Source organism: Uloborus diversus, chromosome 7 (assembly GCF_026930045.1).
Source record: "Uloborus diversus isolate 005 chromosome 7, Udiv.v.3.1, whole genome shotgun sequence".
Lineage (NCBI taxonomy): Eukaryota > Metazoa > Arthropoda > Arachnida > Araneae > Uloboridae > Uloborus > Uloborus diversus.
In genome coordinates this window covers 99,568,987-99,641,075 of record NC_072737.1, presented here as the reverse complement: position 1 = coordinate 99,641,075, position 72,089 = coordinate 99,568,987, and the positions used below count along the sequence as shown (strand labels likewise).

The following is a 72,089-nucleotide window of genomic DNA, read 5'->3' as shown; positions in this document are numbered from 1 at the left end:
ATAAACACAGAAGACAACTTGCATTCGATGACCGCTCACTCAAAAAAGTGTGCAGAAACGAATTGCGCAACAGAACTTTAGTCGAACAATGCTCTATGGCCAGAAACACGATAGGAAACATAATGGTGTTTAGACGAGACTTGCGGAAAACGCGACTGACGGTTGAAGGGGGATTGAAAGACAGGTTCTGCTCATAGGGTGCAATTGCAAGCGATAAAAAAAAATTCCCCGATTTCCCGGTAGCATAGCTATTTTTCTTAAACAACAACAAGGTGGGGGGGGGCATATTTAATGCTACTTTTTAAACTAATTTCCCTGTTACAGCTATCATTCAGATATTTTTCAAGGATTTAATTGTTTTAAAAAAATCCTAAGACATATTTGAAGAAGAAAGGTGAGAAAGGTGACAAAAGTTGCAAAAGGTGACTAAAAGTAACCAAATTTTCAAAAGGTGACTAAAGGTGAGAAAGGTGACCGACTCCTCGGCCTGATATGTATGTATCCGATATTTTTGACCCATGAAAGTTAGGATAGTTTGTAAAAAATTTATTGTGGGGGCTCCTTTGTTGTGGAGCCCCCCCCCCCCTCCCGGGGCAGTAGCTCCGCCTGCCCTCCCCTAAATCCGGTTCTGGCTATACATATTAAGATCTTTAATTCTGGTAGGATAATTTAAATCTAAAAGTCAATATCCCTTCACCCCTCACTATAATCATAGTGACAAGTCATTAAATTATGTACAACTAGCAAAAATACCCGGCGCTGCCAGGGTCAGTAATAATTGTGAGAAACAATCTCTACTTTCTTTCATTTTCTGTTTTAACTGAAAGAACTTAAAACATACCGCTTTGACGTGATTAAAAATCAAGCTTCTTCCTTACCCATATAAGTAAAATAGCAATAAGTATAAAGAACGAACGAGTATTCATTTAGAAACGAAAGCAGGAATTAAAGCATATAAAAATTTGAAAAAATTCCTAAATATGAACTAACAAAAACAAAGATCACTAAAAAAACTGTGTGCTTTTTTTGAATAAATAGTAAACACACAAAGAAAAAAAAAACTCTCTACTATGTTTAACTAAGTGTCTAAAAAGTAGAGTTTCCAAATATTTACATACAAATACAAAAGTGACGACCAGCAACAGGCTCTGGGCCCAGCTAGACTGGTCCTAGTCAATTTGCAATCCCCAGTGAAGATCAATGGCTCTCTTAAAACTATCTACTACTCCCTTGCTCATTACCACCTCTTCCAGTAAGCTGTTCCAAGGTTCCACTACCCTGCTAAAATAATAATTTTTCCTAATATCCAAATTAATAGCTTATTTAAATAGCTTAAAACAATGACCCCTTGTTATGTTTTCAGTGCTAAACTTCAGCCGCGTAACATCTTTCATTTTAATAAATTTAAACAACTGAATCATGTCCCCTCGGTCTCTTCTTTGCTCAAGACTGTACATTTTTAGCCTTCTAAGCCTGGAATCATAGTCTAAATGAGAAAGTCCATTTATTAGCCTTGTAGTCTAGCCTTTGAACCCTTTCCAATACATTAATATCTTTCTTAAGATAAGGAGACCAAAACTCAGAATAGCGTACTCCAAATGAGGTCTTACCAAACTTCTATATAAGGGCAGAAGAACTTCTTTAAATTTGTTTGACATAGATCTATTGATAAACCCAGGCATCTTATTGGCTTTGTTACTAGCTATGCTGCACTGCTGGCTAAACTTTAAATCCTAACTTAGTAATTCGCCCAGATCAGTAACTTTTTCTGCCTGACTAATGACTGAACCTTGCAAATAATAACTTGTACACTTACTGTACTTTCCATGCCCTAAATGTAGCACGACATTTCACAACATTAACAGCCATACCCCATTTATCAGCCCACTCTGTAATATGATCTAGATCCTCTTGCAGCTGATTTGCTTGTTCTTCATTTTCTACACTCCCCATAATTTTGACATCATCAGCAAAACAATTCATGTTCCCAGAAATATTTTTATAAATATCGTTCATAAAAACAATAAGCAAAACAGGCCCTAACACTGATCCTTGAGGAACCCCACTTAAAACCTCACTCCAATTAGAATAATTTCCCCTTACAACTACCTTTTGTTTCCTTCCGGTCAGCCAGTTTTTTACTCAAATGAAAGTTTTCCCTCCTATCCCTATATCAGCTAATTTGCTAAGTAGAGCAACATGCGGTACCTTATCCAAAGCTTTTTGAAAATCAATGTAAACAACATCTACAGGCTTCTTATTGTCCAAAGCCATGGTAACTTTGTCGTAGAAATGTAATAAATTAGTTGCACAAGATTTTTACCTTTCCTGAAACCGTACTGAAAACTAGTCAATAGATTATTAATCTCTAAAAAATTTACTATCTTAATTTTTATCAATGTTTCAAAAATTTTGCAAGCCACTGAAGTTGAAGTATGAAGTGAAAATGCTTGAAACTAGTGCGAGCACTGAGAACTCAGGTCTATTGTACTATCCCCGCTTAGACTACTAAAGGAGCCTAGTAACAGAAATAAATTTCAGCAGTTGCCAAACCGAAATTCTAGGCAGTTCCCAGGGATTTACATAGTGGTATCCCAAGTACTCAAATCTTTGCGCAGAGTAGAAGTCACATTCACACAGTGGCGGATACAAGGGGGGTCATGGGGGTCATAACCCCCCCCCCTAAACCCGCGACAATATATGAATGCTTGCTTGAAAAAAAATTTTGAATTAAATTTTTGGGGCATTGTATGAATGGGTGGATACAAGAAAGGGGAAGGGGGGGTTCATGGGGTTGTGACGTCCCCTCCCAATCTGCGACATTGCTTTGCAATATGTTGTAAGGTTTATTGAATTTGAGTTGGTAAAATGACCGCTTGAAAAAAAAGGAAAGAAAACCTGACCGAGACAAATACCGAGTAAATAAATTTTGAATTCCTTTTTTTTGGGGGGTATTATATGTCACTTTTCTATTTACATATATGTACATAATTATAAAAGGTGTTGACAGTAAAACAGTATATATGCTTGAGTCTTGCTTTGCTTTGAGCCATCCAAAGGCGCCAGTCATATGAAAAAAAATAGCAAAGAAGTGTCTGGCGCCCACCTATTGCTTTTTATACAACAAATTTAACCGACGACCGCTATTGTAAAACTATTTCCTGTGCTGTAGGCATCGATTCAATTGATAAATATTTGAAGGTGTAAATATTTTATGTAAAGTCTATGTAGATAACTACTCCCTTCTTTTGAGACTGATTTTTAGGTGTATCGTTTTTGTTCATGCTGATTTTATTTTTTTAATGTCTTGTAAATAGTTATTTAGTTTTAATCAGTGTTTTGGAATCAGTGTCGTGCAAGGAATGTAAAATTTTAGTTTCGTGTTGTGAAACCTCGTTATACGAGAGTTCTCGTAAATTCAGACAGAAACTGCTGAAGAAAGCTGCGTTTGTCAAGAAAGGACCACCCAAAAAGCAATGAAATGTTCGGGTGACAAAACTTTGCTGTCTTTTTTTGAAAAGTTACAAAAAACAGATAAACACGAAACCGATGGATCCGGAGTTCTTGCATCAGACTCGGGGGCTGCGACGTCTTCGTCCACCTCCGATTTTCTGCTATTGAAAAGAATCGGTCGGTGAGCATTTGTCAATGTCCGAATTATATTCATAAGATATTTAATTTTTAGTTTGATTTTCACCGCATTTTGTGTTATTTTGTATTTTTCTGCATACAAAACGGATGTGTCGATTATCTGCAAATTTAAAATCTAATATGGATGTGTGTCGAGTATTACGCAAATATTTAATCCATTTATCATGTTCATAAAACATTTAACTTTATTAGATTTTCGCTGTGTTTATTTATTGTGTTGGTTGATGGTGCAAATACTGCTGCAATATGATATTTAAGTAAATAGAACGTATGTTTAATATTACCTTCTTGACCTGCGTTTTAATGAAATGTGTCTTCCCTGGGTTTTTTGAAACCTTGAACTTTTTTACTGAAGTAAATTACATGTTTATTGTTATAATCAGATATATGAATGAAATGAACCTTTTTGACGGATCAGTACATGAAATATTAAAAAGAGCTGTGACCAGACCGTCGTAAGAAGATATTATCTTGGTTTTATTTATTATAACTAATATGCTTACCAGAAAGTCAAAAAACTAACCGTTTTTGATTAGTGTTTTATCAACTCGTATCCGAGATGCCCATCATATTCAAAGTCGCTATGTAAATTTAAACAGGATTAGAACTTCGTTTCAGTAAAAGTTTTAAGTTCTCCGTCAGATCAGGAAATTTCAATTACTTTTCCTTCGCTGCTTTTCAAAGATGAATCCCAGAGGTCAAACCAAGTGATTTATTTCGACTATTTTTCTTGTTATTATTTATATTTTTGGAGATATTAAGTCTATTTGTCTATTTCTTGCAGACGATTAACGATACGACAATGTGAAAAAAAAAATCTGTGCAGCTCAAAACAGTGCTTGATTTTTTTTTTATATCTCTCTCTGTTAAGATTGCTAATATAACATGTTTACATATTTAATTTTAAAAAATGGATATGGTTTCTGTTATTTCTTAGATTCTATTGTAATTCAATTTAACTAGCAATTTGAAATCACACTTCTTAATTATTTTCCTGCGAAATTAAGTTGTCATCCAGCTAATGGCTCATTTAGTGCTTTTTGTTGACACCTAAAGAAAAAACCTAAGTTCTAGAAAATTATTGTACGAACATTCCCTTGAGCATGACACCCCCCCCCAAAAAAAAATGAAATCCTGTATCTGCCCTTGCATTCACATAGCACATGAATTGAGCTTTCATCAGCCATATGTCATCCTCTACACGAAGGATTATCGGTAACACCCATCAGATTAAGATGCCTATTAAGAGAGCAGTGTCCAGTTAGTAAACCAACAGACTTCTTGATCTCATTCCTACTCAAATTAAGCAATTCCTTGGATCTAAGCCAGGGAGGCTGCTGGTTCAGAGTCTTGGCCTGTCTTTGAGAGTCGGACTGAAGCCACAAGCCATATGATTCATCCATAAGAAGGTTCTTTACAGTAATCCTTACTGCATTGTAGGGCAGGCAGAGGACAGGCTCGGGTCCCATAAATGGTGCATTGGAGCCCTGCTTAGCTAACTGATCTGCCAATTCGTTACCCACAATGTCACGGTGACCAGGAACCCAGTAAAGGGAAACCCTATTACTTCCAGCTAGTCTTACCAGTGCATTATGGCACTCCCAAACAGTTTTGATAGAGAAGCAGTCTCAATTGAGAGCTTTCAACACAACTTGGCAATCAGAATTTACTATCTTAATTTTTATCAATGTTTAACAAATTTTGCAAACCACCGAAGTTAGACTCACAGGTCTATAATTTCCCACACTCCCTTTAGACTCTTTCTTGAAGAGCGGTATAATGTTAGCCAGCTTCCAATCCTCTGGCACTGTCCATGAGTTAAAAGAAGAATTGAAAATATTTACAATTACATCTGCTAAGTCCTCTGCACATTCAACTAAAATGTTTGGATAAATATTATCTGATCCCTGAGCCTTAGTCTCTTTATTTTTTTTCAAATGAAGTAAAACATCATCCTTGGAAAATACAAAGTCCTCAAGCTGTACTATGGCTAGTGTCTTGCTGGTGTCAACTGTTGGTTATATTTTATACACAAAAACACACAGACACATTACACATATATTAGTGAAGTATGAAAGAAGATAAATAAGAATTTTAAAAAAAAATATTTCATCTGAACCAAAGTTAATTTGAAAGAATGTTTTTTGAATGACTGAAACTTTAAAAAAAAAGCTACTATTTGTTTAGACTTGTTTTGGTCTGAATTTGAATAAGAGAGGCACAATCTAGATGAAATTTGAAACCGATCGGAATGAATGTACAATTAGATGAAAGAAAAAATGTCTCAGACGTAAACAAAGTAATGCCTAGTGTTTAATACATATTATGCAAAAAAAAAAAAATAAGACAACTTACCCTGAGAGAGTACTTCTAACATCAAACACTAAGAACATGTCCATTATTAAAAGAAGCAAAGTTGTTTAGAATTATGTATAAATTTCAGGAGAAAAGTTACAACTCAGTAAACTCGGAAAAGTTTAAATCAATTTTGTACAACAGCAGACTAAAGATTAGCAAGGCAGAACTGTGACCTACAAGAAATTGTGTCACGGTCTAGAGCCAGTGAAAGGAAAGACTTAAGTGGATGCACTGCACCAAGAAATAATTCATCCAGGCTCAGTAACATGCAACAACAGCTGATCAATGGTTGACCGAACACAGAACTTGTTCCGGGCCACCCCTCCATGATGCAACTGAGGCTTGCACAGAAGGGAAAAAGCAAAACACTGACACACACTCACCACATGTACAGTAAGGTATGCAAGCAAAATGTGAGGAGATAAAAGAAGTAAACAAAGAATTTACTTCTTATTAAAGCTTCTTACCATTATTCTTAAATTATATTATAAAAAATTTACACTTACCTAAGAATTTTTAAAATTTTCTATACTGCAGAAATTTTAAGCATTACAGAAGAATACCAAGGAGAAAAAGAAAAAATCCTAGAAACAGACAAAATCAGATAGTTTACCTCACTTACTTAAAAAATAAATAAACATTTTTTAAACAGATCATTTATAAAAAAAATTCAACCAACTGTCAATATAACATTTTGATCAATCGCTGGATATTTAAGGAAAAAATATTTGTCATCTATTTCAAGAAATAATTATTGCATAGTTTTGATACTTTAAACTTTACAACACATGCTCTCAACAAGCAAAAACACAATTCATTCTAATTCCTATTGCTTTTTTTTTTCTTGTCTTTTTTGCCTCTGGAATATTTAAAAACATATTTACAATTCAGTTGTCTTATAAAATATGGTTTTAAAAGTTGTACTTCTCAGCGGTGCAGCCAGAAAGATGCCACCAGGAGAGGAGTGCAATTTATAGCAATTTTTACATTGACAGAAGATAAAACTGGCACTGCACACTGGAATTGGTAATATGGCTTAAAACCAAGGTTTCTTAGTAACAGTGGGTTTTTAGGGGGAGAGGGGGGGGGGGGTTCAAAGAGATAAATTAATTATTTTATTTTATATTCTTTAATTGATTTCTCTATAACATAAAGAAATTTTTCTTATATAATTAAAAAGAATGCAAAACACACGTAGCATATTTGAATAAAAGCCTTTTTGTCTGCAAAAGAATTAATACTGGAGTCGGAGGCCAGAAAAGTAGAATAGGTATACATTTAACTCACCAGTTTCGTATTTTGAATTCCTATTCATGAAAACTTAATTTATTCTTTCAATACATTTTTTTCCTGTTCTCAATTAAAGTATTTCATGCACAATTGTATATATGCACTAATGTATCTGTGCCATTTAGATTTTTAACGTGTTCTTAAAATGAAAAGACTCAACATAGTTATTTATTACTATTAAGTTCAGCTTTTTGAATTTAGAAATTTTAATGTACTGAAAAAAAGGGGACAACATGGGCAAAATTATATTTTGTCTTTTTTTCCCCAGGATGGACAAAACCGGACAACCTTGCCCGCAACGTGAGATTTTTGGGTAACCTAAATACAGTGAAACCTGTAAAGTTGACCACCTTTGTAAGTTGATTACCTGTCTATCTTGAACACCAGTATTCTCCAAATTTGGCTGAGAATCATATAACAAACATTTTGTAAGTTAACCAACTGTCTAAATTGGCCACTAAAGTACTGCACTGTAATTGGTCAACAAACACAGGTTTAACTGCAGGGTTCGCTGATATGTATTGATCAATATATATTATGATATACATCACAATACATATCCAATATTTATTTTGAAAATATGATGATATTTTTTTATCCAACCACGGTATTTTCAATACAAATAGTATATTAATCATAGTAATATTGTTAATTTATTATTAAAACTAGCCGCCTGCGGCGACCAGCTGGTCCGCCTTTTTGCGCCAGGGTTGCCGCCGTCGGCGGCTGCTTAGACAATTTAGCGACGGTATTAATCAACGTTTTTCTCTATATATCAATATTATCATTCGCCTTTTTACGCCAATGTTGACTTCTTCGGCGGCTGCTTAAAAAAATTGTCGATGGTATTAATCTTTTTCTCTATACATCAATATTACCATTCGCCTTTTTACGCCAAGGTTGCCGCCATCGGCGGCTGCTTAAATAAATTTTGTGTTGAATAAAGTATTTTCTAGATCTATCTCCCGTTATGTCCTTTGGAATATTTTTGAGGGGGGGGAGGGGAGGCACAAAGGGCATACTCTTCATGCAAATTTTGTCGGAAAATAACAGAAAGCACTTCCACTTTTATGTGAAAGCATTGTTTTTTCAAAGTCATGTTTTGTGTGTGTGGGGGGGAAGCTATTGATTCCGCGTTAAAGTTTCTCTATTTCTTACTGTCCATCTGCTGTATCCACCTCTACATTTGTCCACCTTTCTTTCTTTCAATCTATCTATACGATCCATGTATATCTACCTCTGATAGTAATTAACAATCCTTTTCTATGTAAAAAAAACATTTTTTGCCCACTTAATATCATCTCTCTATCTACCAAACCTAACCACCAATCTCTTCAAAAATCATGCAAAAAACTGCGGGCTTTATTTACTTTCTTCAAATTGCACTCAAAAAAAAAAAAAAAAAAGGCTCTATGTTCCCCGTAGTGTGCAAAAAGCAGTGCTTGCAAAAGATTAAAAAATCACCGCTTTTATTGAATTAAAATGCGCACAAATATTTCAGCAAAAATACAAAACGTCCAGAAAAAAAAGAAAAAAAGTTGGAAAATAAAGATATGAAATCTCTGAACGTTAAAAAAAAAAAGTGAAGGGAAAGTAAACGATTTCAGTTAGGTCACGTGATGAGGAAGTGCGGAACTCAGCCGGCAATGCTTACAGGTCGCGTCGTGTTCTGCATTTAAAAAATTGTAAAAAAAAAAACTTTTGCGTGTTTTTAAAAACTTTTTTCTTCTGAAGGGGGTGGAATGTTTTTACTATTACCAACTAAAATTTTGGAATTGAGGGCTCAATACTTTTTGCAGGATGGATTTCGAAAAAAACTAAACCCAGAAAAATTGCAAATAATAAATTTATGAAAAATACAAAAATTGCTCTATTTTTAAAAAATTTTTCATTCATCATATTTAAAATTAAATTTCCTACACTATAGTACAAAAAATATATGTGTGGTGTGATTGGTTCGGGGTCTGTGAGGCAAAAAGTACTAAAAAGTGCAAAAAAAACGCATAAAACATTAAATAACTTTTTTCTAATAAAAATATCGAAAATCGAAGCCCGAGGTGCACATCTTCAGCAAAAACTGCACCAGTATACCAAATTTCATCTTTCTAGGCCTTACCGTTTTCCCGGGAAGCGCGCCACACACACACACACAAACATCTTATTTTATTATATGTATAGATTAACTAAAAAGTTATGTACCATGTTTCTATGATGTATTAATACAGCATTAATGTAACGGAGTAATGTAATATTTCTTTTTTACTTGCATTTTATGTTCATAAAATTAAAAGTAATAGTATAACAATTTTAATTCATGGGCAGTTATCAAAAGATGGGAGCAAACACAGACCTCAACTTTGAAGCTTTAACACCAAATAATTTTTAATTAACTCAAAAATTTTTGAGTTAAATTATAATACATTATAGAGACAAGAATTGACATAAATTATGGAAAAAATGCTCTTCAAATACCCTTAAAAAATATTTTCTCTACTAAAAGCACATTTTTGGACATTCAAAATGTTAACTGAGCAAATGAACCACCAAAAAAAAAAAAATTTTTTTTTTAAATTATTTCCATAGTTTCAAAAAAATAAAGAGTATAAATGTCAAACTGAATAATTTTTTTATAATATTTTACACAAATTACAAAAGTAAAGATATATTATTTATTTTGTAAACGATTGTACAAAAAAAGGAAGTTGGAAGTTTGATGTATGTCCAAAAGTTATAATCTGAACAATGCTATTATTTAAGAACTAAATGAATAATTTATATATTTTAAAGGTATTTTTCGATCCTCAAAATCAATTTTTAATTATTTTAAAGTGTTTTCATATGTTTGTATGCAGTATCTTTAAAGCAAAATCATTTTTCTTAAACATACAGAGGCTACCAAAAGTGTTTGTACAATTTGAAATTTTTTAGAAAAACTAAAATAATGCGAAACTGAATACGAATATGAAGTATAATTACTTTCATACCATTCCTATATCATTCTTAATACAATCCAAACCTTTTTTTAGAATATTGACCGATCTTTTTGAAATGGGTAAAAAAACGAAGAGACAGAGAAATAACATGCCACAAAAGTCATCATACACTCAAATATTTTCGAATAAATTCATGATTACAAATACAAATGTGACGACCAGCAACAGGCTCTGGGCCCAGCTAGGCTGGTCCTAGTCAATTAATTAGTCCCCAATGAAGATCAATGGCCCTCTTAAAGCTATCCACTCCCTTGCTCATTACCGCCTCTTCCGGTAAGCTATTCCAAGTGCCCACGACCCTGCTAAAGTAGTAGTTTTTCCTGATTTCCACAACTATCATATGTCAATTTTTTTAATTATTTTTACAATCTGTTGACCCTTAAAAGTCATTTGGCTTTAGTTTTTTGTTTATTTATTCCTTAATATTGTGCTTATTACTTTAAAATGGATGGTATTTGTAAAAAACAACAGAAACCATTCGAAATTTGAATTTTTTCCTCACAGTGGTAGATTTGTTTGAAACGTCTCTAAATTACTTAATTTAAATTCAATTCTATAGTAAAGTGCTTGATAAAATGCTTTAAAGAAAAGAATCGGACCGAAAACAAGGTAAGAAAAGGTCAACTGGCAAAGTTGACAAAGTGTGATCGGAGATTAAAGTTAAAAAAATTATGAACAATACACATTTGAGTGCTGTAAGAGTTTCTGCACAGTTAAATGAAGAATTGTACATTTAATTTTCACCTAAAATTGTTCGCCAAGTTCTCTGATTAGCTGGATTAAATGGGATTTCTTCCTGCAGAAATTTTCTTGGTCGTGCGAAAAACAGAAAGTTTACACTTTTTGTAGCAAAATCAATGATTAATAAGCTCAAAACATTTTGGAATTACATCTTGAAAATATGAATTCAACATTTTTGGATAAATTTTTGTAAAACCGTAAATTAAAGAAAAAATTAGGAACTTAATCTTAAGAACTAAGTTGGATCAGTTAATCAGGACGGTGAAGGTGTTCTTGTGTGGGGGTGCATATCAGCATCAGGACTTAGTAGTTTAGAATCTTTTGATGAAATAAGGAATCATGCTGTTCATTTAAATATTTCAACTCTTAGCCAAAAATTTGGTTATCGGAAATAACTTTGTTTTTTTATCAAGATAACGATAAGAAGCACATGGTTTTCCACACTTGCGTCTAGTGTCTCGAAAATTGTTCTAAAGTTTAGAAAATGCCCCCTCAATCTCCCAGATTTGCTCTTAATGTAACATATTTAGAGATTTTTTTAGGCTAGATTATCTAATACGGATTATCTAATACGGGTTTTAAATGAAAAGAGAGCTAGAAACAGTAAGACTCGAAGTGTGGTTGAACACTTACTCAGAAATTATGCAAAAAAAGAAAGAAAAAAGAATGAAATCTATTTCCAGACGTTTAAAAAATGTTTTTTTTTTTTTTTTTTTAAGTGTACAAAGCCTTGCCAGATAAAAGTTCCGCCAATTTTTGGTTTTTGAAAAAATAAGTTTTAATATTTCTTAAAAACATTTTAATACAAATACAAAAGTGACGACCAGCAATAGGCTCTGGGCCCAGTTAGACTGGTCCTAGTCAATTTACAATCCCCAAAGAAGATCAATGGCCCTCTTAAAACTGTCGACTCCCTTACTCATTACCACCTCTTCCGGTAAGCTGTTCCAAGGTTCCACTACCCTGCTAAAATAATAATTTTTCCTAATATCCATGTTAGCCTGAGATTTAAATAGCTTAAAACAATGACACCCTTGTCCTGTTTTCAGTGCTAAACTTCAGCCCCGTAACATCTTTCGTTTTAATAAATTTAAACAGCTAAATCATGTCCCCTCGGTCTCTTCTTTGCTCAAGACTGTGCATTTTAAGCCTTCTGAGCCTGGAATCATAATCTAAGTGGGAAAGTCCACTTATTAGCCTTGTAGCCTGCCTTTGAACCCTTTCCAATACATTAATATCTTTCTTAAGATAAGGAGACCAAAACTGGACAGCATACTCCAAATGGGGTCTTACCAAACTTTTATATAAGGGCAGAAGAACTTCTTTAGATTTGTGTGAAATAGATTTATTGATAAACCCAAGCATCTTATTGGCTTTGTTGCTAGCAATGTTGCACTGTTGGCTAAACTTTAAATCCTGACTTATTAAGACCCCTAGATCACTAACTTTGTCTGCCTGACTAATGACTGAACCTTGCAAATAATAACTTGTACACTTATTTCCATGCCCTAAATGTAGCACTTGACATTTCCCAACATTAACAGCCATACCCCATTTATCAGCCCACTCCGTAATATGATCTAGATCCTATTGCAGCTGATTTGCTTTTTCTTCATTTTCTACAGTCCCCATAAGTTTGACATCATCAGCAAAACAATTTATGTTCCCAGAAATATTTTTGCGAATACCGTTCATAAAGACAATGAACAAAACAGGCCCTAACACTGATCCTTCAGGAACCCCGCTTAAGACCTCACTCCAATTAGAATAATTTCCCCTTACAACTACCTTTTGTTTCCTTCCGGTCAGCCAGTTTTTTACTCAAATGAAAGTTTTCCCTCCTATCCCTATATCAGCTAATTTGCTAAGTAGAGCAACATGCGGTACATCATCGAAAGCTTTTTGAAAATCAATGTAAACAACATCTACAGGCTTCTTATTGTCCAAAGCCATGGTAACTTTGTCATAGAAATGTAATAAATTAGTTGCACAAGAGTTACCTTTCCTGAAACCGTACTGAAAACTAGTCAATAGGTTGTATATTTTCATGTAGTTTTGGTATAAAAATTGATCGTAGATCTTATAATTAAATACCTATTCCAAAATATAATTTCTAACCAAAGGATAAGGGCTTATTTCATTGAAAGTTGTAGGTGTACGAACACTTTTGGGAGCCACAGTATATGTGAGATCTCCAAAAACGATTTATAAGTAACTTTTAAATCGTTTTTGTTGACATGGGAAAACGTAAATAGGAATGAAAATTATTAAATGAAGAATTATAAGCATAGCATATACTGACACCCTGGCTGTGAAATGCCTTTTTTCTTCTTTCCCCCCCCCTTATTTTTTTTTATTTTATTTATTTATTTATTTATTTTTTCGATGTCATAAAAACTCTTGAACCTGTGAAGTATTATGGTGCAAACTGCAAATTCATACAACAATTTGTTGGTTTTCTATGAATTTTTTTAATGTGTCAAGGACTTTTCGGACACCCTGTATATCAAAGTATTCAATATTTTTGAAAATATCATGATATTTTCGAACCGTTTCACTGCAACATCCTTCATAAGTCAGATGCGCCAAGAACATCTGCAGGAAAAGTAGAAGTTAACTGGCTAGTGGCCCCCCATTCTTTTTTCTTTTCTTAACGAGCTGATTGAAGTACAGTTGTTACCAAAACACTGACCATTATCTTATCAGCTGCACAACATCAATCATTATCTTAATATTTCAGTTATAATTATTACTATAAAATACAATATTATTATAAAAGTGCAGCATTTTATAATTATTACTGCATATAGGATGTATGAAGTAATAATACTGTTTCTCTTGCCTATACATCATTAGTTTTACGTATTTACCAGGGGTGCCCACTTAAGGGGGTCACGGCACAAATCGCATCATTGAAATTTTTGAAGGTGTTGTTTTGAGGGACGTTTTTCTTTTCTTTTCTTTTTGGGGGGGAGGGGGGAGGTTACTTTTAAATTTACAATACTGCATATGTTAACCCTTTCCTCTGCAAGTCCTTAACATCTTTGAAGTATAGAAAGAAACACTATGCATGGATTTAATTGATCATTCAGACACAGATATTAGTCAAAAAAATTTTTTTTAAAGATTGTTTTCAAGTTGGGTTTTGTGAGGGCAAACGTGCTAATTTCTATTTTGAAGTGAAGGTTGACACTACCCACCTAAAGCAGAAAAAAAAACTTTTTTTGTCCATTTAACAAGCATTGAATTTTGATATTTCACAAAAAAAAATATAATTGAGCAGCCCGGGGAAGATAAAAATTATAAACTGTTTTGAGACTTCAAAAAAAAAAAAAATGGATAGTAGCAAATTGTCAGTTAACCCCAAAAAGTTAGTTACCACTTGGAAATGGCTCCAAGCCTTCCTCCTCTCTAACATCACTAAAGAAGGTCTGAAATTGCATTATCAAAACTTGAGGAGGTGTTCGGAATTCCATTCCTGCCCTCAACACTATCAAAATGGCCTAGAATTATGATTCAAAAACTTTCTGGGGGAGAATCCCTGAATCTCCTTTCTCCTAATATCATCAAAGATAGTCGAAAATTCTGAAAAAACTTCTGTTCCCTTTCAAACTTCAGTTTCAAAACATTACCTGGGAAAATGTCGTAATCCAACCACTTCACTCATCAAAGATGAAATACAATTGCATCTTTAAGGACTTCAATCACGAAAAATTTCCAAGAGAGAGCCCTTGAATCACATCTTTTCCTAATGTAATCAAACATGGTATAAATTGCCTTTTTAGAACAACAAATTCGCAAAGTTTTACAACTGCCCTGCCATGAAAGTCAAGTGCCACCTTTATCAATGCTTCACCTCCTCTCTTCTTAAGACATCCACAGTCCTCCCTTGAACACCATAAACAATTAAATTTTTAACTTAGTATTCAGGATCTTGAATGTAATCTGCCAGGCAGCCCCAAAGTTAACAGTTTTGTTAAACAGAAGCTAATTTGCAAAAGTTACTACAGTGGACACCGGTTAACTGAATCAGTTGTTAATTGAATCCACCCCCAAAACCAGAATAAAATCCCAGCATTTTTTAATTAGCCGCTTCATTAAATCGGCTATTTTATGGAGTCAAAACTGTTTAGAACAAACGTGATTCATATAAGCAGCAGCCACTGCAATAAAATTTTACTGAATAATCTTATTTTAAAAAGATTACATATAGAACTATATCTCAAATCTGCAAGAATTAGAAATGCAGTTTTTCAATAATGGCTTGCAACTTGCTTCAGAGCTTTTTTTTTGCTTTGTTAACCTCCCTTTAGGGCAGTTTGGCATACTATTATTATGAATTTGTGATTATTATTGTTTCTGTATTCATATACCTTCTACCCCCAGCATTTTATAGCAAAAAGAATTTTCATACTGCTTTCATTGCAAAAAATAAATGTCGAAAAAAATCAGAAAATGCTAATTCATCTGTCAAAATGTGTTACATGTATGGAAAAAGAAAAAAAAAAACACAGCTAATAAAAAAGGATTCTTTTGTACTTCTGATACAGTTATTACAAGTTTTGTGCAAATAAAAAAAATACCACAATAAAATTTAAATTCAATATTTAGTTTTAAAAATCAGAGTGATTCGTAAGTAATTTAAATGGCAAACTATGTGTTGAAATTGTAAATTTATAAGCATACCTTCAATTCGTAAAATCAAAACATCATAACTTCGGGAATGATATCATGTTCAGTTACGAAAATAACATAAAAAAAGTTTATTGTATGCCATTTTGACATTTAAAAGACACATATTTGAAAGATGCCGTTCTTGGCTGTCAATATTGTTGATTTCCCTAAGAATTGCCAACGTTTCGAAATAAACTTTTCATTGTGATGCGAAAAAGGATGTTTTCTCTCTGGACGTTGCTACTACTCCTCGAAAATAAGCAGCTATGATTGGCTAACGTAGTCTACTCCAGTAGGGACTACTAATTGGCAAAATAATCGCTCATTTTGGCGAAAAACTTCTAATTCTACAGGAAATAAATTACATGACGAATTATACAGTTGAGTAATATTGTCGGTTGCCATTTTTTTCTTGCGTAAAGAGAAATACGCTCGGAATCAATATTACAAAAGCTTTGAGGCTTTGTCGTAAGCGAAAGCCTGATTACCTATTCTTTAAGAAATGCTGATGTGTATGAGAATTTTGTGGGATCCTTATTGCGATGAGGACTTTCCTTGAATTTGTTTTTTTCCTTTTTTGTGTGTGTGGGGGGGGGGGAATGTACTAGTACTAGTTCTCATGGGTTTTCGAACTAGTATTATCGAGTAGAGTCCCTACATTTTTAGAGGGCGGAAGGGGTTAAGAGCTATGTATTGGAAAGGAGATCTCTTAATACTCAAATGGAGACTTTTGGGGAATGTTTTTCTTTTTATAATATAGTTTGAGATCTTGAGTATTAAATGTCCCCATTCACAGGGGTGCCCACCTAGGGGGAGGATCATGGCATTTTTAGGGGGTGCTTTTAGGGGTTTTTTCATTCGGGGGGACTCTTGCTCGGGTGTTTTTTGTGATTTTGAGGAGTTGCGCCCTTGCCCGTCGGGGATGAGCACCCCTGTTATTGAAATGAAGATTTTCAGGGACTACTGTCCTTAATTTGATGCGTCGCTTGAATAGGACCGTTGACGTTATTTAGGAAGAAATATACGCGGAGAGAGAGAGTTCATGGTACACAGGCTGCTTTAATTAGGTTTTTAAGGGGCTAGTTTTAAGTGATATGTTTATCCTCATTTTAGAGGGACTCTTTTTTACGGGGGGGGGGGGTACTCCGGCCATAGACGCCCATATGGGTGGCAAGTGAGGGCTCAAGCCCTCCCCCCTTAGAAATCACAGAGGTGTCCCCCTAAGGGCAAGGGCGCACCCCTCTCAATATTGCGCTCCTCCCCCCAAATGAGAAAAATACGCCTCCTTATAAATATTTTAATGGCGCAGTCTGCGCCATGGCCCCCCCCCCCCCCCAGGTGAGCACCCTCGGAAATCAGAACTTCCTTGATTTTAGTACTTTTTAAATGTATTAACATTTCTCTAGCTACTAATGAATAAGTTATTAGAAATGTCAAATGTTTAATAACTCTAATCTGTACAGAAATCGGTTTCCACGGGGAAAATATATCCTGCTACACCATGGGGAAAATATCTGGGCCCGCTCTTCACAAAATGTTGCATATGAGCGCCCATTTTCCGGGATCACAATGATATATCAATATACTCTGGGGTTAAATGGAGTTAGGACATCGCTCATGAGAAAGATTAGGCACTCTTGATACTATTTAAACTGTTTCTTCATTCCAAGATTGTCACTTTTGGGGATTAGGAGGTGTCGACGCCCCCCCCCCCCGTTATAAAAATTTTTTTGGACTAATGTCAACTACTATATTTTATCTTAATGAATATTGGCAAGGTCAACACTATTCCGAAACTGTTGACTTTTTTTGTTCAGCATCATTTTTAGTATTTCTTCAGGAGAGAAATCCGACTCCAACACTGTATGCATATCGCGCGTCAGCATTACGTTAACGTCATATGTTCCTAAGCATGAATCTTGCTTTGCATGAATCGTGGTTCTGAGCGACACACAGACAGCACAGCTTATTTGGACGATATAGTTATGAATCCCCTACTGTATGTATGCACAATGGGAGAGGGGAGCATGAGTGTCCTCGGTTCCAGGGCTGGATCTGCGTACCTGCAGACCCGCGGTAGAAGGGGCCCAACGTCCCAAGAAATTGGGGAAAAAATTGAAAAAAAAAAAAAAAAAAGTTAATTAAATAAATAAAAATAAAAAAATACACAAAGACTTAATTATGTCACACACATATACTACTAAGGGAAGAGCCCTACAGATTTTGGGGCACAAAATTTATAGATCCGGTCTTGCTCAGTTCAAAGTAAAATAAAAAACAGAGCCCCTGGTAAAGAAAAAAATTGGGCCTACCAATACAGGACCACCAGAGCTTGAGTTTTCCTTCAATCGGAGACTACCCTCCTTTAAGACTAAACTGTCCAAATAACGGGCCTGACCCCCCCCCCCCCCACGACTATATGGCCTATTGTGGCAATTGTCCCTGATAAAAAAAAAAGTACTTTGTGCTGATTAACTAATACAAATACGACGACCAGCCAGCAGGGGCGGATACAGAAAAATCATTTGAAGGGGGTACGGAAAATTGAATAGCCCCCTCCCCCGCCCCACCTTCGATGTTTCATAATAAAGTTTTAATGACTTTATTTCTCCTTTATTTAGGAATCTACTTCGAAGTACATGAATATTTTGCACTAATATACTTTTAATGTGGACCAAAAACATCTTTAATGTTTCAAGCCATTTAAATACTAAACCCAATATAATGTCACCGAGATGCTAGACAATGAGCAGTTTTACTCAGGAACATTTGCCATTAAGATTATAACACAAGGGCAAGGTTATTAAATAAACCCATACCTCACTTGAGTTTTTTAAATTAATTTATAAAGAAAATCATAACATATAAGTTTTACTGAAGAATTCAGAAACTATTTTTGTGTGAATTTCAAAACAATTGCTGATTTGTTCTTGAAACCATGATACAGTCGAGATAACATATTGATACTACATGCCGTTTCCATTAAAAATCATGGTTTTTCCAAGAAACTACCATATGATTTCTTTCATTTTGCATTTTTTATAAGCTGAAAAAGAATCGCAAATAGGTTCCTGGATCAAAATGACTCTTTTAGGCGCGCCTACAAATCAAAAAAGAAAAGTTAAAAATCAAAATAATTATTGATTCCATCAAAGAAGAATTAGTGGACGAATCGCGATAATACGGTCCCTTGAATTCGAAACTAGTGAGTTAAATGTATTCTGCAAACTCTGAGCCTCTGACCCCAGTAATACTTCCTTAGCAAGCAAATATGCTGTGTGTGTTTTGTGTTCTTTTTAATTAACAACGTAAAAAATGCAAAAGAAAAGTAAATTAAAATGTAATAAATAAAGTAGTGAAATTAATTCATCCTTTGGGGGGGGGGGGGGCAACTCCCAGCCAGTGTAGCGTAAATTAGGGTTGGTGACAAAACCCCTCCTGGAACGTTGGTCCAAAAAAAAAAAAAAAAAAAAAAAAAACTCAAAACCATTTATTCCTCGAAAGAAAAAAAGTGCGATTTTTCCGTTTATGTCATAGTTAGTGGGAAAAGCAGATTCTGTATGTCGAATTTGGAGTTTAAGTTAGGGTAGGGGAAAAAAAAAAAAACGCCAAGAATCTTTTCACGGATTAATCGGTAAAATAAATTTAAGTGGAATTAATGGATGTATCTCAACTCCACATCAAGGAAAATTGATATTCCGTTGAGATTCTTGAGTCATTAAATACAAAATTAATCAAAAAATTTATTTTCCTTTTTTCTTCCCATAATAGGAGAAAACAAATATAAAATATGTATACACAAACCCCAAATATATAATGAGGAAATTAATAAAATATTTATAAACAAATAAAAATTTTATGTTTTAAATATTTATTTAGCGAGACTAATTTTCGTCGTCATGGTTACAAATCGTCTGCATTCAAGGCTTACCTCAAATAGTTTTTGCATAAAGGGTTTTTTTTGTATAAAATCAAGTATTTTTGGGAAAAACATCTAAAAAATACTTAATTCTGGTAAGGATAAAGGTATTTATGAAAAGTGCACGAGTGCAATTTGGTCATATCTTATCTTTATTACCCCATCCTAATTACTAGTTTTTTTTAATGAAAATGCCTCGTTTTACCTAACCTAGAAAACCACTGGTCATGATATGAGTGTGAATTTGTCCTCTACTCCCATTCTATATATAGAAACAAGAAACTCAACGAGTAGGGTCCTATCGCATTTCGTGATTTTAAGAAACATAATTTGAATTCAAGACGTCAAAATTCAAATGAATGGCAGGGTCTTTTTTTTTTCCAAGTTACAACAATTTATACGTTTTCAAGTAAAATTGAAATCAAAGTTTATGTGTGGTCTTTGTATTACTGTGGGATCTCTTGACCAGAATGTGCTATGCTGCAAATGCTTGAAAAAAAAATGACAGAATCTTGAAAAAGAGATTAAAGAAACAAAATTTTGAAATCTAAGAAATCATGGCTAAAACAAAAACAAGTGAAAATGTGTGAGGGCTATCAGCTAAAAACAGATAATTATAAATCATGTATTAATTTGAAAACGAAATTCATATCCTCTCTAATATGCACACTTGAAGGATCCATGAGCAGTGCATGTCTGAAACAATTTCTTTTACTCATCATTTGTCCTAACATAACTGAACCAACACTTATTTGCAATATTAGCAACCAAACTTCAAATGATTAAAATGTTTTTTTTTCCACCACACTTCTAAGATTTATATGAAATGGCTAGATGTAGCTGTTAAAAAATACATAGTAGCTAATTCGAGAGGTTGCAGAAAATTTATAACAATCTGGTAGAAAACATTAAATATACAGACACATAGATTTGATACAAGAACTTTATTTATAGCTTCCAAAAATATACGCATAGTAGGTAACAATTCAAATGATCAAATCTTTATTTCTTCATGAATGAAACAGAAATATAACTGTTTAACAAATTGGATTTGATCAAAAGATCCTAATTCAAGGGAAATTGAGCAAGCCTCCAAACAATATGGTAAAAACCTTTTAAAAATTAACCAATTCCTCTTAAAGGAATTGTTATGAGGCATGTTATGTCTTCAGATACTTCCACTCTTTTTTGATGACAAGCAGACAAATTACACAAAATACTTTCAATATTTTGTCCCAATGTCTCGTTAGTTCTACCATTATCCTGCATCACACGTTCTACGTAGGATGCCATTAAAGGTGTCTTAACAAGCTTCTAGGCAAATATCTACAAAAAGGAGAATCCAAGCTTTAAATCTTCAAGAATATGCTCCTACTTAAGTCTTCCATTGAGCTTAAAAACTTACTTTCTGAATTTTCATTTAAACTATTTTACAAAAATTATGGGTGCTATTAACAAAGATGGGGTAAGAGATATCAAGACATGAAAGAAACAGGTGATCTAAAGAAGCTCCAAACATCTCTATATGGAGTAAAATTGGGTAACTTTTTCATCAAGGGTGTGTAAAGAGGTTTCAGAAGGCATAAAAATTACCTAACAAATACACAGTAAAAATTAATTTAGGTTAGCTATGCCAATCACTGTAAATTCAAGAGATCAATGAGCCTGAGCTGTTATCTTTCGCTAACAGCTCAGTTAGCTAAAGTTAACACAGTTCGCTTTTGCTCCTCAGATGTGTAGACAAAATACTACATCGTACAGTTAACTCTCAATCACAAAGTCCTGAAAAACCGGCTGTAACCTTTGAGTTACGGGAAGCAACCACAGCCTTCTCAAGAGTTAGGGACCCAATGAAATCTATGGAAAAAATATTAGAGTTAGAGTCAACTACATAACACAAATCAATGAATAATAAAAAGTTAGAACAAAAGGAAAAAATTCATGTACACTTGTTATTTGATGATTTTAAAGTTGAATAATTTCCTCCTTGATTACTTATTACAGATTAAAACTCTTGAAATATCACACACATTCATACTTCAGTTGAATCAGTTGTTACTCTTCAGGCTCTGACTAAATTGAAAAGCATAAGCAGAGGAAATGACAGCAAATGAAGCCAAATCTCTCTACTATGTGCCATTTAGAGTTTCTGCATCTGCACATGCGAAATACTTCTTGGACTGCGGGGGAAAAACAACTTAATTTAAAACTTAAATGCACCAATATTACCATGCATTATAATCATACTGGAATAATACACAATGCATTGTTTTTTCTACTTTTTCAAATATCAAATTGCAGTTGGTTCTCTGTTTAACGACATTCTATTGAATGACATTTCATAGTCCCAGATACTCCACTGCAGTTTTAGAAGCATTCTATTTAAGTACGATTTTTTTGTGGTCCCCTGAAAGTCGTTAAATAGAGTCAACTGTATTGTATTTCTCATCTATTTCTAATTAAATCGTTTATTTAATAGTTTTAATAGGTTAACAAGCTATTTTTAATAGCTTACTCTGTTTAACTTTTTTCGAACACAAATCAATAAACAATCAAAAGTTAGAACACATGGGAAAAAGTTCATGTAGGCTTGTGTCATTTGTCAACTTTTAAAGTCTAAAGTTGTATGATTTTATACTTGATTACCTCTACAGATGAAAACCCTTGAAACATTGTACAGATCCATACTTCTGTTGATTCAGTTCTTACTCTTCAGGCTCAGGCTAAACTGAAAAGTACAAGCAGAGGAAATGACTGACAGTAAATGAAGCCAAATCTCTCTACCATGTACCATTCAGTAAGGAATTCAGTTTCTGAAGCTGCACACCAAAAATACTTCTTTAACTGTGGGGGGAAAAAAACAACTTAATTTAAATCTTAAATGCAACAATATTACAATGCATCACAATGGAATAGTACGCAATGCATGAGTTTTCCCTGTTTTCATAAACAAATTATTATATTTCTGTTGTCTATTACACCAGGTTTCTACTTACTCAGATGAACAATATAGAATAGCATCCAAAAGGAGAACAATTATAATAAATTAATATGAATTTCTGCCTTCTGTGCATAGAAAAAAAATCAAGAATACCAAATATCAAGCGGGGAAACACTTTGCACCCAATGCATTTTAACCTGGAGTGCTCGCAGACATATAAGATAAACACACCAGTTGTGATCAGTGCTTCAATAGAGGCCACTTCAAGGTTAATACTTTAGAAAATAGGATTCCAGGTCTCCCAATGGATTCAAAAGTGCATCAAACATCATTTACACCTCAATACGAAATATTAAATACATTGTAACATTTTACCGGCATCAAATCATATTATCCACATGCAAGGCGGAGCGAAACAATTTTGTAATAGATTAACTAGGTGCATCAATTTTTAAATACATATTTGATTCTTTAATAATTGAAGTTTTCAATACTGTTTTTTTTGGCACTCATCTAGTTCTTTTGTGAAACAAAATAAATTTAATTATTTAAATTTGCCTTACCAAATTATCCTCCGTTTGTTCATGCGAGTGAAACCATTGCAGTCGCCTAACGTCATAGTTACCATAAACTCCAGGTCAAAATCACCAACGATTTAGCTGTTATTTACATCCACTCGACAAAATGCTGTCCATCTTAAGATAAAATTAGCCTCACAAAAACGGGACCAGTAATGCATTGCCATGAAAAGAAACGAGCTGATGTGTGCATCACATGACTTCCTTTTACTCCAATTTAATGTCATTTCCCCATTATTCGCTATTTTAATGTGATTCAATATTTATTCTCTAAATATCACCAACAATGGCCAAATTGAAACCAAAAAAAAAAAAAAAAACTCCGCCAAATTTGTCGCCAAGTTGGCGACCAAAAGACTGGCGATATATCGCCAAGTGTCCGACAAATTATAACGCCACTTGAGTTTACATCAAAATTAACAATGATTTCCCCCCAAAAAGGTGCAAAAGACCCCCTTAGGAACATCCGAAAGCAACCAAAAGGGGAGGTGCACAACTAGACCCCACTACGAGTCTATGTACCAAATTTCAACTTTCTAGGACATACCATTTTTGAGTTATGCGAGATACATACGCACATACATACAGACGTCACGAGAAAAGTCGTTGTAATTACCTCGGTGATGGTCAAAATGGATATTTCGCGTGTCTATACATTCTTAGGCACTTTTCCGCATGTGGTCGAATCGAAAAAAAAACTCAACATTCATTTGGGGGTGAGCAAAATGGAAATTAAGGGCGATTTTTGAGTGAAAATTTTTTCGCGAATACAATACTTCCTTTTTTGTAAAAGGAAGTAAAAAGAAGCCAGGAATATAATACCAACATTACAGTGCAACAAGAATAACACACAGTAAAAGAGCTATAAAAACATTATTGAAAAGATATTACATGAAGCAATTAGCATTAAGTATAAAATAATAACCCATAGCTATTTTAATTGCCTGTTGAGCTGTAGGAGCTCTTAGTATAAAAAATGGCAGTTAATGCAATAAATGTATCATCAAACAGAAAGCTGCATTTATGTTGATTAAAAATACACCAAATCGAGGTCCCAAAAACAACTGAAATCTTCTTTGGTGACTAAATACGGTTCATAAAACCAATCATCGGCAAACTTAGGCTCATTAATGAATTCCGACACATTTTGAGCAATGTAGTTATTTATAACCTTATAAAACAGCTAATATATGCAACGTAGTATTATTTTTTAAAGAGGAAGCAACTTGTAAGAAAATTAGATTAAATTTCTTACATGTCAGTTCGGTGTACTGGTCAACATACAAAACTTATACTCACTTGGATTTCCTTTCATTTTTGTCTTCTTTCCTTTTTTTGGCACTCTCGCCCGCCAAAAACATTGGTGTATTTTAATTTGTTCAAATGAAGAAAACTTCGCCCCTACTTCAAAAATCATTTCTCCATAATTACAATAATTAGATCATTAAAATACTATCCATATGGGAAAGAATGCTGAGAAAAGCACGAGGCGCAGCAGTTGCTGCCAAAAAACAACGCGAACGTGATCGCCAAATATCGAGGACGTCTGAAACCACGCCAAGTTACTTCAGAGGTTGCTAGAAAAATCGAGGAGTATTTTTTTTCTATTTCTATTCAAGAGTCATAAAGCGCTTATCACACGATGCAACTTTTCACCCGATTCACTCCAATACCGGACTAGTCCAATATACCTCAGATGCTTCGGCCAAGTGAGACGTCATCATTTCTATTGTCCGCCTTTAGTCCAAGATTATAGCTTCCGAGCAATAAAGTTGGGTAGAGTTGGTCTTTCGACCAATAGGAAAGCATCTGAGTGCACGGGCAAATCCAACATGGCTGACTGCTTGAATCCGAAGTAGAAGACTAAGAAATTTATTAAATAATGGACTTTATTAGCGAGAAAAAATGTCTATGGGATGTTAAAAGTCCCTTGTACTGCATGAAGATTTATAGGATATGGTTAATGAGGGAGTATTTTCAAGGAATTGATTAATCAGCGATTGCCGAAAGCATGCATACTCCTTACATACGGTAAAGATATCCTTTTCGATGTTTATTTATATGCTTGATATAGTGCGTGAAAGAAAAATCTTAAATGCTGTGATACCTTTAGTTTTATTGTTGTTCGTGCTGAAATTTCGCCTGTAAATTTGGCTAATTCTTACATTAATTCGTAGTTTTGGTTAAAGGTACATTGGCGACAGTACCGGTACATATCGACGCCAAATGATTGTTTACATTTTACTGAATCCTTGTCAAATTACTGGAAAAAATAACAATAATCTTAATTTGATTATTTGCCGTATTATTTCTCATAGTGCGTATGTGCGAAATGTAAAACTGTTTACATAAAACAGTATCATATAAAAAGTAGGCTGATGCTTGATACATAATTTTTATATTAAATGTTTGTAAAATAGTCTTTGAGGTGTTCTAGAATAGTGAGAAATTCTTAATTTCATAAGATTCAAATACAACTTTTCATTTTGCAGTGCTAATAAATCAGTATTAATCCTGCTTGCAAATAATTATCATTTTGTCTTGCTTTTAGTGTTAAAAAAAATTAAAATTAATCTATGTTATTGCTTTATCATGATTTAAAAGTGAGTTTCTGAATCATTTTGTAAGAGAGCTGTACATAATTTTTGCTTCTCAGTTACAAGGATCCCTTTCAGCCATTCATCTGTGCAAATGAATGAAGAAGGATATGAGAAAGACCTTTTAGTGAAATCTTACCATTAAACGCTAGCTGGTTTGTCGATATTGACAGGTTAAATAAATTAAATTATCTGTCATATTGGTTAACTTGCTGGTTAATCTTTTCATCCTTTGAGTTCCGGTGCCAAAGTAATTGAAGAAAACCACAAGTCACTGAGGCATTTACAATTGTAATAGTTCAGTTCGTGATGGCTATGTTTTAATTCAAGGAAAAAAAAGAACAAGTTTTTCCATTTGAAGAGAATTCATTGCATTTAGCCAAGAAGAAATGAAGATTTGAACCCAAGCATCATTACTTTGAAAAACCTAGAAATGTATTCCCTCTACCAATTTTTATTATGATTTCGTAGTATTTTTTATTCTGTTCTTTTATTATAGTTTATGCTATTTTTTTAACGAATAGTTCTTTACCTGAGTAAAGCATGATTGGAACATTTGCTATAGTTTTTATATTTAAAATAAACATTGTTATTCAATTTGGTGTACTTGCTGTTCATGTCATTACTTTGCGAATATGTTAACAATGTTGCACCAATTATTTGGGAACTATTCGGTTTCCGGCTATTTTTTTTTAACAATCCGGTATCTGATCCAGCCAGCCCACACCGTACAGGATATCTGACAGATTTTTGCAGGATATCCAGTAGTTAATCTGATATTGATATGGGGGTTATCCGGTATATATGTGGGGATTATCCGGTATGAAGTGGGGTTTGATGGAAAATTTTCAATTAAATGGGATGATGTAATAACTTTTCATGTTTCCTTCATCAAGTTTTGCCTTTAGTAGTTAAGATAATAATTTGCATTTTTTAAGACTCTACCTGAATTTTTTGAACACAGTAAGATTTCTTAAAGTTGATTTTTTAATTATGAGTTTATTAATTTCTTTTTTAAAAAATAAACATTTTTAGCACAACTCTTAATGATGTATTTTAGATGTTAATTTGCATTTTTTATGACTATGTAGGGGAAAAAGGGGCACATTTGAACACGGGTCACATGTGTACATGGCATGTTTTACTAAGATAACCTCAAGCAAAAAATATTTACAATTCTCAAAATATGACAGTACCAGTCCTACCTCTTGGTGACATAATCTTTGTTTTAGCGGGTGTTGTATATAATTTTACCAATATGTCCTTTCCTTGTAAAAACATATTTTAAACCAATTATGGAACTAAACTTAGCTGTTGCAAACCATTATATAAACATGCAAGTGAATTTATGACATAACTTTTTAAATTGAATCAACTTCTTTTGAAAGTCAGCTGTAAGGTAGATAAGATGGGGTACTTGTGAATATAACATCTTCCTGCATATGTGAACACTTTCCATACCTCTTCCATAATACCTGTACCTCAGAGCCAGACGGATGTAAGTCCAAAAATTGTGATTTTCAATTTGTTCATTATTATATTGTACGTAGAATCCTATTCATTCCGCATCGAGCCATGTGAATGCAATTCTAAAAAAAAATGATATTAATTTGAATTTTTGGCATCTTGAATTCAAATTATGTTTTTCGCAATCACGAGTGTGTGTGTGTATGAATGCGCGTGTGTGTTTGTGTAGGCGCATGTATGTGGGTGCGTGTATATGTGTATGTATGTGTGTGCGTGTTGTGTATGCAGTGCTGTGTGTGTAGGAGTTGGTGTGTGTGTATGTAGGCATTTGTGTTTGTGTTGAGCGCATGTTCAATCTTTTGCATGCGGCAGACAAAAGTTTTTCCTCTCGCCTCTAAAGTTACAATTATATGACTTACGTTGTTCTGACCTGAGGTACAGATATTAATATTAGAGTAGTATTAGGGTTGAAAACACTACGTACTGGTGTCGGAGTACAACTAGTTTTGGGCTACAGGAGTCAGAGGACCTAAAATGTTTTCAAAAAATTCTGTGTACAAGCATGGAGAAAGAAAATCATTGAATTAGTAATTTAAACTTTTTCATTTTGTAAAATTTTTGACCTGAATAGGGAAAAAATAATCTTTTACTAATAATAAAGATGAAAGTCTGTGTCTGTCTCTGGATCTCTGTACGTCTGTTACGCGCACAGCGCCTAGACCGCTCGACTGATTTTTATGAAATTTGGCGCAGAATTAGTTTGTAGCATAGGGGTGAGCACCTCGAAGAAATTTTTCGAAAATTCCATTTTGTTCTTTTACTATTCCAATGTTAAGAATATTTTATCAAGGAAATTATCATAACCTGGACAAATAAATTTCCAATTTATCATAACATGGAACCGTAACATTTGAGAGCAAATGAACACAGCAAATTGGCGAGAAATTCATCATCCATTATTTGTAAATATACAGGCAAACCAAACCACCTTTTATTTTTCTACTACTGGCAAAGCCGTGCCAGTACCGGTACTCAATAAAGTAAGACAAAAGGGATGAAAATAAGGAATTTCTGCCGAAGCTGCAGAGTGGGAGTACGACTAATTTTGGGGGTGCAGGAGTCGGAGTTGGAGGCCCTAAAATTTTCTCTAGCATTTCTTTGTACATGCATAGAGAAAGAAAATCATAGAACTAAATTATTCAAACAATTTTTCATAATGTACATTTTTAATCTGAATAGGGAAAATATAATAAATTAACTTATGAAGTAAAAAAAAAAGGAAGAAATGAATTTCTGCCACAGCTGGGGAGTCGGATTACGACTATTTGTATGGTACAGGAGTCAGAATTGGTAGCTAGGCATTTCCCTTCAATTCCGCAGCATTAGTAAAACCATTTGCGTTTCATATTCCTTTCATTTTGGTTCAGTCATGTTTATCTCTTGTGTCAATATTCAGGTCTATGAGATATGGCATTTCAATTTTAATGATAGCTTTTTTATCTATTCCTTGATACCAAAAATTGAGAATGTATTCAAAATCTGCACAAATCCCCTCCCCCCTTAATTTTTTTAGGTGATAAAAAATAATGTTTTCTGTCATTCTGAATGTTAAAAAATTTTCAGTTGTTCAAAAAATACTTTTAAAATAGTTAAATTGGCAAATACCTTTTCTATATACATGTTCATCACCAAGAACTTTTTCCAACTGTTTGTTTGAAGCAAATTCACCTTTAAGTTAGGGATTTATCTTTGCCTTAAATTTTCCCTTAGAGGCTAATGTTACATTCCTTTGATGCGTAAAAAATGGAACAAAATATATTTCAAATCAAAAAGTAAAATCTAGAAATGAGGTGTGCTCGCTGAAATTTTTCAAACAGAAAGTTTGTTCAAATCTGACTATTCACTCAAAAGTTATGTGTGTTTGTGGGGGGGGGGGGGGGCAGCAGATTTCTAAATGTATTCTGTGGGAAAAAAAAGCCTTTTTGTTATTATGAAATTGATATAAAATTAATTTACTTCAGCTGTTAGTCTTTAGTTAATTAAACCTACATTAATAGCACTTTTTTAGGAAAATTTTAAATTCAATAAATTTCTTCTGCATTTCTGCGCACAAACGAGATGAAAAAAAAATCATGGAACTAAATTATAAAAGCCATTTTTCATAAGGCATTATTTTGAATCTGCATAGGGAAAAATTAATAACCAAACAAATGAAGACAAAAAAGACAATTTTTATTCAGTTAAAATTTAGCACCTTTTTTTACTTGAAAGTGAACAATGACAAGATTTTTATTGAAAAAAGGAAGGAAGTAAAAAAATAGCATACGGAACAAAAAAAAATGTATCAAAATAAAGTCCTTTTTTTCAAACATTATTTACTAAAACTATCGGCGATGAAACAAGTAAAAAAAAAGCCCGCATGAAGAGATAAAAACTTATTTTAGCAAACCAAGTATTTGTTTTGAGAGCAGACGATCCGAACTTTTACGGCAACCCACAATAGTAACGATGACGTCATGGTTTAGAAACAAGTCTGAGCTCTGCCAGTGTTGGCTGGTATAGAGGATAGCTCGAACTTCAGCGTTGCTTGGACTTGTCTCATGTTGGATCGTGTGATAAGCGCTTAACTGACTACAACTGTATTTATGTCGAGGTCTGCATACTAGTGCCTTGCCTCCATTATTTTATATACCGATAGATGGCAACACCATCACCGGATCGAACAGTTAATGAGAGGTATCGTTTCACTTGGAGGACATTGAGACCACGAGCATATTTAACGTCGCCCAGTCCCCTTTAATGACGACGGTGGGTCTTCGACCAGCGGGGATCGAACCCGAGCCCCTCCGGCCCCGAGTCCAATGCCCTACCGATCAGGCTACCACGGCATCGAGGAGTAGCAGACACTTCCTTTCTCTCTCTCTCTCTCTCCTTTAAAAAAAAAAAAAAAAAAAAAAAAAAAAAATCTTGCGTATTTATCGACTTAAGTAAAAGTTGATTAATGAATTGCATACTGATGTTTTTCTGCTTTATTCTCCCTACAACAAAAGACTACATACAGAAGAGGTGGAGCATTATCCAAAAAATTTCAGATACTTGGTAAATTGTGACAGAGTTCCTGCTTAAAAATTGCTATGAGCTCACGCAAAGGGTTTGGGGTCAAAATGTCGCCACCGAAATGTCGCGGGACAAAATGTCGCGGCCAAAATGTCGCCGTTCCAAAATGTCGCCGGGCCAAAATGTCGCCGGTCCAAAATGTCGCCTGTCCAAAATGTCGCCGGGCCAAAATGTCGCCGGTCCAAAATGTCGCCGGTCCAAAATGTCGCCTGTCCAAAATGTCGCTGGGCCGAAATGTCGCCGGTCCAAAATGTCGCCGGTCCAAAATGTCGCCGGCCCAAAATGTCGCCGGTCCAAAATGTCGCCGGTCTAAAATGTCGCCGGTCCAAAATGTCGTCGGGCCAAAATGTCGCCGGGCCAAAATGTCGCCTGTCCAAAATGTCGTAGATCCAAAATTCGTTTATTCAGTTGGTAAGAAAAATTTAAATGTACAAAAATGATGTTTAACACCAAATTTGCAGAATAAATGGTTACTGCCTTTAATGAATGCCTCCGTTAAAAATGGGACTGGACTAACTGAGTTTCATGATAAATTCTAAAAAGATTATTCCGTTTTGATTCGCAACTCTCGGCTATTTTTCAGCAAACAAATAGAATACAAGCGTTACGTTATCTTATTTCTTGTGACTCGCTATCTACCAACTGTAAAACGTTCTGACGGCGTTCAGTTCTGACGTTCGCTAAATTATTTTCAACTTTTCTTCAAGAATAGTGTGCGTTTGTATGTGACCGATTTTTTGGGGACATTCTACGTCAAAACCTGTAGTAAGAATTCGAACGATACCCGCAAGTACCCATAAATGATTTAGGGCTGCGTGGTTTTTTGCGTCAATTCGTTCGATAGTGGAGTAACTGAACGTTTTCATCGATATGCGTGACTGTCATTGCTCAAAAAATGATGAACGGAATCAAATAAAATGTTAGGAAGCAGCAGGGGGACAGATTTTGGGCTCAATAGCACCAGAGGGTGGAGCAATCGAATGTTTTTTCCTTTCCTTTTTATTATCTGTGATTGATATATCTCAAAAAGTAATACAGTAGACCCTCGTTTTCAGCGGGTTTATTTTACGCGGTTTCGATTATACGCGGTTGAAGATTTGACACCTTTATTTTATTTACGCAGATCAGTTTCGGTTTTACGCAAATGCGGCAATGCAAACAGGTAACATTTTCCTCTCTTTCAAAACCCAAGCTCCTAAAGATTGCAGATTACACGTAACTAACTGCATTTTGGCGTGCTAATAATCGAACTTGGGTCCTTGGAGACATTTTATGCGATTGGTTCCAGAGCTTTTTTCCATCAGAAGTAAAGTGATTAAACTCACACAGTTCAGAACTCACTGGAAGAAGAGCTTTTAGGAGTGACAAAGGAGGTCAAAACCAACGCGGATACCGACTCCGGTGACACACAACCAAAAACGCTCACATTGAAAATTTTCGAACCATCCGTAGACAATAGGAATGATCTTTCTGATTTGTTAGTGAAAGAAGATTCTATCATGGAAATGACGCAAGTGATCATGGATGAGTTAATGCTAAGCAAAGAATTGGAGGAAAAATTCTTAATGACTACCAAAAAACTATCATAGTCAGCTCTTCTTCATAAACAGAACACGAAATTAGTTTGTTTTCTTTATGCATATTGTGCATAAAAATTGATATAAGTACACATTAAACTTATTATACAATTAGTCATCGACACTAATATTAGGTCTCAATTTACGCGGTTTCGATTTACGCAGCATTTCCGTGGAACATAACCCCCGCGTAAAACGAGGGTCTACTGTACAAGGGTTAAGACAAAATTTGGTCTACAGGTATATCGTAAAGGGCGAGTTGCTCATTTATTTTTGGCTTCAGTCATCCCAAAAGGATGGATCACAGAATAATTTTTATCGTTTTATGTGACTGCTATATCTCAAGAAGTAATGCGAGGATTCATACAAAAATGTAGTATACAAGTGAAATTAAACGAAAACAAGCCTTATTTTCGTTCTAAGTTGAGTTTCGTAATCGTTTACGTGAGTCAGTATAATTAAATAAACAATGAAAAATATACTGAATTTATATATGAGAGGTTGAGCATGATATCAATAAAATCTAAATTAGCCGTGTATTCCTCTCATTTTTGTAGCACTTTAACTAGCGTGAGTGTTAAATAAAAACTGAGTTTGCATTCTTATATAATTTGCGTAGTAAAAATTCACTAATTAAAACAGCAATTTTTTCTGAGAGAGAAAAACTTATTTGTTTATTATTGTTATTATCAATATTCTTTTCTTTCTGAATTACCAAGCTATATTGAGCTGGAACTATTACTTTTTGAAACTCATTTTAAAAATAAGTCTAGGTCAAAATTCATCTGAATAATCTCATTGATATCAGTTATTTCACCCTACATTATGAATTTTTTTCTTTTCTATTTAAAATTGGAAAATGTGATTAGCTGATAAGCGCTACTTCGCATGCATGAAAGTATCCTCTTGAAAACCTTCAATAAAATAGCTGTTCTGAAATTGTCCCTTGATGTTCTATCGAATATATAAATTTCATGAATGTTGAGAATTGAAAATATTTGTCATCGCGTAGAGTCGTTTTTCAAAAATCTGAGTGAAAGACACCTGTTTTAGCAGTTACGGGTTTCATTGATTTCATAAGATTTGACGGTGAACATTTCGACGTAATTTCAGAATTTTACTCATAAGAGATGGGAGTTCCCACGGCAGTTTTGATCTTACTTTAACCAACGTATATCTCACTAAAAACGTAGTTTTTTTTTACAGTTCTTAGGGTAATGTTGATAAATCTATGAGAAAATTAAATTTCATTAAGATACTTTTCTACTTTATTTCCACCCTGGCCCATGATTTCGTATTTTTCCAGTGAAAGGGGAGAGGGAGGATAACGGGCGTATGTATAACCAATGCAAATTTCATAGGATTGCTATAAAAACCACTCCCACTTGTATATAAAAAAAATTCAAAGTCGAGGGCCATTCCGCCTAATCGCCTAAATGACTGACCTGTCGCTACCGTAATAATATGCTAGAGTGAAGGAGTTATTTGTTTTTACTTCATTACGCCAAAAAATACAAACCGCCTATTCTCTTACCATATTCAAATTGCGCCTCACTATTCTTTCATTCGCGTTTAGAACAGTTTAGTTTTACTTCCATACCAATTTTTTGTCTGAATCCTTGCGTTACATCTTGATCCTTTGTGTTACATCTTGAGTATTATTATTAATCAGATTAAACGAGAAATAGAATTCCGTTGCAGCAGCCTTTTCACATGTTTACGTTTGTAATAGTATACAGAAAAACGTATGTTTTTTCTGAAAACTATTAATTTTCTGGAATTAATCTGATGTTTACGAATTAAGACAGGAGAAAACGTTTGGAATTTTTGAAGGAACTTACTTTGAAAGGCAATTAATATTCTTTCGCAACTTTTATGCTGGAAAGCATCGACGTACATTTAAATTTTTCGTACAAATTGAACTAGCGAATTTTAGGCCGGCGACATTTTGGACCGGCGACATTTTGGGACGGCGACATTTTGGACCGGCGACATTTTGGACCGGCGACATTTTGGACTGGCGACATTTTGGGCCGGCGACATTGTGGACCGGCGACATTTTGGACCGGCGACATTTTGGGCCGGCGACATTTTGTACAGGCGACATTTTGGACCGGCGACATTTTGGACTGGCGATATTTCGGGCCGGCGACATTGTGGACCGGCGACATTTTGGACTGACGACATTTTGGGCCGGCGACATTTTGGGCCGTCGACATTTTGGCCGCGACATTTTGTCCCGCGACATTTTAGCCGCGACATTTTGGGCGTATACCCACGCAAAGATACTTTTAAAAACTTCTCAAGAAAATGTACATTCAAAAATACTGTACTTGCTATTTTTGTAAATCTGGAAAATGTAAAAAAGTGCATTAAAGGAAAGCTTTATGATTTTTTTTTTTTTTTTCCGATTAACGGTGAGAATTGTTGCCAAATGTTACGAACGAGCCAATAAATACAACCCTTACACGTTTTTCCTCCCACCATGAGTTTTTCAGCAACCATGTGAAGAATCTATTTGGCGGCGCTTTTATAATCTCTCCCATCGGCCATCGGTGTGAAGATTCGCGCTCTTTGCTTGCTCACTGCTCAGTATCTAAACCGAACAGCAAAATCCCACGAAATCATCGAAACGAGACTCCTTATGGTTTAGGTATTTAACTTTTTTTTAATTTTTTTTTCGTCCAGTTTTGATTTTTATGCTTTTAAATTTATGTCCTATTATGTAGGTTTTCTTTCTGTTGTAGTTTGTGTAAAATATTTTGTGTGTTTAACTTTCAATATTTTTAGCTTGTATTTTATTGTGAAATATCATTTTTCACCTGTTAGTGTTTTGAATGATTTTTAAAGGAAAGATACACCATCAAAACACGTTTTTAACCATACAACTAAATCTCTAACTTCTATGTATTTGAAAAAAAAAATAATAATAAGGTTTAAACAAAATTTGGCACATGTTTTAGGAGAAAAATTGTGTTTGTAATGGTTGAACAATCCACAAATCCAAAAGTATTCGCAGAAAAATTATTTTTACTCTTGGAGCCTAATTAAGTATAACATTTTTTTAATATCAACGTGATTGAAAAAAAACTGGAATATTTTAAAGTTTTGCTGCAGGCTGCAGGGACAAACCATTAACAGTGTATAGTGTATTCTGCTGTCAACATGACAAGAATCAAATTGTGTACAAAACTATAGGTGATGAATCATGCCAGGAGCAGATCCATAGTGGGAAGAGGTCATAACTTCTCCTTCAGCTACAAAATTTTGACTAAGATTGAATTTGGCGACTTATATTTAAAAAAATTCTTTCCAGACACCAAACACAAATTTTGCTTTTTGACCCCCACACCCCTTCCGATAGTGACCTCCTCTGAACAGAGCTGGCCTTAACACATGCGGGGCCCTATTGGAGAAATCTGGCAGGGACCTTTACAGAATGGTTGGACAAAGTACAAATGCTAAAAGTGCCGACCCATTTTTCTGATTCGGGCAAGGATTCGAAACTGCCGCAATTATCGATCTTCCTTCAAATTTCTACATCACGTTTGATTTTTACTTCTTTTTTTCTTAAGAAATGAATGAATTAGTAGCCACAAAAATGAGTAAATTTTAAGAACGTAAGAAAAGTATCTGTGAGAATTAAGAGACGTACTGAGTAGCACTTTGACTGAGTACCGAGTACTCATCCTTTCATTACTCGGCCGAGTACCGAGTTAGCGAGTACTCGGCCTTTCACTACTACTCGGCCGAGTTACCAAGTACCAATTATGTTTAAAGAAGAACCACCGACACACATGTGCTGAATTTTGAACTTATTAGAATCAGGGTTGGCCGAATTGGACCCAATTAGGTTGGACCCAATGGTTTTTTTTGAAAAAACCCATTTAAAAAAACCCATTATTTAGCCCACTTTTGGGTTTTTTTAAATTTTCTGAGAATTTTTTTTTAAATAATTAATTTAAATACTTTCACAATTTAAACTTCTTTCTTATTTGTTCTTCACCGCAGACAATGAACATAAAAAATGAATTTTGAACTTTAATAGTATTTCTTGACTCTTAACGGCATTAAAAAAATACTTCAAAGATTTTAAATAAATGTATTTAACTTTTTTCTTTAACTGGTCAATAAATAACTCAAATTAACTCGATCAAGTCCTGTCACGTCTGATTTTCTCAATATGTGTACAGAGGAAACTAATCTAGTTAAAAGGCTTTCATGTGAATTATTTTCTGCTAACCAACACATCACAAATCTCGAATAAACACAAGGTATATTTTTTAGAAATAAACAGATTTTTCAAACGGTCGACAGAACAGGTACAGTATTTTCATTATCTTACGAAAAAGTTGAATATTTCTAACTCTGTACACAGAAATAGAAAAACAGGCAGCATAAAATTCAAAGAAATTTCTTGATTAAGCTGGAATTCAGTAAAAAGGGATTTAAACTACTTGAGGTTCTACAGTAGTTTTGCATAACAAAATAAATACAATAAAGTAAAATGCAAAAAAAAAAAAAAAAAACGTAGTAATTAAAAACGAACAATAGATTTTATCACTCGAGAAGTAACTTTGCCTTAACTGTTGGTAATAATGAAAATTAAAAAATCTGAAACTTCACCATACTTAGATTTTTTCGTATTTCATACTTTTCTTCAGAAAATGCTGAATTTTAACTAGTTTTCCAGCTTTTTTTCCCCCGAAGACAATTTTTGCACTTTGTCCATATACTTACGCTACAATATGCTACAAGTACCCAACATTTTCCCTAAAAAAAGACAAAAAAACCCACATTTCTTTTAAAAAACCCAACTTTAGTTGGGTTTTTTTGGGGTTTTATTTAAAAAAACCCTGGGTCCATGGGCTTTTTTAAAAAAACCTGGGTTTTTGCCAACCCTGATTAGAATAGTTGTATAGACCTCCTTGTATTTATAATAGTTTTTAAAACTAAATTCCTGCTGAAATTCAATTACGCATTCTTTAAAAAATTTTGTTTATGAGTCAAAAATTTTACAAAAAAATTATTTTTAAAATAAAAAATAAATTAAAGGTATGAATCAAGTTGGAATTAAAACAAATTATACCAATTATAGTTCTAGTCTACCAAATATAAATAATTTTTAAAAGCAAATAAAACAAATGTGCAGGAACACTGCAGACATATGTTTCTGCGTTACAAGGAACGTCTTTTTCAGTGCATAAAATGTGAGCTAAAGAATGTAAAGACATTTGACAAAAGAATCCGACTTTTGTCGGATGCCTTTAAAGCCACGAGCTCCCATTTTGTGCATTGAAGAAGGAATTCCCTGTAATGCTATAACACGTGTCTGCACTGTGCTTTTAACGTTGTTTTATTTCCTTTTATTTTTAAGCAAAGGTATTTTTATAATTCTTATAACTAATTTTTGTTTGTAGCAAAAATCCATTTTTAATATAAAAATTCCATATTTTCCATATTTACTTTTTTTGCACAATTTTTAATAAATAAGTTTTTTTTACTTTGGGGACATTAAATAGAGATTTATTCCATTGAAGCATTACAAACTTCATCATTCTCTCAAACTGACTACTAAATGATTGCAGAATATTATATATGCTTGCACTTTTTTTATAAATTTTAATATCTGTCTTGGACAATATTCAATTTTTTGCAACTACTCGGTATTGGCCGAGTATCTGATCAAAATTTGGCCGAGTACCGGGTACTCGGCAAATTGGCTGAGTAGGCGGAGTACCGAGTAGTTACCGAGTACTCGGTACGTCTCTAGTTTTTATAAGTATTGATTAAGAGTATTTCTTTTAGACTCTGTGAAAAGTTAATTTGTATACTTAAAGCAATATAAATTAAGAAAAAACTCATTGAAAAAACTTTAATTAGCAGAATTATGTTAAATACAAATAAGAGAAAAAGAAAATAAAAAGGATAGAAGCCTGTTGAAAAGAAAAAAATATGTTACTGACTCTGACAAATATGATAGGTACTGAACAAAATAATGCTTAAAAGATAGAAATTTGTGGCACCAGGAACATTTCATTAATTTAAGTCTGCCTACATATATTGCACTGATCAAACTACTCCAAAAAGCAAAATTGCTGTAATGTGTTTGAAATGGTGTTGGTTGAGTTTTTAATAACCCAGACTTATACCAGACATATTATATCATGCCCGAGTATTGTGGTGCACTTATCTGAAAATGAATAGCTGATTGTAGTTTGATTGAAACAAAACTTGTAAAAGTTATTCCTGCATTTTAAAAAATGAATAAATAACATGCAATATGTTGTACATTTACGTTATAACCACTTTTAGCTATAGTGACAGGTTTTGTTCGGACGACAGGTGTTATTAACGAACCTCGACTATATTAATTGTTTTTAAGAATACAAATATCTATTTCATCTATTCAAGATGTACTTTCTGAATCAAATATTTTGAAATGCATATTAAGTTTCGAAATTATCGAAAAATTATTTATGATTTACTATTCATTGTTTTCACTTTTGAATTTAATTTTTCTTTCCATTTTAAATTAAAAATAAATAATTTTCCTCACAATGGTCAAACAATAAAAATTCATGTACTTATAATAACTTTAAAAAAGAGAAATGATACCATAATCCATGACTATTTTATTTCAACATCAAAGACTATCCAATTTATTATCTACTAGCTGTACCCGCATGGCGATGCCCGTGCTAAGAATTTAAAGGAAGTCCGTTGAATAAAAAAAATCCACGCCCCTCCCCCTGTTTTTACGCCAAGCTCGCCGCCTATGGCAGCTGTTTAAATAAATTTGGCAACGGTATTAATTAATGAACATCTATCTTTTTTGTATTTTCTATGCCTATTTCCAGTTGCGTTTTGTGTCATTCCCCTTTTTACTCCAAAATTGCCGTATTCAAATATATAACATAAAATAGATACAGCGAAACGTACGGTGGAAGCGACCATGCTGCAGTTACCCACCCAATTAGCGATCAAAACGAACTGACCGTTAAGCAATTGCGATTAAAAAGCACGGTACATCTAGGACAAAAAGGAAATCCCGCACCCTGTATGAAAAATTTAACTATATAAAAGCTAACGTTTGAGAAAAGGAAAAAAAATCTCTAGAATTAAAAAAAAAAACCTCTCCCCCCCCCTTTCTGATGTCAAATAATCAGTAATCATATTTTTAAACTAAAATGCGTGAATACCCTTTAAAAACCTATATGCGGAGTAAACAAATAATCCGCAACTCCATTGTTTATCGCCAAATTCACCAAGCGATTTTCAAATTAAAAAGAAAATCAATTAACATTTGCACAATGAATTTAACAAAAATGACAACAGCGCAATAACCAAATCAAGAATCCACAGAGTTGATTCTACTATTCAAACGTAACCGTATACCGAAGATGACATCACTGCAGAAACAAAAATCAAGTTTAGCCTTGAAAATTGGCTCAATTAGAATCGCTTATATATCTTGTTCTAATTAATTGAGAGAAACGAAACAAACATCATATTGTTCAGAAAGGAAAACTTTTTCCAACGACATATAATGTTATGGGTTGGGGGGGGGGGGGGGATTTTTTACCCCTAACTAGGCAAAAAACGTGAAATTTCAGCTAATTAGTTAATTATGAAAAACTAATTAGAAATTTAGAATTCGGGCTTCAAGGTGCAAACCCCCGGAGTACAGTAAAACCTGTAAAGTTGACCACCTGTCTATGTTGACCACTTTTGTCAGGAACCGAATTAATCCTATCTTGTATAATGAAGGAAAACCTCTGTAACTTGGCCACCTTTCTATCTTGACCACCTGTCTATCTTGACCACTAATGTACCCCAAATTTGGTTTGGAGTATTGTAAAAAAACCCTTTCTAAGTTGACCACTTGGTTTATTTTTTAAAACTTAATTTAGCAAATTATTTTATTACTAATTTTTTTATAGCTTTCTAAGAATATTTTTGATGCCAGACCAGCATTTTACCAACTAAATAAAACAGCAGCATAACTAAACCTGCTTGTAAGTTTAACCACATTGGCAAACTACTAAGAACCCTTTTATTCTCCAAACTTGTTTTTCTTTTGTTGTTCTATTTCAGATTACCTTTTGTACTCTCTGTTCAATGAAAACATGTGTCAGTAGAAAAGTACAAAGTATTTTTTTCCAGTTGCAATATTTTGTGGCAACACTGGAATTGTACTAAAGTAAAAGTTACTTGCATTGCAGTATTTCTGGTGCAAGGGATTAAGAAATAGGCCATTCATTTTCAACTGCCTTTTAAAGCTATGAGAGTCCAGCTTGTTGCTCTTTGTGTTATAGTTTTACATAAAATGGCTTCAAAAAGAAAGTTAGTTGAACTTGAGATTGATAAAAAGTATGAAATATTACAATTAATTGAAAAGGGAGAAATCCAGAGCAGGGTGGCGACAGATCAGGGAAAAGTCAGGGAACTTTATTAATCAGGGAAAAGTCAGGGAAATATCAGGGAATTTTGAAAAAATAACAAAAAATCAGGGAAAATTGATTTTTTGAAGAAAAATTTTTTTTTTTTTTGCTTTACAAAATTAAGTACTCTTAATTCCCTACGCATTTTCCGCCGAATTATCTGTTCAAGAAAAAAAAATAATAATAAAAATAAAATTAATGAGGTGCGATTATACACTGCTGCATATTTGTGCATCTTTTTTCCTCAACGTCAAAGTATTGAATTTTACTTATTAACCACAGGATGAACTTCTTAAGATTGCTTTTGTGTCTGTTAGGTTGTTTATTTTACCTAGCTTGAAATTTCTTTTTACGCTTTCAATGTTACGTAAAATAAACAACCATACAGGCAAAGAGGAAGCCTTCAATTATGCCTTAGCTCCTTTGCCTTTATTCCATTGTCTCGAAGTAATTAGCGTACTATAATCACATTTCAAGAAGAAATCTTTGGTTTTTGAATTAATACTATAAAAGCTTAAAAGTTATTACTTCTTCGCATTTTTAATTTCATTGCTAAAATTGAACTTTCAATTAAAAAAGCTTTGTTTTTTGCCGTTATACTATTTGTTGTCACCTCAGATTATAAAGGTTTTCTTTTCTTCAGACTTTAGTGATTCTTTAATTTTATAACCAAGTTGTATTCTTCTTTTATATATTTTGAAATTAACTAATTGCTTTTTTTTTCCTTTTTTCCCCCTTGCATTTCAAAGTTGTTTGTTACAAAAGCAATCTAAGATTTTTTCTGGTTACATACTGAAATCATTTGAAATAGAGTTAACTTGTGTACTTAAGAAAATATCTTTATTTTTTTATTGTTAAAAATGCTGTATTCATTCATTAAAACCTATGTCCTTGATTAGAGAAAAGCTCCCTATGAATGGTTGTCAAATGGTTTCATCTGTTTTGCATAAATATGTCAATTAGTTATATAAGAATAATTATATTAATTCTATTCTTTCACTATTACTTGTTATTCTTGCAACAATTATTATACTGTTTGAAAACTTAGAACTAAAAAGTAATTGAAATTATTTTGAACTATCATAAATACACATGTTTTTAAAAGTAATTTTAATAGTTTCTTAAATTCTTATGCTAAGTAGTTTCTGGAAGTAAAGTTTTTTTTTTTTTTTTTTTTTTGTAATTTTCTCTTTAGTTCTACAACTTTACATAACTTAAAACGTTTAAAACACTGCATTTTATACAAACATACAAAGGATTTCAAGTAAAGCAAAGAAAGAAAACCATTATCATTGGTAACATAAATCAGGGAAATTTGGTGAACGAAATCAGGGAAAAGTCAGGGAACTTTTTTTCACAGTTCCTGTCGCCACCCTGCAGAGAAAATTAGCTGACACATGTGGAATTTCCAAAACTAGTGTCTAATAAGTACGCCAAACTTCAATAAGGAGTTATTTTGTTGAAAAATAGATCATCATGTTATAAATGTATTAAATGTGTAGGAGAAAAAAAAAAGCGAAAAAAAAATTTTTTTTTTTTTTTACTAGCTATGAATTTTTAGGAACTATTAATATCAAATAACTTTTTATGAACAATGATTTTTGTTTTTTGATCAATTTACTGGAATTTTAAATTTACATAACACATTATACGTCATTCTGAGAAAATAACCTGTAAAAATATTTGAATAACATTTTAAATTATTGTTTCAAAGTAATGTTAAACAATGAAAGTGAGTTGAATGGAAAGAGTAAGTGTCAATTATTCAAAAGATGAATACATGGTGCAAGAAATGACAAAAAAAAAAATCATTATTCCCTTTATAAGTTGACCACCTAAGTACTTTTCTCCGCACGCACCCCACCTCTTAGCCGTAGGCCTTAGGTTCCACCGCCCGGGGGGTCCGCGTAGCGGGCCCCCCGCACGGCTGGGTGCGGCGGTCGATAGTCGTATCATGCTACGGACGCGCTTGATGCTTATTGCGCCGGGGAAGGTCCCCGTGCTGGGCGTCAACCCAGCTGGGAGTTTACCCCTTAATGTGTGGGTCTTGCTCACCGTGAGATACGGTATATCTTCCCGTACCTCGTTAGTGTGCCATGACCCCCTGACCACCTAAGTACTGCACTGCAAGTGGTCAACTTACACAGGTTACCTTCGAATTTTGTGCCAAGTTTCAGGGCTGTAGGTTCTATAGGGTCTTCTGGCCATCGGGTACAAACAAATAAAAGAAACACAGTCACCTTTATGTATATAGATATACTGTATGAGCTCAAATTACCCTATTTTTTGTACTTATTCATTGTAACTCTCCCAGATTATTAAGAAATACTTACAACATATTTCATTATTAATTCACTTAACACACTTAAAATACAGTAATATTCTGAAATGTATTATTATCACGAATGAAATTATAAAATTTACGTTTAATTTTGTTTTAAAGTTTTCGTTCTCTGAATAAAGCTATCTTCTTTCCACTTCATGAGCTTGATGGCGATTCTTTAATTTAGCACAAACACAAGTAAAGTATTGAAGCAAAACATCTTTCACGCGATTTGCAGATGACCCAAAATAGAAATGAGATGGGTCATTCTCCAGAAAACATAGCTTTTGAACACAAATATTTTTCAATTTCTAAACCTTTTGTTTCATTTTTTTATTCTTACATGAAAGTGTTACCTGCTAGAAGTAACCATAAACAATGGCCCAGCTAAGTTCCAATTATTTTATTCATAAAAGAATTTTTGAAAATGCCTTCTTCATGGAAATAAAAAAAAAGGAAAACTTTTAATATTTAAAAATCGAGGCCAATTTAATATCAAAGTTGTAATTTTGTTAATTATGCAAACAATCAGCTATTTTAATGATTAATGGGAATATAATATAAAGCTCTCTTAATTAAAGTATGGCTTGATTAGTAGTTTCAAATGTATGTTAAAAAGTAGTCCTAAATTTGAGGATAAACTGGCAATGTATAATTTTGGTAGAATGCCTGTTATTGATGTATTTCCCCTCCATCATTTATTTTCATCTCAGAAATAATGACTTTGATAAGGTCTGTCACTGAGGTAAGACTTACAGAGGTGAGGAATTTTTCATTAATCTAGTCCTAATAGATACATTTTTCAGGGTTTTTTTTTTTTTCCTTTCGTTGCTACAATCTGCAGATGTTAAGCATATATGAAAACATGTTCACTTCCTTTTTACATTAATTTACATCCCTGTATCATGGAAAATAAAATTTGATGTCATTACTGCCACCTGTTAATGAGGTCTGGCATTTTGTGTTTAGGTAATGGAGGAATGGAGGTGAGAATTTATTGTGTGACATGACTCCTTGTCCTCATAAAACGAACTAAAACACAATATTAAAAAATTAAATATACTTAAGCAATTAGTATTTGAGACACTTGTGAAAGGAATAATAAATAAGTATATACCTTTGTTTTAATTAAACAAGTAATTAAACAACAAACAGTCACACAAGGTGTGTGACATGCCACGGAGGTGAGAATTCACATGTTGTGAACCAAAAATGTACTAAAATAAAAATTATTATTAAAAAATTGCTGGCAGGATTAAATAGATATATTTTTGATGAAAGTAAAAATCATTGTTAAATGAATTGATCCTTAACGTTTTTACTGTAAAAGGCGTGTGACAGAAAAGTTACTTTTTGAAGGATGACCCAGATGCCTTGGAAGATACAGACAATCAAATAGCGTGTGTGGTTTAAGTTTCTTGCCAAGTCTTTAAATTTGCTGACTTTTCTTAAGATTTCGGCAGACTTTAAGACCCCATATCTCGAAAATGAGGGATCGAGGACACACAGTTCTTGAGACAAAAAAATGTCTAAATATGCTCTTTCAAATGCAACCATTTTGAACTTTTTTCATGGTTACTGAAGTCATGTGGTTCTCTGGTAAGCAGAAGCGCCCATATAGGGGGGCAAGAGGGGGCTCAAGCCCCCCCCCCTTAGAAATTGAAACTTCCTTGCTTTTAGTACTTTTTTCTTTGCAAAAATGTAAAAACATTTCTTCTCCAGCCATTAATCAATAATTTATTAAAAATGTCAAACTTTAATAACTCTAACCTGTACTGAAATCGGTTTCTGTAAGGAAAATATCCTGCTAAACCATGGGGAAAATATCTGAGCCCCCCCCCCTTAAAATTTTGCATATGGGCGCCCTTGCTGGTAAGAAGAATGTTGACTACTATGCAAGTAAGAGGGGAATAAGTATTCCACAGTTAAAAATTAAGGTGTTCTACAAGACTTAGTAAACCCCAGCATACTGTATTCGAAGTTTTTTGCTAAACTTAATATTCAGTCAATATACCTCTATACCAATAAACATTCAACTAAATTTCTTTCTATGAAAATGTTTAAATTTTTACTTTATATAATGGTGTGGGCATCCTGGCGTCAGATTTGTAAGATCTTTGATCTTTTTAATTTGTAATATTTTGATATTTACCTACTTTATATCAGTTGAAATTACTCACAAAGCCATTCGTAAGTTGATCTTACGTAATAAAATGAAATTATATTTATATAACTAGGTTATGGGATACACACATAGGCACAGTAATATAATCAATAGGGCTCGACCGATGGCATTTTTTGGCCGATGAGCCAGGGTTGGCAAAAAACCCAGGTTTTTTAAAAAAAGCCCATGGACCCAGGGTTTTTTGGGTTTTTTTAAATAAAACCCAACTAAAGCTGGGTTTTTTAAAAGAAATGTGGGGTTTTTTGTCTTTTTTTAGGGAAAATGTAGGGTACTTGTAGCATATTGTAGCGTAAGTATACGAACAAAGCACAAGAATTGTCTTGGGGTAAAAAAAGCTGGAAAACTAGTTAAAATTCAGCGTTTTCTGAAGAAGAGTATGAAAGACGACGAAACCCAAGAATGGTGAAGTTTCAGATTTTTTAGTTTCCATGATTACCAACAGTTAAGGCAAAATTACTTCTTGAGTGATAAAATCTATTGTTCGTTTTTAATTACTACTTTTTTTTTTTTTTGCATTTTACTTTATTGTATTTCATTTTTTTATGCAAAACTACTGTAGAACCTCAAGTAGTTTAAACCCCTATTTACTGAATTCCAGCTTAATCAAGACATTTCTTTGAATTTTATGTTGCCTGTTTTTCTATTTCTGTGTACAGATTAAGAAATATTTAAATTTTTTTGTAAGATAATGAAAATACTGTACATCCTATTCTGTTTTCTGTCCGACCATTTGTAAAACCTGTTAATTTCTAAAAAAAATATAACTTGTTAATTCGAAATTTGTGACGTGTCGGGTTGCAGAAAATAATTCACATGAAAGCCTTTTAGCTAGAGTAGTTTCCTCTGTACAATCTACAAATATTGAGAAAACCAGACGTGACAGGACTTAGTCAAGATAATTTGAGTTATTTATTGACCAGTTAAAGATAAAAGTTAAATATATATTTTTTAAATCTTTGAAGTATTTTTAATGCTGTTAAGACTTAAGAAATACTATTAAAGTTCAAAATTCATTTTTTATGTCCATTGTCTGTGGTGAAGAACAAATAAAATAGAAGTTAGAATTGTAAAAGTATTTAAATTAATTACTTTTTTAAAAAACTTCTCAAAAAATTTTAAAAAACCCAAAAGTGGGCTAAATAATGGGGTTTTTTTAAATGGGTTTTTTCAAAAAAACCCATTGGGTCCAATCCGGCCAACCCTGCGATGAGCCGATGCCGATTGTTCAAAGGTGGCCGATGGCGTTGGCCGATGGCAAAAAAAAAATCTATCAGAAATAAATTGATAAGATTGTCAGGGATTTAAAGGATCATTGATTCATTTCACTTTACTTACTTTCTACGAATAAAAAATTGAAATCACAAAAAGAAAAAAAAAATCAGATTTCGGCTTAAATTTCTATTTTAGGATCACCCAATTGAATCTTCACTAGTTTTTTCAGCACATCTGTATATGCATATGTACCTAAGAACATATAGATGACTTAAATATCCATTTTGAACGCCTCCTTAGTTAATTATCGCAAATTTTCTTGTTATGTCTGCATGCGCGTAAACTTGCGTCACTCAAAAACATTAAGAAATAGTACGTTGAAAACTCATATGCACCTAGTCCTGAATAGTTCACGTTATCGAAGTACATTTATCTACAAAATAGTCATCTTGAACGACTGCACTTCTGCCAACGTTCGTATAGCTTTTAGAAGGACTCCTGGAAGACATTTATCGCAACCTCCTGTCAGGCCTCTTGCACTATTGCTTTAACTTCATCGTGGGGAAGAAGGCGACTTTCATGTTGAGGATGCACGGTTCGATTGGTCAATACTCCGATATGACAAACAAATAACGTAACGTTTCGTCGGACTTAGCTCAGTGTGACTTTTACCTGTTCTCAGCAAAAAAACATTTGCATGGACTCCGTTTTCATCCGTTAGGAGAAGATAAAGCTGCATCACAGAAGGTAGCGAAAAATGGTTTCCAGGATTGTTTCCAAAAGTTAAATGAGCACTGGCAGAATTACATAGTCCCTCAAGGTGACCTTTTGAAGGTGAATGTGCTTCGGTAATGTGAACTATTCTGGGTAAGGTTTTGTACAGTTTGTCCCCCGAACTTTTCGATGGTACTACGTACAATCTGTATAGGGTGTAGTTATGCTTCTTCTTTTTTGACTGCTGTATAATGGAAGACAAAGAACAACAGCCAAAAAAAAGGAAGAAAAACAAAGAGACTGTTTAATAACCAATTGATTTGTTTTTTTTTTGGATTGAACATATAACTAAGATTTCAGTAATATTGTAATAATGTATGGATTTAGGTACACTAAGCGTAGTTTAAAAAAAACATCAAATTATGTTGCTTAATCATTAAAAAAATAGTAAGAATAAAACTATGAAACCGTCAACAAATTACGCAATTAAAGTGGAAAGATTGCACATAGACATTTTTAGTCATCAAATTAAGCAAAACAGTTAACAGATAAATTACAATATTAAATCATAATAGGAATACTTTTATACTTATTTAAAATTCATGAATAGAAAAGTTTGTATTCTTCATAAAAGCTATAACAGTGACATAAATTTTGCGGAAAAAGGAAATAGCCATGAAAAGAGCGAGTTCCTTAAAACGCAACTAAAAAAAAAACAAACTCAATATTTACACCAAGTTAATAACTGAATACATACACTACTTGATCTGATGCTTGCATACGTTCAAATTAATTTTTTTCAATGTAACAATAATTTTCTGAAATTTCAAAAAATGCTTAATAGAAAATCCTTGAAGCTTTTCTATAACATATTATTAAAAATATGATGAAAACAAAACATATTCATTGATTTTATATAAATGCATAAAAATAGTTACTTACGAGAGAAAAAAAATCAATCGCTATTAATGATGCAAAAAAGATGGCGCATTACGAAATATAGGTGAAACAAGTATAAGAAATGCATAAAAGGACATTTCTTGACCAAAATAAATAATCGTTAAATATTTAAGAAATGCTTGAAACGACGGGGGTGGGTTAGGGGTTCACCCTCTGATTTTCGAGTAACTCACAACAATAAACTTCGGCCTCATTTTTTTAGTACAGAACCGCTACCACCAACGCCTCGGAAGCACTTCTGAATCTACTTCAGCACTTCCGAAGAAAAAATTCAAAAGTCTTTTTGATTATCTCACCATTCAAAATGTCTTTAATCAATTTCTTACATAAATGCTCTTAATTCTTCCTAAACAATAGATAAAGTTTGAAAAAAGGTCTCAAATTTTATGAATGGTGTTAGTTTTAAACAATTCAGAAGTGCAATTAGAGTTTAATTTCAGAAATTGAGGGAGTGGGAGGAGGGGCACGCAAGTGTTCTCGGAAATACAAAAAATAGTCGTAAAAAATAGAGTTCAAAATAATTATAAACATTAAGCAGAATACCCTTTTAAAACTTGCACCCGAGTTTATTTTGACGTTCAGTGGCGGATTTAAAATATAGCAAATGTTGCAATTGCGCGAGACGCCCCACAACCATAGGGGCACCATAGGAGTTACAAAAATGCTTATACTAAATGTTTTACAATTTCTGTGATAGAGAAATAGGCCCCAAAATGTATTTTGCCGGGCCTCATACTTGTAGTTCCGCCGAAGCGATACAGAAAAGACTTCATTACTGTGATTCATATTACTAATATCGAAAAATTAAAAAATTACCATCGGTTAAACGGGAATCTGATAAAATGAAACAAAACCAGTTTCGCCATCTCATATTTGTTTCCATAGTTTCCAATTCGGCAATATATCACCAAATGATCGTCAGTCTGAGACGCTATATTAGTTTTGCATTGAAATAAGTAATCAATAGCCACAAAAAATGAGTAAATAGGCTTTTTAGAACACCCGATCGAAAACAAAAAGGGAAGTGCACAACTGGAACGTACGCACACACCACATGCGAAAATTTAGCCTTCTACAGCTTACCATTTTTGAGTTATGACATATGAGAGATACATACGTACATCCAGCAGCAAGAAACAACGCAAAAATTAACTTGTTTGGTACCTGATTGCAGTATTAAAAACTCTTTCAGGGGTGACTAAAATAGAAATGCATGCTGAAATTTATGTGAACAATTTTATATGAAAACAATAACTCCCTTTACTTTATATTAAAAACTAAAACAACAGAGGTCTATTTTTTTTTTTTCAAAAACATCGGCCAGTTCCATCGGCTTTTCGATGTTTTTTAAGGCCGATGGGCCGATGTTTCCTGCAAGTTAGCATCGGCCGCTGATGCTGATGGCTAAATTGTTGAACCATCGGCGCCGATGCATCGGTCGAGTCCTAATAATCAAGTTGGTAAAATCCAATTTTTTTTTCAAATGTTGCTTTGGCTGCCAATAAAATTTCGCTTTGCAAGTTTTAGCAGTTCACCATTAAAACATTCGAAACTTTCTAATCAATTCTTTGTGCACCATATTTTTATAATGTTTTTTTTTTTAAATTATATTTACTTTTTAGTGCAGGAGCAGCGAGAAATGGCAGACTCTCAATCTGTGAAAAAGAATAAAAAGAAGAAGAAGAAGCCTGCAGGAAACCCAAATGCATCTTCAGATATTTCGGCTCCTTTAAAAACTAATAATAGTATTAAAGAAGATAAAGTTTCAAAAGATAATCCTAGTATTACGGATATTTTGCCCCTGAAGGTTGGTATGTCTGCCATGTTTAAAGACGTCGAGGTCACCATGACAAAATGTGAGGTGAAAAGTGATGTACCTGCTTCAACATCTTCAAAAAAGAAAAAGAAAAAAAAGTCCAAACAAGTTTCTGAGGAAATTCCAAAAGAAAAGGAGTCTGCCAATTTATTAAGTTTCAATGAAAATCGTATTGAATTAGTTAACCACCCTGAAATTAGTGTTACTGTTTCAAAGCTTACTGAATCAAAAGAGAATGAGCTGCCAAAGGTTAAAAAAGCAGATTGTGGTTCTGTACCTGAACCAAAAAATAATGAAGAAAATGCATCTGTCAATACTGCTAAAAAGAAGAAAAAGAAAAAAAAGAAGAAACAATCAGAGACCAAAGCACCAACAGAAACAAAAGACAGTGTTACTGAAGATAATTCATATACTTCACCAACCTATGTAAAGCTGCCTGCAAGTGGTGATTCACTTGTTCTTGTTGTTAGCCATGAAAGTTTTTCAAATGGTAACAGAGCTAATAATAGCTCTGCAACAGATAAAGGCCAAGTTCATCAAAATGGAGTCAATAGTCTGAGTGAAAAATCAATAAATAATACTGTTAAAGAAAATCCTTCTGCCGTGGTGTCTGAAATGCAATTGAGTAATACTGTTCGTATATTTCCAGTACCAAATGATTCTGGTAAAATTCAACAAACACCTTTAGACAGCGAATTAAATTCACTGAAGGAAGATGTTTCAGAAGATAAAACTCACTTGAATTCCAATGAATTTCAAACTGCTACTTCATCTAATGTTGTAAATTCGGAAAATATTTCAGAAGAAGGTAAGACAAAGGCCCAATTAAAAGCTGAAAGACGTGCCAAACAAGAAGCTCAAAGAGCTGCTAAGATAGTTAAGAATACTGATAAGGAATCACAAAAAGCACCAACTATTCCTGAAGCTAAAAATTTAAAAGAAGCTATAGATTCCTCAGCAAATAATGTATCAGTTTCTAAAACTGAAACAGAAAATGAAACAGCAAAGTGTTTGGTTGAAAAAGATGTTATACGCAAAGTGCGTCTCTTTTCTCATCTCCCACAATGTAAGTCATTTAAAAATCTCAGTGATGTAAATTCTAAAATTCACCCTGCTATTTTAGAAGTTGGTTATCAATACTCAAAAGGCACTATTTGTGGATCAAATGCCCGTTGTATAGCCCTACTTGCTGCTTTTAGTAAAGTTATAAATGGCTACACCGCGCTCTCTGGTAAAGATTTTTCTCGTGACTTGGAATCGAAACTGCAAACCTACTTAAACTTTCTCAACAATTGTAGACCATTATCTGTCAGTATGATAAATGCAGTTAAATTCTTGAAACATCAAATAAATCATGTACCAAAAGAATCGGATGAATGTAAAATTAAAGAAAATCTGAATAGTTTTATTTACAACTTTGTCAATGATGAGATTTTATTAGCTAAAGAAGCAATAGGCAATTCAGCATCTGCTAAAATTGTTAATGGCGATATTATTTTGGTGTTCTCGTATTCTTCTCTGGTCAAGGATGTGCTATGCAAGGCTTATGACCAAGACAAAAAGTTCCAAGTTATAGTTGTTGATTCAAGGCCTAAAATGGAAGGTTTGGAAATGCTCCGGCGTCTGGTTAGGAGAGGCTTGCATTGCTCCTATGTTTCAATAACCGCCCTTTCTTATGTGATGAAAGAAGTGTCCAAAGTCATCATTGGAGCACATGCTCTTCTTTCTAATGGTTGTGTTATGTCTCGACTGGGTTGTAAGCAAGTAGCGCTAGTAGCGTCTTCTTATAGTGTTCCCGTACTGGTTTGCTGTGAAACGTACAAATTCTGTGAACGTGTTCTTACAGATTCTTTTGTTCATAATGAGCTTGGAGAACCTGAGGAGCTAGTCAACTCTCATCTTGTACCAAACAATAATCTGCTAAATTGGAAGGATTTACCCTCATTGCAGGTGCTAAATTTACGATATGATGTCACACCACCTGACTTGATATCTATGGTGATAACAGAGAAAGGTGTTCTTCCTTGTACATCTGTGCCTGTAGTTTTGAGAGTGCGACATGCTGGGCTTCATGAATAAAATTTTCTGTTATGGTAATTGTGTTTAAAACATTTAGTACTATTTCCAAATTAATGAATAAATTTTAATATTCAGGTTGTTAACATGCAGTTTTTACTTATGAAAATCAGCACTAATGTTCAACTCTCTAACAAATAACTTATTTAATTGGAAGAGCAATTTGAGTTCAGTTTAAAAAATGACAATTCAACATTCTATTACAAGTTACAACTTTATTTGAACATTAGAATGTATGTACAAGTAAAAATTGAGCAAAAAGAGACCTGTTCCAAAATACAACAAAAAGAACATTCTAACACACTCGATTCAACCTTTCATTGTAACTACACTGCTGCCAAGAAAAAATTCAGAAACTTATGAGTGCTCATGACAACTAACATGAAGATCAACGATATGATTACTTGTGGTTACCATGTTAGCTGTTTTTTTTTTTTTTTAGTGTAGCTCAAAATCTAGTCCGTATTATTCATTTTTAGCCTTCTTTCTCCTAAAAGCTTCAAAAGCCTAATGATTAAAAGCATAAAAGGTAGCTGAATATCTTGTGCATGTATTACAAGAAAACAAGGGCGGATTCAGGGGAGGGTCAAAGGGTCAGCTGACCCCTCAGGTGACAAGAATTTTATTAGATTTACTATTCAAACTTCAAATTTAAAATCTGAAAAAATAGTACATGGAATCAATGTTAACCTTTTTTGCTTGGTTCTGTAAGATATTTCTTTTCAGCCTGTCATAATTCAATGGATTGATTGGGTTCCTTTACTGGACTGATTGATATTTGAGATTTCTCTTCATTTTAAAAAGAACAATCATCTTCCATAAGCTCAACTTTTTTTTCAGAACACTTTTCCATATGTTGTGTGTGCTTTTCCCAACTGTTTAGTAGCTGTAATCTGATATATTCATATCTTAGAGTAATGTGACCATCCTGTCTTTCGAGAGAAATATTTTTGTCGAAAATTTGAGTGAATATAATCCATGGCGCAGGTTGCTTTTGACATAGAACATACACTAAATGATTATGACGTAGAACATATTAAGATAAATAAATACCTTTGTGCTGAACAGTGAAGTAACGTAAAGTAACGATGTCTAAAAAGCACAAATTCGCAGATTACTGCAGACATATGTTTCGGCGTTTCAGGGAACGCCTTTTTCAATGCAAAACGTATTGAGCTTATGGATGAAAAGATATCCGAGAAAAGCCAAGAGGAGATAAACATACAGCTTAAAAGATAAAACTAGCAGAAACATATGTCTGCAGTAATCTTCGAATTTGCTTTTTAGAAGTTGTTACTTTACATTACTTTATTTAGAACATATTGCTCGTTTGGAAGAAGAGTGCCACAATGCAAAACTTTTAATGTTCTCTTTTTTTCGCTTAAAGGGCTACAAATGACGTTTCCTTTTTTGGAAAATAATAACAGATTTTTTGTTTTCATATTAACCAGTGAAGAGCTCAGCAAACTTACTTTTCTTAATGCAAAGTGCCTGAAGAGTTCAACTTCAAACGCTTCTCCTGTAAAATTTTATTTATTCGTATTGTGGCACGCTTTTTCCAAATGAGCGATATACTTAAGAAGAACTTTTAAATTTGCTTAATTTAAGACAGTGTTTTGAATTATTCAGAATTTTTTGTCTCTGGCACTAATGTAAGAAATTTAAACCATTTCTTCTAAAAAAAGGAAATAATACTGTAACACTAGAAAGACTGAAATTTTCCACCTAGAAAGACTGCAGGGGCCAGTGCTACTCATTTTTAGGTTGAATTCTTTCAAAAATTCTTTCTGAATGATCTACATGCCCGATGCATCATCTTTTATGACTAAATTAAAATTTAATACATAATTGTTTTTCATTTTTCTGTCTTTATGCATTAAAAGGTAGAATTAGTTTCTCTTTCGAACGCCAATGGCTACCGTTTGGCTGGATAGCAGCCGGCAAAATTTATATCTTTTGGAATTCAAAACGGCTACTTAAAGAGGAAGTTACAGGTGAAACTAGAGTGAATAGCCATTTTTTATCCTGCAAAAATTTACAGAAAGGAAAAAAGTAAAGGTTTTTTGATGTAAAATAGCTTAGGGGCAACGTGGCCCCTCCCGTCTTTCTAGGTATAAGGATCAATATTCACAGTTCTATGAGGCAAATGACTAAATGACTCAATAAGCATTCATATTAGTCATATAATGAAAAGCCAGAAAGTTTCATTAAGCTTCCTTAGATATTATTCGAGTTATTGAACAACAAAGCACGAAGAAGCCACACGAGTCCCTCCATCTTTCTAGTGTTAAATCATATTATTACAGGGTAGATTTCAGACATTCTGAATTTGAACTGCAAATTTTAATTTTGATTCATTTGATTATTTGCGTGTAATTTTTTTTTTTCACGGATGATAATTTTCCTAGTAATAATATACAGCTGACTCCCATTATAACCACCCTGTCGAACTTCTCCATTTCAGTTAGCATGGTAATACATGAAATGATAACAGTATCAAATAAATAGATCATAAATTTTAAATAGTTCCACCTTTCTTTAAATTTGGCTGGAATGTTATTTTCTAGCAACACAGTAACATGAATTAAAGTACAGTTTAACATCAAAAATCCGAACTGATTGAGACCATTGATAAATACGATTTTCAAGTTGTTCAGATTTTTGAAACTAACCAAGGCTATACTGTTTAGGAAAATAGTAGGTAATTCTATTTTTAAAAAAACATACAATATGTATGTAAATAAGATACAATACGGTACATAATGCTACAATATGTAATTACATACTACAATTTGTCGCCCAGGGGAAGGACCCAGCTTATCCCATCCAGAGGAGACTATGGATCTGTACTGGAAGCAATTTGGAACTTACATAACTAGATTGAGACACAGATAGCTAGTGTTCCTTTCGATAATGATAAGCCCAAAAGTACAGTAGAACCTTTCAATTCGGGACACTAAGGGGACCGGAAATTTTGTCCCTTAAATAGAGGTGTCCCTTCTTCAGAGGTATTTTTAAGTTGATATATGCAATGTATTATACTGAATAAAATTCAAAATTATTCAAATTTCAAAATTCTTTTAATAATTAAAAATTAGTTAAAAAAATTGGTAATGATATAGTTTTGTAACTCACATGAATTATTTTGAAGTAATTCCTTGTTATATATAAACATGTTAAACTATGCAATTTAAAATTCAATACAAAATAAATTTCAATCAGTGTTCGCATTTAAAATTTTCTACACAAAGCTATTCATGGACCGTTGATTATCCATCGGCGTTAGCCTACATGTATAAATTGCTGAAAGTGAAAAACATGCATGTAAATTTTAGCAAGAATTTTATAATGTATCATAATCATGCATCATATTAGTACACTTTAATGTCAACCAGTAATGTTCACCTGTTGAATTTCAGATTCTTAAATTCCAGTAAATCCAATACTTTGTATGCATTTATACATTAATTACTGCAATTTTTCTCTGTGACTCTCCCTTAAATAGTGTCCTTTCTTCAGAGGCAAATACATGGAAGTCCCAATTAAAAGCGACTGGGACCAGAAAAAATGTCCTTTAGAGGAGGTACTACTGTATTTCTATTTAATTCTGGATGAATTTCTTTTATTGTGGTTAATAGGGTAACCGAATCCCCGCCCCCCCCCCCCCAAAGAAATCAACAAGTTTTTATAAAATATCTGTTTTTTTTTCGTTTTGTCACACAGTGATCAGAATAGATAGAAACCAGACTTTGCAATGTTGTTTAAACATGTCTTACTCATAGGGGTGGCTGGAAGGGACAACAGAAATGATGTTCAAAATAAAGGTAGGCTGGAGTTATTTTTATATAATTTGCTTCAATGTAGGCTGAATTGGAAGGGATCCTGTAACACATGGGGTCATATGGGTGAGCATGGTAGGGAACTCAATCCACTCGGGGCAGTCGCGAGGTCAAACGATGGGTTCAACTTGTTTAAAAGGGAGTTATTACTGATGAAGTTATGTAATATGAACCTAATCCTAAGTATACAGTTCCTTTTTAACCTGCAAGACCTTTATTTCGCAACCGTTAGTCCTAAATGTATACTTCCAATTGCAAAATTGTTCAAAATCAGGTGCAGAGTTAAGGTAGCGAAAGTTTGAAGTAAAAATAAAAATTAGTCAAAAAATACAAAATTTAATTTTTTATTCGGGCCCCAGGTCCCCCAACTTATATTTTTGGAAATAATCTCCATTGGAAACTATTACTGACACAAAAAACTTGACATTTGTGCGACCAAAACTCAAGGAGATATTCCATTTCAAAGTTTTAAGGGACCCTACAGAAGATGAAATTGGAACTTATCGCCCTTTCAGAAGAATGACAGGTCATCAAAGTAAGAAAAACAAGGTATTTATATTTTTCATTGCTATTCAGAAATAAATGCAAATGTTATGCCGTCATACGCAAAAATACACTGCAAAACCTCGGAACAATTTCAAAAGCGACACTCTATGCACACATATAATTTTAAACTCTTGTTAACAACAGCTATATTTTCCTTCAAAATGTGCTGTTGACAGCGAGTGAAAAGTGGTTTAAGTCACAAAATGCTGCGTTTCATATCTCGGTGAATATTGGTCGTACTAATTTCAGTTTTTTTGTGTTGGAATTACTTTTCAATGGAAATTAATTCCCTAAATATAAGTTGGGGGACTTGGGGCCCGTATAAAAAGTCGGTCTAGGAAGATTGGGCGCCGAGCATATTGTGCCCAGTATTCCCGGGGCCTAAAATGCTCGGCGCCCAATGTTCCCGGCGGCGAATTTTGAAACGCTCTCAATGCGTTCTATTAAACAGCATGGTAACCCATAGGCGTCGGAACCGGGGGAGCTTGAGCTCCCCCTGGAATATTTCCAACCGGCTCAGCTCCCTCGGAAAATTCTAGCACTGCAGCTTATTGCCGTACATTGATTTCCTCAAACCTGATTTCAAAAATGTGATCTACCTTTTCTAGGAATTTCGGAATGTCCACCCAATAAGCAACAAGAGCAGGGGGCAGACGGAGTGGTCAGTAGTAGAGGGAAAAGGAGAGTTCTGCCGCAGGAGGAAGTGTGAAGTGGAACCACTTCCTCCCCACCCCCTCCCACTCTTCCTCTTCCTCCTAACACTTCCTCCCACTCACCCTCTGACCTTGGGTTGATCTTCCTCCTGATAGCCGCCTCCCAGGGCCGCCGCGAGGACTCCTAGAAGGTTACGGGGGTTTTTCCCGCGTTTTTGAATATTTTCCCGCGCTTTTGGACTTTGTCGTTTTTCTAGTCATAGAAGACTAGGAGGTTTTTCACTTTTTGAATGACAACGTCAAAGTTTTTGGTTGTTATGACAACCAGAGTTTTTTAGTTTTCAGTTGGCAACACTTGTTGCTATGCTTTAACTTATGCGGTGTTTAACGTTCATGGCGCCATCTATTGAGAGGTTGATTTTTATTTCCGGACTTTTGAATATTTCTGCGAATTTAATTATTTTTACAGAATGTCGCGGCCGGGAATCAAACACCCAAACTTTGAGTTAGCAAAAACGTATGCTAACCACTATGCTATATTTTTCATTACTCTTTCAGTCTTAATGTGAATCTGTACCATGACAACGAATATTACAATTAAATTAATTTTAAAACCATCAGTTAATTTACTCTTTAGTACTAATCATGGCATATCATTAACTGAATTTCAGCTCATAATTGAAACTATCGTCATTATTATTATTTTTCATAATAACAAAGTTTTCACTTAAGTAAAGATTTATTTAAATACAACCCATTCGAGATTTTAGATTTGGTTCAATGCTTTGTGGACTTGAAATATATTTTAAACTTTGATTTTCTTTTTCATGCATTTCAAACTTTATCCTTTTTATTTTTTCTAACTTGTTAAATTTTCTTAACTAATTTCTTTTTTCTTTGTCAAATTTACAAATATTTTTTCTAACTTGTAAAAATTTCGAAGAAATAATTTTCTTAACTAATTTTTTTTGACTTTCATACAACAAAATATTTTTTCTTACTTGTTAAATTTTCAAAGAAATAATTAACTTAAATATTCTTTCACACATTTTGAACTTTAACGTTTTTTCCTGTCATTTAGCACTTTGATTTTTTTTTTCACTATTTTAGCGTTTTTCAATTATTTTCAGTCTTTAACTATTTTCTTAACTTTTTAGTCTTTAACTAATTTCAAGCATTTCAGACTTAGATTATTTTTTCGTGATTTCGATTTTTTTTTTAGTATATTTTAGAGTTTGATCATTTTCTCGCTTGTTTTTACTTTATCGCTTTTTTCCGATATTTTTAAACTTAGAAATTTTTCGCAATTAGTGACTGGAATTGAAACCTCAAATTTTTCGATACATTATCAGGTCTACAATTTTCATCCAACTAATTTAATTTAAAAACTTGCAATCAATTTACTCTTAGTAGTAATTAACACCTATCATTAACAAATTTTTACGGATTTTAAGAAATCAACTTAATTAATTTTTTCCAGTAAGCAAATTGCGCACTCAAGTTACATTCCAACACTGCATATACGTTTCAAGAGTTTCATTGAATTTATCACATTCCATTTAATTAACTCTAATAATTACTTTTTCATTAATACTTAACTTAATCATTTTATCATACATTTATTCCAGTTACAAAATTATGCTTAAAAGTTATTTATTTTTCTTAGCACAAGAGATTTTAACATGTTCCTACTAAAATGCTTTTCACTCTAGTTTGAGTTTACTAAAATAGCAACTCATTTACGATTTAGATTCATTTAATCGTCTTTGATTCTTTTTCATTGTTAATATTTTAAATTATCACATACGTTATTATTTTTATACATTTATCCATTTAATTTTCCAAAATCTACAATCAATTTACTCTTCGTATTAATTAACACTTATCACTATCAAATATTTTCATGAATTTTAAAAATTATCTTCTTAAATAATTTTTTACTGTAACCAAATTTCCCACTCAAGTTATATTTTATCACTACATATGCTTTTCATGAGTTTCATTTAATTTATCGCATTTCATTTAATGAACTCTAATAATTATTTTTTATCATCGATATTTAAGTTAATCATATTTTCCTTTATTTTTTTTTTTTTTCATGCAAACACTCTTGATGGAATAAAACAAAATTTTCAACTTTCATGAATTAAATCCCCTCTGACTATTTTATTTTACTTTACCATACTTTACTATTTTACTTACTGCGTTTTACTATTTATCATTCATTACAGCTTTTCCAAAATATTACTTTACAACCAACTAATTTCATTAACAGAATTTTCATTACAATTTATAAATTTCACTTTTATTTAATTATTTTTACCTACGCTAAAATAAAACACATCACATAAAAAAGTTAAACATCAATGAAGAACCCGAGAAATGTTAAAATTATAAGTCGAGTATCAAAACTTCATGTCAGCAAATTTTAAAAATAGACTTACCGAAAAATAACTTCTACTGAAATTCATTTCAAAACTTGGAATCAATTTACTCTTAGCATTAATAAACACTTATCATTAAGAAATTTTCATGGATTTTAAAAATCAACTTATTTAATTTTTTCCAGTAAGCAAATTTCGCACTCAAGTTACATTTTATCACTACATATGCTTTTCAAGAGTTTTATTGAATTTATCACATTTTATTTAATTATTTTTTGATTAGTATTAAACTTAGTCATTTTATCGCTTAGTATTTAACTTAATCATTTTCTTGCTTGTTTTTACTTTATCGGTTTTTTTCCCCCGTTATTTTTAAACTTAGAAATTTTTCACAATTAGTAACAGGAATCGAACCCACAAATTTTTCGAAACATTATCAGGCCTACAATTTTCATCCAACTAATTTATTTTTAAAACTTGCAATCAATTTACTCTTAGTAGTAATTAACACTTATCATTAATAAATTTTCACGATTTTAAAAAAATCAACTTATTTAATTTTTTTCCTTTAAGCAAATTTCGCACTCAAGTTACATTTCATCACTTTATATGCTTTTCAAGAGTTTCATTTAATTTATCACATTTTATTTAATCAACTCTATTAATTATTTTTTTGATTAGTATTTAATTTAGTCATTTTATCGCATAAAGTTTTACTTTATTATTATTATTTTTTTTTTCATACAAGCACTCTTGTTAGAATAAAACAAAATTTTCAACCTTCATGAATTAGAATCACTTTGGCTATTTCATTTTCCCAATAATATTTTACTTTAACAACTAATTTCTTTAACAAAATCGATATCATTTATTTTAGTCTTTATCCTTTTCGAACGATACATTCAAATGGACAGCTATACGTTAAATTAAGAAACTTAATCTAAATTTTGACAAATTAAGTTATAGCTAAATACTGACTAAAATTAAGTACAAAAGACTAACCTTTTTGGGGTGAAATCCCTCAAGTACCAGCTATCGCGAAGTTATTTAAAAACAGTGAATGAAATTGTAATAAGTGGATTGTTAATTATAACTCAATCTCACAAAATTACAATTACACGCATGTTTTATTTGAAATCGCTGCATACGGCTGGCTGCCCATCGTCGATTTGCAGAACGCATGCCGTGATATCGCAAATCAACTCGGCTGTTAAAAAAAACTACCGTAATCCTACAGCACTTCGGATCGTCCACACACACACCGAGGCGAATTGAGAAAATGACTTTATCAATATTGCTATCTACCCCTTTACCGATAACAGATAACAAACCCCACGTGCTAGTATTATTCACCACCTGGCCTACGTCTTTCAAGTGATGTCACTGTTTCTGACCAATTAAAATTAGTTCACGTTTCTCAAATATCAAGCACATAGATCGACAATAGCCTGATGTCAGGTTTTCCAAACAAAATTTTAGATTTTAATTCGTAGTTTCGAATTAATTTCTTTTTCATTTCAAACTTATAAAAAAAATTTCCAGCTTGTAAGAATATTTCTTTCAAAAACAGATTTTTGATTCAAAACAGTATTTTTTCAAACTTGTAATATTTTTCTACTTAGAAAATGAAATCAAAAATTTTTGTTTTCTTTAATCATATAAAATGTTTTTAAGAAATAATTTCTCAAACTTGTAATATTTTTCCACTAATTAAAAAAAATCATTTTTTTTTTCAATCATATAAAAATAAATTTTTAATCTTACAACAGTAAATTTTTCCGCAAAAATATTTTTTTCAAATCAAAATAATAATAATAATAATATTTTTGTAACATATTGTTTTTTTTCCTTTCAATCTTTTTTTTCAAAAATTTTCAAACTTACAAAATAAAATTTTTTCAACTGAATCTTCAAACGAAATGATTTAATTAAATTTAAAACTCAATATCACTTTACTCTTAGTATTAATAACCAATAGCACTTAACCATTTACTCTTTGCACTCTAAGTATTAATTAACACACACGCATTACAAATAATAATAATAATGTTTAAGATACTTACAAATCATCCACTCAAGCTTTCAAATATCCATCTAGCATGTTATTGTTCATTCGTGTGAGGGAACTTGTAATAAAACTTTACTTATCAACCGAAATTATAAGCGAAAATATCGCATTTTTTAGCACTTAATATAATCCTACAATTAACAAATTGGTTTTAACTTTGAATTTAAGAAAAATAAAAACTATTACACACTTAGTAACATATCTATCGATGTATATTATTTCATGACAAATCACAAATAGGTGAGGATCTTTTATCGATCATGTGACCAACTAAGTTAAGAAAGAGCGTTCTTATCTCATATGAGAATTTATAAGTCTTTAATATTTCTCTTTAATGTAAGTGTATTGATACGTACGAGTTTGTGTATGTGAATATAACTGTGTATTGTTTTCAAACCATTGTCATGTTTAAGCTTTACGGTTCTAATTTTGACTTTCCACTTAGCATTATTTGAAGTCCTTCGCATGTATTAAACTATAGAAATATCACAAAAATTATATTTTCATTCAGTCTTAATTACAAAACCATACAATAAGATGAAGACAACACCGATAGTATAAAGATTACTTACAAGAAAGTGCATATAAAAAATATATGTAAGAGTGATTTCAAAGTATAATCCATCAACCATATTCAACAACTCAATAAAAACACAAGTCTCTTTTAAAATGATAAACACAATTTATTCACACACACAGTAAAAGACAATTAAATAAACTTACATCTTTAAGTAAAACTCTTCAAAACTTTCAAGCATATTTTTAACATCGATTGCATCAAATAAATCAGACACATGACATTTTAAACATGGACTATCAACATTCAAAGTAACGAAGTCACGAGTCAAGTTTTCCCAATTAACATTAAAAAGAGCCTGTTCGAAAAAAGTGTCGAACTTTCGACCCCTTGTTAATGATTCACATTCATGCACTCTCATGTAAAAAATGAATCCATTTTTACAACCCACACATTCTTTTTAGAAAGGTACTTTATGTTGCATATGAGCTCATCAAATAGTCACTTACGTAGAGAATCAGCCAGTTTACCAACTTCTTGTGATGTATATGTGCTGATTTTATCACATCGACAATCACAGGGATATTTTTTCTCAATTTCCGAAAGGATGTACTCTTTTAGAGTATAAGTCATAAGTTTGTCTTTGACACTACGTGAGATACAAGGGGACGCGTAACACAATTTGTCAATCTGGCTTTTACAAAAGTAGAACTCTATCAGGCATCAACTGGAACACTTCTCGTTTCAGTTTGAACAATCTTTGCACACTAACACAGATGTTACCATTCGCACTCGACTCTCCTTTTTTATAACAAAAGCGAAATCACGGTCTTCGATTAATTTTTGATTTATATTTTTACGTAGGCTTGAAATAAGTGATCTCCACACATCTGGTTCTAAGGAAATACCATCCATAGTTGGTCGAAAAATACCATCTTTCCCACACGTATATCTTCTAATATGCACGCGTGTACGTTTCCGAAAAGTATTCACCAAAAGTGAAAATACAATCACCCAAGTGTATCATATCATCAGGCTGTGGAGAAGCCTCAATGTTCATTTTCATGTTCGTTGCATCCCATCTGTTCATCTTCAGGCTTCAAAGTTTCAGAATGATTTTCACCAGCGTTAGTCATTCTTAACTCTCATAGGATTAGGAGTCACAATACTAAAACAACTTCCTGTGAACTTAAAAAATAAATCAAACTAGGTTTTAACACTAGCTGGTGAAGAAAAATCCTAAGTACATAGAATAAAATTTCACGATCTCTTTCAAAGCTCAGAATCACCCTGAAAATGATTCTCCAAACATCCACTATAAACCAATGAATATTCACTTTAACCAATGAGAAGTGTACGTAAGTCTCTTGCTACTGACGTCATAGAATATCACACGAACTTTTGAGCAGAGTTGAGTTGTTTTCCTCAGTATTCAGATTTTTAGAAATGCCAACACTTTGACTTCCAACTTCATCCTGACCTACTACGAGTAATTTTAAGATGGTAGCAGGTTTTCACATCACACCGAATGTCGATGACGGTTTCGCATCTCGCGCATGACATGATCAATCACGTGTAATTGATCATGTCAATTTGCATGAGATGCGAAAACGTCATCGGCATTCGATGTGATGTGAAAACTGCTACCATCTTAAAATTACTCGTAGTAGGTCAGGGTGAAGTTGGAAGTCAAAGTGTTGGCATTTCTAAAAATCTGAATACTGAGGAAAACAACTCAACTCTGCTCAAAAGTTCGTGTGATATTCTATGACGTCAGTAGCAAGAGACTTATGTACACTTCTCATTGGTTAAAGTGAATATTCATTGGTTTATAGTGGATGTTTGGAGAATCATTTTCAGGGTGATTCTGAGCTTTGAAAGAGATCGTGAAATTTTATTCTATGTACTTAGGATTTTTCTTCACCAGCTAGTGTTAAAACCTAGTTTGATTTATTTTTTAAGTTCACAGGAAGTTGTTTTAGTATTGTGACTCCTAATCCTATGAGAGTTAAGAATGACTAACGCTGGTGAAAATCATTCTGAAACTTTGAAGCCTGAAGATGAACAGATGGGATGCAACGAACATGAAAATGAACATTGAGGCTTCTCCACAGCCTGATGATATGATACACTTGGGTGATTGTATTTTCACTTTTGGTGAATACTTTTCGGAAACGTACACGCGTGCATATTAGAAGATATACGTGTGGGAAAGATGGTATTTTTCGACCAACTATGGATGGTATTTCCTTAGAACCAGATGTGTGGAGATCACTTATTTCAAGCCTACGTAAAAATATAAATCAAAAATTAATCGAAGACCGTGATTTCGCTTTTGTTATAAAAAGGGAGAGTCGAGTGCGAATGGTAACATCTGTGTTAGTGTGCAAAGATTGTTCAAACTGAAACGAGAAGTGTTCCAGTTGATGCCTGATAGAGTTCTACTTTTGGAAAAGCCAGATTGACAAATTGTGTTACGCGTCCCCTTGTATCTCACGTAGTGTCAAAGACAAACTTATGACTTATACTCTAAAAGAGTACATCCTTTCGGAAATTGAGAAAAAATATCCCTGTGATTGTCGATGTGATAAAATCAGCACATATACATCACAAGAAGTTGGTAAACTGGCTGAATCTCTACGTAAGTGACTATTTGATGAGCTCATATGCAACATAAAGTACCTTTCTAAAAAGAATGTGTGGGTTGTAAAAATGGATTCATTTTTTACATGAGAGTGCATGAATGTGAATCATTAACAAGGGGTCGAAAGTTCGACACTTTTTTCGAACAGGCTCTTTTTAATGTTAATTGGGAAAACTTGACTCGTGACTTCGTTACTTTGAATGTTGATAGTCCATGTTTAAAATGTCATGTGTCTGATTTATTTGATGCAATCGATGTTAAAAATATGCTTGAAAGTTTTGAAGAGTTTTACTTAAAGATGTAAGTTTATTTAATTGTCTTTTACTGTGTGTGTGAATAAATTGTGTTTATCATTTTAAAAGAGACTTGTGTTTTTATTGAGTTGTTGAATATGGTTGATGGATTATACTTTGAAATCACTCTTACATATATTTTTTATATGCACTCTCTTGTAAGTAATCTTTATACTATCGGTGTTGTCTTCATCTTATTGTATGGTTTTGTAATTAAGACTGAATGAAAATATAATTTTTGTGATATTTCTATAGTTTAATACATGCGAAGGACTTCAAATAATGCTAAGTGGAAAGTCAAAATTAGAACCGTAAAGCTTAAACATGACAATGGTTTGAAAACAATACACAGTTATATTCACATACACAAACTCGTACGTATCAATACACTTACATTAAAGAGAAATATTAAAGACTTATAAATTCTCATATGAGATAAGAACGCTCTTTCTTAACTTAGTTGGTCACATGATCGATAAAAGATCCTCACCTATTTGTGATTTGTCATGAAATAATATACATCGATAGATATGTTACTAAGTGTGTAATAGTTTTTATTTTTCTTAAATTCAAAGTTAAAACCAATTTGTTAATTGTAGGATTATATTAAGTGCTAAAAAATGCGATATTTTCGCTTATAATTTCGGTTGATAAGTAAAGTTTTATTACAAGTTCCCTCACACGAATGAACAATAACATGCTAGATGGATATTTGAAAGCTTGAGTGGATGATTTGTAAGTATCTTAAACATTATTATTATTATTTGTAATGCGTGTGTGTTAATTAATACTTAGAGTGCAAAGAGTAAATGGTTAAGTGCTATTGGTTATTAATACTAAGAGTAAAGTGATATTGAGTTTTAAATTTAATTAAATCATTTCGTTTGAAGATTCAGTTGAAAAAATTTTATTTTGTAAGTTTGAAAATTTTTGAAAAAAAAGATTGAAAGGAAAAAAAACAATATGTTACAAAAATATTATTATTATTATTATTTTGATTTGAAAAAAATATTTTTGCGGAAAAATTTACTGTTGTAAGATTAAAAATTTATTTTTATATGATTGAAAAAAAAAATGATTTTTTTTAATTAGTGGAAAAATATTACAAGTTTGAGAAATTATTTCTTAAAAACATTTTATATGATTAAAGAAAACAAAAATTTTTGATTTCATTTTCTAAGTAGAAAAATATTACAAGTTTGAAAAAATACTGTTTTGAATCAAAAATCTGTTTTTGAAAGAAATATTCTTACAAGCTGGAAATTTTTTTTATAAGTTTGAAATGAAAAAGAAATTAATTCGAAACTACGAATTAAAATCTAAAATTTTGTTTGGAAAACCTGACATCAGGCTATTGTCGATCTATGTGCTTGATATTTGAGAAACGTGAACTAATTTTAATTGGTCAGAAACAGTGACATCACTTGAAAGACGTAGGCCAGGTGGTGAATAATACTAGCACGTGGGGTTTGTTATCTGTTATCGGTAAAGGGGTAGATAGCAATATTGATAAAGTCATTTTCTCAATTCGCCTCGGTGTGTGTGTGGACGATCCGAAGTGCTGTAGGATTACGGTAGTTTTTTTTAACAGCCGAGTTGATTTGCGATATCACGGCATGCGTTCTGCAAATCGACGATGGGCAGCCAGCCGTATGCAGCGATTTCAAATAAAACATGCGTGTAATTGTAATTTTGTGAGATTGAGTTATAATTAACAATCCACTTATTACAATTTCATTCACTGTTTTTAAATAACTTCGCGATAGCTGGTACTTGAGGGATTTCACCCCAAAAAGGTTAGTCTTTTGTACTTAATTTTAGTCAGTATTTAGCTATAACTTAATTTGTCAAAATTTAGATTAAGTTTCTTAATTTAACGTATAGCTGTCCATTTGAATGTATCGTTCGAAAAGGATAAAGACTAAAATAAATGATATCGATTTTGTTAAAGAAATTAGTTGTTAAAGTAAAATATTATTGGGAAAATGAAATAGCCAAAGTGATTCTAATTCATGAAGGTTGAAAATTTTGTTTTATTCTAACAAGAGTGCTTGTATGAAAAAAAAAATAATAATAATAAAGTTAAACTTTATGCGATAAAATGACTAAATTAAATACTAATCAAAAAAATAATTAATAGAGTTGATTAAATAAAATGTGATAAATTAAATGAAACTCTTGAAAAGCATATAAAGTGATGAAATGTAACTTGAGTGCGAAATTTGCTTAAAGGAAAAAAATTAAATAAGTTGATTTTTTTAAAATCGTGAAAATTTATTAATGATAAGTGTTAATTACTACTAAGAGTAAATTGATTGCAAGTTTTTAAAATAAATTAGTTGGATGAAAATTGTAGGCCTGATAATGTTTCGAAAAATTTGTGGGTTCGATTCCTGTTACTAATTGTGAAAAATTTCTAAGTTTAAAAATAACGGGGAAAAAAAACCGATAAAGTAAAAACAAGCAAGAAAATGATTAAGTTAAATACTAAGCGATAAAATGACTAAGTTTAATACTAATCAAAAAATAATTAAATAAAATGTGATAAATTCAATAAAACTCTTGAAAAGCATATGTAGTGATAAAATGTAACTTGAGTGCGAAATTTGCTTACTGGAAAAAATTAAATAAGTTGATTTTTAAAATCCATGAAAATTTCTTAATGATAAGTGTTTATTAATGCTAAGAGTAAATTGATTCCAAGTTTTGAAATGAATTTCAGTAGAAGTTATTTTTCGGTAAGTCTATTTTTAAAATTTGCTGACATGAAGTTTTGATACTCGACTTATAATTTTAACATTTCTCGGGTTCTTCATTGATGTTTAACTTTTTTATGTGATGTGTTTTATTTTAGCGTAGGTAAAAATAATTAAATAAAAGTGAAATTTATAAATTGTAATGAAAATTCTGTTAATGAAATTAGTTGGTTGTAAAGTAATATTTTGGAAAAGCTGTAATGAATGATAAATAGTAAAACGCAGTAAGTAAAATAGTAAAGTATGGTAAAGTAAAATAAAATAGTCAGAGGGGATTTAATTCATGAAAGTTGAAAATTTTGTTTTATTCCATCAAGAGTGTTTGCATGAAAAAAAAAAAAAATAAAGGAAAATATGATTAACTTAAATATCGATGATAAAAAATAATTATTAGAGTTCATTAAATGAAATGCGATAAATTAAATGAAACTCATGAAAAGCATATGTAGTGATAAAATATAACTTGAGTGGGAAATTTGGTTACAGTAAAAAATTATTTAAGAAGATAATTTTTAAAATTCATGAAAATATTTGATAGTGATAAGTGTTAATTAATACGAAGAGTAAATTGATTGTAGATTTTGGAAAATTAAATGGATAAATGTATAAAAATAATAACGTATGTGATAATTTAAAATATTAACAATGAAAAAGAATCAAAGACGATTAAATGAATCTAAATCGTAAATGAGTTGCTATTTTAGTAAACTCAAACTAGAGTGAAAAGCATTTTAGTAGGAACATGTTAAAATCTCTTGTGCTAAGAAAAATAAATAACTTTTAAGCATAATTTTGTAACTGGAATAAATGTATGATAAAATGATTAAGTTAAGTATTAATGAAAAAGTAATTATTAGAGTTAATTAAATGGAATGTGATAAATTCAATGAAACTCTTGAAACGTATATGCAGTGTTGGAATGTAACTTGAGTGCGCAATTTGCTTACTGGAAAAAATTAATTAAGTTGATTTCTTAAAATCCGTAAAAATTTGTTAATGATAGGTGTTAATTACTACTAAGAGTAAATTGATTGCAAGTTTTTAAATTAAATTAGTTGGATGAAAATTGTAGACCTGATAATGTATCGAAAAATTTGAGGTTTCAATTCCAGTCACTAATTGCGAAAAATTTCTAAGTTTAAAAATATCGGAAAAAAACGATAAAGTAAAAACAAGCGAGAAAATGATCAAACTCTAAAATATACTAAAAAAAAAATCGAAATCACGAAAAAATAATCTAAGTCTGAAATGCTTGAAATTAGTTAAAGACTAAAAAGTTAAGAAAATAGTTAAAGACTGAAAATAATTGAAAAACGCTAAAATAGTGAAAAAAAAAATCAAAGTGCTAAATGACAGGAAAAAACGTTAAAGTTCAAAATGTGTGAAAGAATATTTAAGTTAATTATTTCTTTGAAAATTTAACAAGTAAGAAAAAATATTTTGTTGTATGAAAGTCAAAAAAAATTAGTTAAGAAAATTATTTCTTCGAAATTTTTACAAGTTAGAAAAAATATTTGTAAATTTGACAAAGAAAAAAGAAATTAGTTAAGAAAATTTAACAAGTTAGAAAAAATAAAAAGGATAAAGTTTGAAATGCATGAAAAAGAAAATCAAAGTTTAAAATATATTTCAAGTCCACAAAGCATTGAACCAAATCTAAAATCTCGAATGGGTTGTATTTAAATAAATCTTTACTTAAGTGAAAACTTTGTTATTATGAAAAATAATAATAATGACGATAGTTTCAATTATGAGCTGAAATTCAGTCAATGATATGCCATGATTAGTACTAAAGAGTAAATTAACTGATGGTTTTAAAATTAATTTAATTGTAATATTTGTTGTCATGGTACAGATTCACATTAAGACTGAAAGAGTAATGAAAAATATAGCATAGTGGTTAGCATACGTTTTTGCTAACTCAAAGTTTGGGTGTTCGATTCCCGGCCGCGACATTCTGTAAAAATAATTAAATTCGCAGAAATATTCAAAAGTCCGGAAATAAAAATCAACCTCTCAATAGATGGCGCCATGAACGTTAAACACCGCATAAGTTAAAGCATAGCAACAAGTGTTGCCAACTGAAAACTAAAAAACTCTGGTTGTCATAACAACCAAAAACTTTGACGTTGTCATTCAAAAAGTGAAAAACCTCCTAGGCTTCTATGACTAGAAAAACGACAAAGTCCAAAAGCGCGGGAAAATATTCAAAAACGCGGGAAAAACCCCCGTAACCTTCTAGGAGTCCTCGCGGCGGCCCTGGGAGGCGGCTATCAGGAGGAAGATCAACCCAAGGTCAGAGGGTGAGTGGGAGGAAGTGTTAGGAGGAAGAGTGGGAGGGGGTGGGGAGGAAGTGGTTCCACTTCACACTTCCTCCTGCGGCAGAACTCTCCTTTTCCCTCTACTGTCAGTGCACTTGAATTCACCTTCACCCTTTTTTTTACTGTTAAAACATCTCTTGATTCCAGAAATGCGGAAAAGCGGGCTCTACCCCGCGGCCTGCGAAAATCAGTACCAGTACCAATATGGATTTGCTCCCCACCTTGAGCTCGTGTTTCGGCTTTCGAGAGCGTCATTGCAGTTCAGTTCATATTCTTATTAGTTTTGCATGCGGTTTTTTTGTCCAATGCGGTGGCGAATCCAGAATTTTGTTCTGGGGGCGGCTGAGGTAGTTAAAATTCTTGCTGAGGTCTCCTTGTCATTACCAAAGTTTATCGATGTAAAAGAAAGTGTTCTGTATCATTATCTGCTATCTAGGGGTGTTAATGACTAATGAATCTTTCTGAGTTACATTTGAAATTATCTAAAATTTGGTATTCAGTGTTAAAATTCTAAATTTTAAATGTATATTCAAAGTTTTTTCATTCGTTTAGACATATTTGTTATGCAATTTGAAGGCAAAATTTTCAATTCTTGTTAAGGATGCAAAACAATTACCCTGACAAGGTGATGTAAATGAAATAGAAGAAAGAAAAGCTGAAAGATGTTAAACAAATAGTGAAAAACAGCGAGAAAGAAGACAAAATTTTAAGAATTGATATTAAACACGAAAATTAAAGAGAGAGAAAGAAAGAAAATACAAGTAGCTAATGTGAAATACGCCGCCAGCTCAGTCATTTCCAGCCGAGGACTGCAGTTTCGTGCTTATTAGCACTCATCAGCCTGGCATAGGAAAGTGACTGAGCTGGAGATGGAAAACCTCTTAGGGAAGCCAAGAGTGCGAAACAAACTGGTAGCTAATATAGAATTAGCAGACCAGACGAGTGACCGAAGCAATGGTTCGGTTCAACTCGAGCTCGGCTGGAAATGACTGAGCTGGTGGTGTATTTCATATATTTCTGCTTTAGCCCTGGCTAATGGGCGGTAATTTACTGAAGTAGTTATTATATCTACACTTTTTTCTCCTTTCCTTCTTTTAGTGAGTAAATGTATAAATATTTGGAACAGGTAGGGAAAAAGTTCAGAAATTTGAAGGGAAAATTTCGGAAAACTAACACTTTGTTACTATCGCAAATTTGTATATCAACCTTAAGAAGAGCGAAAACAAATTAATTGATAAAGATAGAATGGATGTAGGAAATTATATATATATTTTTTAACATTAAGATGCATAGACAGAGGGTGAAAGAATTTATTTCTGATGGTTTGGGGGTGGCTGCAGCCTCATAGCCGCCCCCCCCCCCCCTGGATTTGCCATTAGTCCAATGATCACAAAAAGAGAAAAAAATGAGCCAGTTTGGCATTTAAATATGAATAACATGGAAGGTGCTCCAGCCATGACTGAAAAAAGGTTACTAAGGTTGTTTGTACTTGTTCAAATTATGTTGAACTTGTTCAAATAATTTCAACTTTCCAAAAACTTACAGTGGCTCCCAAAAGTATTCGTACACTTACGATTTTCAATGAAATACGCCATTATCGATTCGTTAAAATTAATATTTTGGAACGGGTATTTAATTATAAGATCTATGATTTATTTTTTAACAAAACTACATGAAAATTGTTAATAACATAATAAAACTTGATTTTTAAGAAATCAATAATCAAAAAGTACCAGAAACTTAATCTCACAAAAGTCTTCGTACACTTTGAAAGAATGTGAAAAAACTAGTAAATAATCTAACTTTTTACTAAGTTATTATTTAGTAGAATATCATGCAGTATCAGCAACAGCTTTTAAACGTCTGGGAATAGATTTCATTATTTTTTTTTTCCTTTTTTTTTTTTTTTTTTTTTTTTTTTTTTTGGAACAATTTCTGAGTAAGTGTTCAGCCGCACTTCGAGTCTTACTGTTTCTAATTCGTTTTCCGTTTCAATAGTGTATTTTCGTAATATATCCTCCAAATATGTTCTATTAAGTTTAAATCTGGCGATTGAGGAGATATTTCTAAGCTTAATGACAATATTTGAGGCACCAAACGCAAACGTGTGCTTCTTATCGTTATCTTGACTAAAAAAACGAAGTTGTTTCCGATTGCCAAATTTTGGGCTAATAATTTAAAATTGTTTTTGAAAATATTTCACTGAACAGCATGATTCATCGAAAAATTTCTAACTTCCAAGTCCTGCACCCTCACACAAGGACACCTTCACCGTCCTGATTAACTGATCCCAACTAAGTTCTTTAGATTTAATTTCTCAATTTTTTTCTATTTACAATTATGCAACAATTTAACCCAAAATGTTAAATTTATTTTTATTTTTAAGTAAGACGTTGCTCCAAAATGTTTTGAGCTTATTTATCATTGATTTTACG

At 32.7% G+C, this 72,089-nt stretch overlaps 1 protein-coding gene across 1 annotated transcript; it reads left to right on the top strand.

The window, feature by feature from the left end:
- Positions 1–34,450: 34,450 nt before the first annotated feature.
- On the top strand, positions 34,451–51,698 carry LOC129225763 (translation initiation factor eIF-2B subunit delta-like). Its single transcript, XM_054860268.1, has 2 exons — positions 34,451–34,556; positions 49,364–51,698. Exon 2 carries the CDS (start codon positions 49,381–49,383, stop codon positions 51,634–51,636), a length of 2,256 nt encoding a protein of 751 aa, XP_054716243.1. The 5' UTR covers positions 34,451–34,556; positions 49,364–49,380; the 3' UTR covers positions 51,637–51,698.
- The last annotated feature ends 20,391 nt before the right edge of the window (positions 51,699–72,089 follow it).

Coding starts and splice junctions, on each gene's coding strand:
- LOC129225763 (XM_054860268.1), top strand. CDS start 49,381: ATGGCAGACTCTCAATCTGTGAAAAAGAATAAAAAGAAGAAGAAGAAG.